Source organism: Emys orbicularis, chromosome 2, assembly GCF_028017835.1.
Source record: "Emys orbicularis isolate rEmyOrb1 chromosome 2, rEmyOrb1.hap1, whole genome shotgun sequence".
Classification (NCBI taxonomy): domain Eukaryota; kingdom Metazoa; phylum Chordata; order Testudines; family Emydidae; genus Emys; species Emys orbicularis.
The window spans coordinates 265,934,630-266,006,718 of record NC_088684.1 but is presented as its reverse complement, the minus strand read 5'-3'; the positions used below and the strand labels follow the sequence as shown (position 1 = coordinate 266,006,718).

Below are 72,089 nucleotides of genomic sequence, written 5' to 3'. Positions count from 1 at the left end.
TTCCGCTGCAATTCTGCTCTGCTGCTACTGTCTCAATAGTGAATTTCTCCATGTTGTCTGCCATGTGCTCCCAGGTATGTGTGTTCTTCCTTGGGAAATGTGCGTGGTGCTAACCGTTGCCCTCCACCGCTTCCACTGCAACTCTGCTCTCCTGCTCTCCTGGTGCCATGAATCCACCTTGCAAGTCCTCTCGTTATTCTGTATAAATATCTATTCTCATGGCATCTGTCGTCATCCACCGATTCCGCTGCAACTCTGCTTTCCTGCTGTCCAGCAGACATCATACCACGGCAAGCATGGAGCCCACTCAGCTCATCACTGTTGTTGTGAGCATTGTAAACACCTCACGCATTATCCTGCAGTATGCAAAAGCAGGTGAGGAGGTGACAGCAGCGCGGTGATGAGAGTGATGAGGACATGGGCACAGACTTCTTTCAATGCACGGCCCCTGGCAATTTGGACATCATGGTGGTAATGGGTCAGGTTCATGCCGTGGAATGCCGATTCTGGGCCCGGGAAACAAGCATAGACTGGTGGGACTGCATAGTGTTGCAGGTCTGGGATGATTCCCAGTGGCTCCGAAACTTTTGCATGCGTAAGGGCACTTTCATGGAACTTTGTGACTTGCTTTCCCCTGCCCTGAAGCACAAGAATACCAAGATGAGAGCAGCTCTCAGAGTTGAGAAGCGAGTGGCGATAGCCCTCTGGAAGCTTGCGATGCCAGACAGCTACCAGTCAGTCGGGAATCAATTTGGAGTGGGTAAATCAACTGTGGGTGCTGCTGTGATCCCAGTAGCCAACGCAATCACTGAGCTGCTGCTATCAAGGGTAGTGACTCTGGGAAATGTGCAGGTCATAGTGGATGGCTTTGCTGCAATGGGGTTCCCTAACTGTAGTGGGGCGATAGATGGAACGCATATTCCTATCCCTATCTTGGCAGCCAGTACGTAAACCGCAAGGCGTACTTTTCAATGGTGCTGCAAGCACTGGTGGATCACAAGGGACATTTCACCAACATCAACGTGGGATGGCCAGGAAAGGTGCATGACGCTCGAATCTTCAGGAACTCTGGTCTGTTTGAACAGCTGCAGGAAGGAACTTACTTCCCAGACCAGAAAATTACCATTGGGGATGTTGAAATGCCTATAGTTATCCTTGGGGACCCAGCCTACCCCTTAATGCCATGGCTCATGAAGCCATACACAGGCACCCTGGACAGTAGTAAGGAGCAGTTCAACTATAGGCTGAGCAAGTGCAGAACGGTGGTAGAATGTGCATTTGGACATTTAAAAGCACACTGGCGCAGTTTACTGACTTGGTTAGACCTCAGCGAAACCAATATTCCAATTGTTATTACTGCTTGCTGTGAGCTCCACAATATGTGTGAGAGTAAGGGGGAGACATTTATGGCAGGGTGGGAGGTTGAGGCAAATCGCCTGGCGGCCGATTATGCGCAGCCAGACACCAGAGCGATTAGAAGAGCAAAGCTGGGCGCCCAGCGCATCAGAGAAGCTTTGAAAACCAGTTTCATGACTGGCCAGCCTACAGTGTGACAGTTCTGTTTGTTTCTCCTTGATGAAAACCCGCCCCCTTGGTTGACTCTACTTCCCTGTAAGCCAACCAACCTCCCCCCTTCGATCACCGGTTTCAGAGGCAATAAAGTCATTATTATTTCCAAATCATGCATTCTTTATTAATTCATCACACAAATAGGGGGAAAACTCCAAGGTAGCCCGGGAGGGGTGGGTGAGGAGGGAAGCACCAGGTGGTGTGGTGGATGAGGGGAGGAGGGAAGGACAAGGCCACACTACAGTTCAAAACCTATTGAATGCCAGCCTTCTGTTGCTTGGGCAATCCTCTGGAGTGGAGTGGAGTGGCTGGGTGCCCGGAGCCTCCCCTCGCCCGTTCTTGGGCATCTGGGTGAGGAGGATATGGAACTTGGGGAGGAGGGCAGGTGGTTATACAGGGGCTGCAGCGGCGGTCTGTGCTCCTGCTGCCTTTCCTGCAGCTCCACCAGACGCCTAAGCATGTCAGTTTGCTCCCCCATTAGCCTCAGCATTGCATCCTGCCTCCTCTCAGCGTGCTCCTCCCTCCTCTCATTGCGTTCATTTTACGCTTTCCTGGACTCTGCCATTGTTTGCCTCCATGCACTCTGCTGAGCTCTTTCAGTGCGGGAGGACTGCATGAGCTCTGAGAACACGTCATCGCGAGTGCATTTTTTCCGCCTTCTAATCTGCGCTAGCCTCTGGGATGGAGATGATAGGGGGAGCGTAGAAACATTTGCAGCTGCGGGAGGAAAAAAAGGGAGAGTAGTATTTAAAAAGATACATTTTAGAGAACAAAGGGAAGACTATTTCACACTGAATCAAGTGATTCACATGACATAGCACATGTGCTTTTGGTACAAGGTTGCATTTTGCCTCTTATATTGAGTGTCTGCAGGTTTGGTGTGAGACATCACACACGCTCGGCTGGGCAACAGAATTTGGCTTGCAGACAGCCATGGTAAGGCAAAGGGTTTCGGCTTCTTCAACCTTCATAACATGTGGAAATGGTTTCAAACAGCAGCGCCCTCCTTTCCCATACCAAGCAAAGCCTGTTGGGTTGGCCATTTAAAAGGAGGGGCTGTGGTTTTAAGGTGAATGTGCAGCACAATCCAACCCCACCCCCTCAATTCTCTCGGATGATCGCTTCACCTCCCCTCCTCCTCACCATGTGGCTAGTATCAGGGAAGATCCCTGTCAGCCAACGCGAACAGCTCAGCATGAACGGACCTCCCCCACGCCGTGTGGCTAACAGCGGGGATGATTTCTTTTCAGCCAAAGGCAAACAGCCCAGCAGGAACGGGCACCTCTGAATGTCCCCTTAAACAAATTTCCCGTATTTCAACCAGGTGACCATGAATGATATCACTCTCCTGAGGCTAACACAGAGAGATAAAGAACGGATGTTGCTTGAATGGCACCAAATCCCGGGCCCATTCACTGCAATGTTTTGTTCTGCAATGATTCCAGACTACTTGCTACTGGCTTGGCATGGTAAAGTGTCCTACCATGGAGGATGGAATAAGGCTGCCCTCCCCAGAAACCTTCTGCAAAGGCTTTTAGAATACCTCCAGGAGAGCTTCACGGAGATGTCTCTGGAGGATTTCCGCTCCATCCCCAGACACGTTAACAGACTTTTCCAGTAGCTATACTGACCGCGAATGCATCCCAAGTCTTCAGGGACAATTAATCATTAAACACGCTTGCTTTTAAACCCTGTATTATATTTACAAAGGTGAACTCACCAGAGGTGCCTTCTCCGGCTTCATGGTCCGGGAGCCGCCTTGGGAGGGTTGGGAGGGTATTGGCTCCAGGGTGATGAACAGTTCCTGGCTGCCGGGGAGAAGGGATTCGCCACTTGCCTGCTGTGCACTATCCTCAACCTCCTTCTCCTCCTCATCTTCCTCATCCACAAAATCCTCATCCCTGTTGCGTGAGACTCCCCCCTTGCAGGTGTCCACGGACAGTGGTGGGGGAGTGGTAAGGGCCACCCCTAGAATTGCATGAAGCTCATCATAGAAGCGGCATGTATGGGGCTCTGACCTGGAGCAACCGTTTGCATCCTTTGTTTTTTGGTAGGCTTTCCTCAGCTCCTTAACTTTCACGCGGCACAGCTGTGAGTTCCTGTTGTAACCTCTGTCCATCATGCCCTTGGAGATTTTGGCAAATATATTGGCATTTCGTCTTTTGTAACAGAGTTCTGCTGGCACGGATTCTTCTCCTTACACAGCGATCAGATCCAGTACCTCCCGTTTGGTCCATGCTGGAGCTCTTTTGCGATTCTGGGACTCCATGGTCACCTGTGCTGATGAGCTCTGCATGGTCACCTGTGCTGATCAGCTCACCATGCTGGCCAAACAGGAAATGAAATTCAAAAGTTCCCTGGGCTTTTCCTGTCTACCTGGCCAGTGCATCTGAGTTGAGAGTGCTGTCCAGAGTGGTCACAATGGAGCACTCTGGGATAGCTCCCAGAGGCCAATACTATCGAATTGCGTCCACACTACCCCAAATTAGACCCAGCGAGGTCAATTTTAGCGCTAAACCCCTCGCCAGGGAGGAGTACAGAAATCGATTTTAAGAGCCCTTTAAGTTGACAAAACAGGCTTGGTTGTGTGGACGGTTGCAGGGTTAAATAGACCTAACACTGCTAAATTCGACCTAAACTCGTAGTGTAGACCAGGGCTGCAAGAGGATTGTGTTGTTCTGAATTCTCAATCCAAAAGAAAGGCTCCGATCCTGCAACTAGATTCACAAGTGCAGACCCTTAAACTCACACAAAGTCCTACTGACTTGAATGGGATTCTGGCGGTTGAAAAGTTTCATGCTAGCAGATCCTGCTGCTGCAGTGGGGACTATTTTAGTAAAAAGATCTTAACTGATTTAATGTTGCCAGCGGTACTATTTCAGGAGCAACATATAAAGCCATATAGCATATTCCACTTGCTTGGTGATATTTAATGTAAACATCTTTCTAAATAGAATAATTAGAGCATACTGGAAATAGAATACAATACAATAAATGGAATAACAAGTTTTTCTGAGGCACACCAAACTACCTGGCACCAAAGTTGCTCTAATAATTTCTGGTAGGCATACTGGATACTGTCATTTCTGTTGACTTCAGTGCACAGGATTTCAGGCAAGAAACTTTCTACAGGAATAGCTACGTCTGTACCAAATCCCAATTCAAGATGGATGTAAAATGTAGCACAGCTGAGGCTAAAATCAATCATCTAAAGTTTGTTTTCTCTGGATTCTCAATGGCTTACCAAGCCCTTCCAACTTCTTTTTGATACACAGAATTTTGAAACCTTTGAATCCGATATATCAGCATACTTCTTGGATTTCTAACTCTATTTCATACCAATATGTATTAAACAGAATAATTCATGTTTTGTATGAGTCTCATCTTTCCCCTATTCTGTCCTGAAGTCTTAAAATTTCATCTATCCTATAGGAAAGGAGTATATTTTTTACAGAGACTCCGTGTTATTTAATGGAATCCACCCAACAGGATGAGTTTTCTCTTGTATCACAAGAGATTATGGTTCCATGACTAAATAAAAACTCCTCAGTGTCATTCTGCTGTTGCATGCATTGTAGACACATATTTAAACTACATTCAATTACAGATTATTTCCGTTTTCCTTTTTCAGCACTCTGTGCGCATTCTTTCAGGATGATATTAAATCTTTCTACTGCACCCATTGTGTTGGACTAAATAGAAAATGTACCAAAGAACATATAGGCTGAACAAAACACTCTCATGAATTACATGCTTGTGAGAAGTAAATTATGGTGTGTGGGAATAAAAAAATATTGTCCTCATGAGTTATTTCTGTGGTTAAACACCAGTAATACGTGGCAACACATGATACGTAGTTTACTTAATGCCATTTGTTCTAAGTAGGGTTACCGTTCGTCCGGATTCTGCCGGACATGTCTGGCTTTTTTGAGTTAAAAATAGCGTCCGGGGGGAATTTGTAAATGTCCGGATTTCCCCCCATGCAGAGAGTGCGCGGCTGACAGCGCAGCCGGCCGGATCGTGCTACTCGGCACGGGGCTCTGGCAGCCAGAGCCCCTCCTCCATTTCCCCCTCCTCTCCCCTGCAACTTGAGATCACTCCCCTCCTCTCTCTCCCTCCCTCCCCCTCCCTGCATTCGCAGATCGCCGGCCGGCCGTTCGCATCGGGCCTCCGGCAATCTGGAGCTCCTCCCCCTGCTCCCCCCCCCGCTGCCCAGCACGCCGCTCCACAGCACTCTGTTCTGAGTGGCACGGTAAGGGGGCCACGGGGTCGGAGAAGGGGCAGGGAGGTTCTGGAGGGGGCAGTCAAGAGACAGGGAGCAGGGTTGGATGGGTCGGGAGTTTGCGGGGGGCTGTCTGGGGGTTGGAGGTGTAAGGTTTTGGGCAGTCAGGGTACAGGTAGGGGGTAGGGTCCTAGGGGGGCAGTTAGGGTGGGGGGGGTCTCAGGAGGGGGCAGTTAGGGGACAAGGAACAGGGAGGCTTAGGTAGGGGGTGGGGTTCTGGAGGGCAGTTAGGAGCAGGGGTCCCAGGAGGGGGCAGTCAGGGGACAGGGAGCAGAGGGGTTTAGATGGGTCGGGAGTTCTGGGGGGAGGGCTGTCAGGGGGTGGGGAGTGGTTGGATGGGGCGTGGGAGTCCCTGGTGTCTGTCTGGGGGTGGGGGGGGTGGATAAGGGTTGGGGCAGTCAGGGGACAGGTAGGGGATAGGGTCCTAGGGGGCCAGTTAGGATGGGGCGAGGGTTTCAGGAGGGGGCAGTCAGGGGACAAGGAGCAGGGAGGCTTAGGTAGGGGGTGGAGTCCTGGGGGGCAGTTAGGGGCAGGGGTCCCAGGAGGGGGCAGTCAGGGGACAAGGAGTGGGGGGGAGGGTTGGGGGTTCTGAGGGGGGTGAGAAGTGGGAGGGAGTGGAAGGGGAAGGGGCGGGGCAAGGGCAGGACAGGGCGGGGCTAGGGCGGGGCTCCTCCCGTCCTCTTTTTTGATTGTTTAAATATGGTAACCCTAGTTCTAAGGAGCTAGTTACTGACCAAAATTATTGCCGTTAACTCGTTCCATTAGCAAAAATTTGATAGGGGAAGCACTTTGTGTGGCCATTAGGAGGCCTATCCTATGCCCTGTTGTAGCGGGGTGGTTACCCACTCCTGCCCTGCGGGGCTAGAAACAGCCTAAGAGAGGGCTGTGGATGGGGCAAGAAGCCTGGGCTGATTGGGGGAAAGTAGGCTCAGCTGGGGCCATGCCCCAATCAGGCCCAGCTGGCCCCTATAAAAGGCTGTGAGCGAGAGGCCCAGGCAGTCTCCCTCTGCCTGTAGAGGGAGAAGGGCCTGGCTACAAGGTGCCAAGAAGGGAACGTAGATTGGAGCAGGGCTGGGGAAAGGCCTAGGGAGCCGGGGAGCTCCGGCCTAGGAAAGCCCCAGGCTGCAGGCTTGGTAAGGCCCATTAGGTATTGAGTTGCAGGGGGCAGCCCATGGGTAGGCAGAGGCAGCAGGTCCGAACCCCCTTTGCCTATGATGAGTGGCTTACACTGCAGTCCGCCCCAGTGAGCGGGGGGGCTAGATGGGGACTGGCAGTAGCCGAACACTGAGGCGAAGTGGGGATAGTGGGTGGGGGTTCCCCTGGGAGGGGGAGACCCTGAGGCTGTGAGGGGTTACTGCCAGAGGGGCAGCACCCCAGGTAAATGGAGCACTGGGGTCCTGGGAGGGACACGGGGCCAGCGGTAGGCGGATCACTGGCCTGCAGAGGGCGCTCCGGATGCTGGGAGAGCTAATTCCCTGAGGACGACCAGCAGGAGGCGCCATGGCGGTGAGTCGAGACCCTTACACCTGTATACAGCTAGATGTTGGACTCTCATGCACCCTAGCATACTCTACCTATGCTTTGTCATAGATGGACTGTGCTAGGCTGAAAACGTTGGGTGCTTTATCTTGACTCCAATCCTCTACATTCAAGCCCAGATTCAGTGTGTTTGTTCCTGTACTCGGGGCAGGAGTGGAGGGGGATGGGGCAGAGGTGGCTTTAAGTCACCTTTGCACTCTCCATATTCTAGGGACACATGAGACTGCTCTAATTTACACATAATTTCACTTCACTTAATTTGCTTCCCATAGCCTCCTCTGGGTGCTCCTGATCTGGGTCTCTAGATGCTGCCACAATACAAATAACAATTCCTGACGGGTATGGGGCACCACCCCAAAACCAGCAGGAAATGGATTCTAAAAAGAAAGTTAAAACTTTAACTTCCAAAATGTAGCTCCTGATAACTTGCTTCCATCTTGTTAGAAAAATGGACAGAATGCAGTCGCAGGGAAAAACGCCAGGAGCTTCCTCAAAACAAGTCAGGCAGCAAGCATCTTGTGGACCAGTAACAGTGAAATGACTCCTTAACATACAAGGTCCACTGCCAAACATAACCTTCATTATAGCTCTAAACTTTGTCACAGACAAAGTTAACTGGGTTGAGAAAGATTTTACAGAGAGGGAGAAACTAGAAAAAGCCACCCACCCCAGCTGCTGTTTCCTACAGGAAAGCAGGTCCGATATTTCATAAAGAGATATCTCTGCCATATCAAAACACTGTTCTTGGCCTCCAGTCCCTAATGTTCTTGCTAGGATTACAATGTCAGACTTCCAGTCATCAGTAATTTGGGTTCACCTCCTTCCCAGAATACCTATGTAAACCATTCACACTTCTTGGCTCTGACTCATTTTCTTCAACACAAGGCCCCAATCTGGGGTCATCCTCAGACTGCATTTTTTAATATTAAGGGATAGGGTGACCAGATGAGAGGAAGAAAATATCGGGACACCGGGGGGGGGGCGTGTCCGCCGGCGGAGCAAAAAACAACAACAACTGCTAGCGGAGCAAAATATTGGGACAAATTGCGTCCCAACCAGAGATTGGTCGGAACGCGGGACAAACACCTAAAAATCGGGACGGTCCCGATTTTATCGGGACGTCTGGTCACCCTATTAAGGGAGGACAGGGGAACATTGACAGAATTTGCCTCTAACTGAATCCATTTGGAGTAAGAAGCCCACTAGAATAAAATCCATCAAACACACAGGGATCAAAATAAAAAAGCTGGAAAGTTTTGTTTTTTTAAAAAGGAAGATTTGAATGGAAAATAAATATCTGTGATATTTTATTTCCCCCCCCCCCAAATCTTCTCCAGTTTGAAACTGAAGTGTCCAACTTTTTAACTGTGATTCCTGTGCATTTGATGGATTGGATTCTAATGGTGCACTGGAAACAAAAACAGATGGCTAATATTAGCCAGTAAACATAAGCACCAGGGAAATTAAAAAGAAGTGACTATTAGTACCCCCAATCCCTAATCATTCAAGCTAAATAAATAAATAACAATACTTTGCACTTATATAGCACCTTCCATCTGAGTATCTTGAAGCACTTTATGGATATTGTACTATGATCAGAAAAATGTCCACTTCTTACCTGCATGATTGTAAAAATACATCTGAGTAATAATATATATAATCTCACTGCATAAATATGTGCATGTGTATTTCAACTGTAGATGCCACTAGAGAAACACATAAATTATAAGACAGAATTTAAATACCTGAGATTTAAAACCTTTTAAGTTAAATGCTTTCAGAAAACAGAGCTCTCCTCTCAATTGGCTTCTCCTCCTATTATCTTCTCTCAGACAAAACAAACAAAAAAACCCACCCCAAAAACTACAAAACACTTTTTCTTTAAAAAACAATAGTAAATTGGGGAAATTGGTTGACCACAACATGAGACAAATCCCCTTCTTAGTTTAGGGGAAAAAATATCCCTACTGTTTTCCTACCTCCTCTTGCTCCCAGACTCTAAGTCTCTCCCTTTAAAGAAATAACCACACAAAATGAAACATAAAAAAAACCAGACTGAATTATTCTGTCACTTTCTCCTACATTCTGCACAGTCAACCACTGTGAATGTTAGAATGTAACTTGACACTAACAACTCTCTTGTGAAGTTTGCCTGTGAACATCTGTGTCTGCAGGGTTTTTTGTTTTTTTAAGACAATAGAAAGTATTTTATCGAATAAAAATAAAATACCTGACTGATCTATGCCAGGAAAATCACAAGGGACCCGCACCAAGCAAATGAAAATAAAACACATGAAAATTGGATATTTTTTTAGATTAGCAGAGCTTTGCATACAACTTCACATCTCCCAGCCCACTTCCCTTGAGAAGCTGCTGCCATCTTATGGAAGACTTTGAAAAACATTCTTTCTAAAAACAAATAATTCTGCTCTTATATCTTTGGTGTTTTCTTATGTACTTTACTCCTTGAATAATAAAGATATTTACAGCTTTAAAAAATTGTTTTATAATTTATGTTGTTGCTTTGGAGATCCAGCTACCTACTACTGCTGCTTATTCCTCACTTGAAGTCACATGCCTGTCTGGGACATTACAGTAATTTTTAGAGCAAATAGGAGAAAACATGGTCTAGTGGCCTGAGAAAGGGGGTGGACTATTCTGAGTTCTATTTCTGCCTCTACCACAGACTCAGGCCCTGATCCTGCACTATTAAATTCAGTGGGAGCTGTGCCATTGACCTCAGTGAGCCTAGGATCAAGCCCTCATCGTATAGCCTTGGGGAAGTCACTTAACTGTATCTTCTGTATATGATAAGGTTGGACCTGCTTAACTACACTTGTGGTTTTTAACTCATTTAGATAAATAGATGCAAGCCCCTGTGCAAAGTCTCTTATTTTGGCTTAAACCTGACTTATTTTGGTTTAGCTTAAGTCACTTAGGAATGTGTTTAAAGTAAAACAGGCCGTTCTTAAACTGAAATCAGAGGTAAAACTGGGGCAACTTGTGTGTGTAGACAAGGCCTCAGTTTCCACATCTGTAAACATGAGAGCCGTATTTACTGACCTCAGAGGTTTGCTGTGAGCAGTGATAAATTAGCCACTGGGCCAATGGGGCCCATGCCCAGGGTCCCCGGCCAATTGGGGGTTCCAGAAAAATGGACACCCCCGTGCCCGCCTGGCGCTCCTGCCGGGGAGTGGGGTCGGGGCCTGGGGTCAGGGCACAGGGGCTTGCCCCCCTCTGCCTGGCTGGTGCTGGAGCGCCCCGACCCCGCTCCCCAGCAGGAGCGCTGCAGGTATGGTTGCCAATTTTGGTTGGACGTACTTCTGGAGGTTTCTTCACATGACATAACCTTTAATTAAAGATTAATCTTTAATTCCTGGAGACTCCAGACCAATCCTGGAGGATTGGCAACCCTAGCTGGGGGGGTAAGGGAGGGAGGACACCTGGCAGAAGGGGTGGGGAGAGGCCCCCACTTGCTCTGGCTCAGGGCCCCACAAAACCGTAATCTACCTCTAGCTATGAGAATTAATGTATTGATTTGAAAATGCAAAACCCTATAGAACTGCTAAATATTAGTATGCGACAGAGGAGTATGATTTCAAATCAGACTTGAGCAAGGGAGGCTAAACGCTTCCATCTGCATTTGCATGAGACTCCCACTGACCTTAATGTAAAGGATAGCCAAGGATCCAAGATCAGATTGTGACCAGTAAAACCAAAGAAGGTTTCACATGGATGGGCCCAGCATCAGAAATATATATGTATGAGAGAAGCAGAATGGCGTCCAAACAGAAAATTCCAGTCTTCCCAAGCAGCAGCAGCAGTGATTCTAGGGTCCAGCTCTCAAGTGGTTTTTAGGCTCCTAACTCCCATTGTAATCAAATACTTTTGAGGATCAAACCTAAATACTTTTGAGGATCTTGGCCTAAGTCCCCTCCGCCTTGTGTAGCATTTAACACTGGGGCTTTGAGAATGAGCACACTCATCTGGGTTAGCACTGAGGAGCTAAATAATATGTTCATTTTTCACTCCTTCCGCCTATTTCTCCCTGATCCAGCAGGAACCCTGCCTCCTCCTTCTTCCCCGGTAGAAAAGGGACACCTCCCATCAAGCAAGGGCAGATGCCCTTTAGAGTAGGCAAAATGCCTTACATATCTTACCAGTACTCACTGCTGGCTGCCTCTCCCAACACAGACACATTCTGGGGTCCTGCTGCACTGCTTGAGAGCGGCATAAACCCACTGGTTTCCCCTCTTCCACCTCACTACATTTTGGACCAAACTGCCCCTGTTGCTGTTTTGTGGTGAGCATAAAGGCTGAGATTCCTCCCAAAAGTCCCAGAATGGCCCTTTCTCCAAGGCACACCATCACCAGGCAGTGATACCTTAAACCCTGAACACTACCCACCTCCCAGCTTACAGTTGGCGGAAGAGACAGGCTTTCACGCTTCACAGAGCTCTTCTTCAGGTCTGGGGAAGGTAACCAGAGTGTCTAAGCTAAATACAAGTAGGGACAGATTGTTAAGCATACGGGGTTCACATATGCTGTAGGAGCCCACTTAAAAATGAACTGGCAATTAAGAGTCAGCAGGTAGTGGGGTGAATTACAAATTGTTATAATGAGCTATAAAACCAGTGTCTCTGCTGAGTCCATGGTTTTTAGTGTCTATCAGAGGTATGAATTTCAATTCCCAATCTCATCTTTGAAGATATTGTGCAGGTTTCCTTTGAAGATGAGGACTGGAGAGGTCAAAGATGACGTGATTGCTTTGTGAAAAGTGTTTGCCCATGGGTGATATGGTGTTTTTGTCTTTTATCATTTTTTGTGTGTGAGTTCATTCGAGAGAGTAGTGATCGTCTGGTTTCACCCACATAGCTGTTGTTGGGGGCATTTAGTGCACTGGATGAGGTACACATGCTGTGATAGGTATGTGTAGGACCCATGGCTCTTGAAAGGTATGTTCAGGCCAGCTCCAGGCACCAGCCGACCAAGCACGTGCTTGGGACGGCACCTTGTAAGGGGTGGCCAATCTTGGAGTGGCGGGGCAGTGCTAGGATTTTTGTTTCTTTGTTTGTTTTGTTTCAGCAGAGCGGCGCTCGGGGGTATATATATATATATTTTTTTTTTTTGTTTGGTTTCTGGTTTGGCGGGGTGGCGCTTGGGGGGGTTGTTTTTGGTTTGGCAGGGCAGAGCTTTTTTTTTTTTTTGCTTGCGGTGGCAAAAAAGTTAGAGCCGGCCCTGGGTATGTTTGTGGTGGGTATTGATCATTATAGCAGTTCAGATATGTCTGCAGGTTTTGCATCTGTTGTTCTGGCAGACACCTCGAAACAGTTAGTTTCTAAAGGGTTTATTTAGACAATTCCTGCCTCCAGGCACTTACCTGCTTATGGCCAGATTGTGACCCTTGATGTACATTCATGCAGAGAAGTAAGAGGGTGAATAATAAGGGAAGCTAAAGACATCAGGGAAAAATCCATGGTTGGCAGGACTAAGGACAATCAGTAGGAGTTTTTAAAGTAAATTAGGAACCATAGTATATCCTAGCAATAGTATAGACCCCTTACTAGATGGGGGTAGTAACATTGTTAATGATGCAGAAAAGGGAGAAATTATCAAGGAATAGTTCTGTTCTGTATTTGGAAAGAAACTGGATGATGTGCTTGTATCACATGAAGATGATGAAGTACTTTCCAGTTCATTAGTAATCAAAGAAGATGTTAAACAACATCTGCAAGGGATAAACATTTTTAAAATAAGCAGGCCTGGATAACTTGTACCCAAGAGTCCTAAAAAAACTGGCGGAGATCTCGGGCTTGCTGAGGCTGATTTTTAATGTCTTGGAATACCATGGAAATTCCAGAAGACTGCTAATTTTGGGCCAATATTCAAAAAGGGCAAGGATGATGACCGGGTAGCTACTGGCCAGTTAGCCGGACATCAATCCTGGACGAGGTAACGGAAAAGCTGATACAGGATTGAGTTAATAAAGAATTAAAGGATAGGAATATAATTAATGCCAGTTGTGACCCAGGGACCACGGGTGCCAACTAGCAGAGGGCACAGGGGGTGGATAGTGTTGTGCAGGAATCCCCTGGGTCAGATATATGCATAATAATTCACCAAAGAGTGGTATGTGAGTTTTCTCTTGAGAGTCCTTAGCCCACTGGTCATCATAATCACTGTGAAATGTCTGTATGGATAATATTTAAGAAGTTATATAAGTATATACACACACTGAACATTATGTTCTTAACAACTTGGATTTAAGGCAGATCACCAGGAGGTGACATACATTGGAAACGTTCCTTTCAGGCAGGAGGTAATAGACACCTATCTCCCTGTCTTGCCATTTGAGTATTGCATGCCTAGTTGCATACTGAGCCAGGTGCAAATTAAGAGATTATAAAATCTACAAAACAGAAAATCTACAGGATGAAACAAATAGTGCATGTGTATAGGTCATCTCCTCAAAGAATGAAATTAGGTTTGTTTAACAAGGCCTATTTTCCAAAAAATCATGTTGACTGATATGATGCCTGCATAGGTGTAATAGACTTTTGTAAGGTGTTTGGCTCAGTACGCATGATGTGATTAAAAAATTAACACTATACAATTTCAATAGAGCACATGATAAATGGATTAAGAATTGGCTAGCTGACAGATCTCAAGAAGTCGTCATCAGTGAGGATCATCATTGAATAGGGGGGTTCAAACACCTGACACTATTCAACATTTTCATCAATGATTTGGAAGTAAATATAAAATTGCTGCTGATAAAATTTGTGGATGAATCAAAGATTGGCATAATGGTAAATAATGATGAGGGCAGAGCAGACCTACGGAGTCATCTGGATCACTCGGTAAGATGGACCCAAACAAAATACACTTTAATATAGCCACATCCAAAGTTATATATCTAGAACAAAGGAGTGCAGGCCATACTTTCAGAAGGGGGACTGTATCCTGGAAAGCAATGATTCTGAAAAGGATCTAGTGGCCATAGCGGGTTGATGACCCAGTGCCTTCCCCTGCCTGTGGTAACTGGATTTTTGGTGTCTGGTAAGTACAGGTCCCCTATCAAACAGACTTTCCATTTGAAAACCAGGCACCTGGCAACCCTACAGTCATAGTGGAAAAGCAACTCAAGATGAGCTCCCAGTGTGATGCTGTGGCAAAAAGGGCTAATGTGATCCTTGGATGTATAAATAGGGGAGTAGCGAGTATGAGAAGGGAGGTGATTTTACCTCTCTATACAGCATTGGGGAGATCAGTACCAGAATACTGCACCGAGTTCTGGTGTCCACATTGTAACGATTTTGAGGTTCATTAAATAACAAAGAAGTGAATGAGAACGGAATAAAAGTTTAATAAAACTGGAGAGCTACTGTGGTGACTTGCTGCACACAGCCATGCAGTGTTCCCAACCCATGCCTCCAGGGCACATCTCCAAATTGCCACACTCATGACACTGTCCCTTATGAGGGAGCGTCTCCAAATCACAGTCTTTCATAAACATCTCTACATCTACCCCAGGGGTCAGCAACCTCTGGCACGCGGCTCGCCAGGGTAAGCACCCTGGCGGGCCGGGCCAGTTTATTTACCTGCTGACGCGGCAGGTTTGGCCGATCGCGGCCCCCACTGGCCCCGGTTCACCGTCCCAGGCCAATGGGGGTGGCGGGAAGCAGCGCGGGCGAGGGATGTGCTGGCTGCGGCTTCCCGCCGCCCCCATTGGCCTGGGACAGCGAACCGCGGCCAGTGGGGGCCGCGATCAGCCAAACCTGCCGCGTCAGCAGGTAAATAAACTGGCCCAGCCCGCCAGGGTGCTTACCCTGGTGAGCCATGTGCCAGAGGTTGCTGACCCCTGATCTACCCTCTTAATGAAAAACAAATTCTCTCTCTCTCTCTCTCTCTCTCTCTATATATATATATATAAAAAAACAGTTAACAATCTAATAAAATTCTCAACCCATTTAGTACATTTCCATAAACCCAATGTGTCAACTATCTAGAGAGGAGAGGTTACCATCACATCACTCTAGAGTGAGTCTTTACCACTCACTTTCCTCAAATATCCCTTCTCCAGGCAGGTTAGCAAATCTCTATGCGTCTTTCAGGACCTTTAATCTCCTGCTCTAATCTTCTCAGTATCAGCCTTTCATTAGGGTCTGCATTGTTCTCTAATTCCTTGAGAGTTTCTCCTTTGTGCATGGGTGAAAAAGGATCAGTAACACTGGAAATGCCCAAGTCCACATCTACTGTCAATGTGTTAGAACTTTGTGGGATTACTCATAGATCTCTTTAATTACGTTGAAATGTGTGCCCCTGGTCTGTCTAGGCTACATAAGACCTTAGATGCAGCTGTTCTTTAATGGTACCTCTTTGGCCCCAAGTATTAGTGGTGTGATTCTTCAGGCACATTCTATCACACAGGTTAAGAGATGGGAGCTCATGGGCCCTTTAGTCCAAAAAAACAAAACAAAACAAACAAAAAAATCACATTCTGCTTCCACTTCTCATTTTCTTTCATCTTCCGTATGACTTCACTGCTATGAAATTTCAGCAGGTTATCAGTTATTGGTAAATTAGATCTGATCCTTCTTCCCATTAACAGCTGAGCTGGAGAAAAGCCATTCTCCAGGAGTGTACTTCAGTAAACCAGTAACACTTTATACTAATCACCTCTGCTCCCTCCGAAAAATGTTTTTCATAAGGTTCTTTACTGTCCATATAGACCTTTCCACAAGTCCATTTTATTGGGGTTAATTTGGACTTGATGTTTTGTGATGAAAATTCCACTCTATGGCCAATTGCCTAAAATCTGCACTGGAAAATTGTGGCCCATTGTCACTAAAGACTTCATCTGGAATTCCATGTCTGAAGAAGATTCTCTTCAGCTGGCGATCATTGACTTACTATTAGCACTGTGCAGTGTGTAAATTTCTGGATACAGAGAATAATAATCTGTGACTATTACATAATCCTTTGTTTGCCAGATAAATAAGTCAGTGCCAACCTTCTCATAAGGCCTTTGTAGAACTGGATACACTTGACTTTTCTGCATTTGGGATCTGCAGCATTTTGCAAAATGATTATTTTTCTCACATTTATGACAGTGTCCCAAAGACAACACACTGTTTGGGACCATGCTGTGATCCACACCTTCCATATAACCATCTGTACCCAGTCTTCCCCCAGCAGTGGTTTTCATAGCAAGTGGTTCCACTCTTTGATTTGATCTATTCTGGCTATATTATTTTGTATTTAGTATATGGATAAACCCTTCTGGTGAATTCAGCTCTTTGGCTTGTTTCTGCTGCCCTGCATAGTTGGAGAGCTCCCTCACAGAGCTGTCGCTCTCTTAACACATTGTCTTTAATGCCATATGCTTTCATCTTCTTCAAACTTAAAGTTATAAATATCCAATGCTTCCATGCCAACAACATCCAAAAAGACTGATGATTTCACTTTATAATTGTTATTCTTTGCCCCTATGGCTGCTAAATACAATTCAAATCTCTGTCTGAATTTTTTTTATTTCTCTGCAACATTGACTGACAATTGCAGACTGGATGGAGATTGCAACACATCCATTTTTGGCTTTTTCCCCCTTCTTAACCCTGGTCTACACTATGAGTTTAGGTCAAATTTAGCAGCATTAGATGGATTTAACCCTGCACTCGTCCACACGATGAAGCCATTTTTGTTAACTTAAAGGGCTCTTAAAATCAATTTCTGTACTCCTCCCCGATGAGGGGATTAGCGCTGAAATTGACCTCGCTGGGTCAAATTTGGGGTAGTGTGGACACAATTTGACAGTATTGGCCTCCGGGAGCTATCCCAGAGTGCTCCATTGTGACTGCTCTGGACAGTACTCTCAACTCAGATGCACTGGCCAGGTAGACAGGAAAAGCCCAGGGAACTTTTGAATTTCATTTCCTGTTTGGCCAGCATGGCGAGCTGATCAGCACAGGTGACCATGCAGAGCTCATCAGCACAGGTGACCATGGAGTCCCAGAATCGCAAAAGAGCTCCAGCATGGACCGAATGGGAGGTACTGCATCTGATCACTGTATGGGGAGATGAATCCGTGCTATCTGAACTCCGTTCCAAAAGACGAAATGCCTGTGCTTCCCTCCTCCCACACCACTCCTGGGCTACCTTGGCAGTTATCCCCCCATTTGTGTGATGAATTAATAAAGAATGCATGAATTTGAAACAACGAGTTTATTGCCTCTGCAAGCGGCGATCAAAGGGGGGAGGGGAGGGCGATTGGCTTTCAGGGAAGTAGAGTGAACCAAGGGGGTGGGTTTTCATCAAGGAGAAACAAACAGAACTTTCACACTGTAGCCTGGCCAGTCATGAAACTGGTTTTCAAAGCTTCTCTGATGCACAGCGTGTCCTGCTGTGCTCTTCTAACCGCCCTGGTGTCTGGCTGTGCGTAATCAGCAGCCAGGCGATTTGCCTAAACCTCTCATCCCACCATAAACATCTCCCCCTTACTCTCACAGATATTGTAGAGCACACAGCAAGCAGTAATAACGATGGGAATATTGGTTTCACTGAGGTCTAACCGAGTCAGTAAACTACGCCAACGAGCTTTTAATCATCCAAAGGCACATTCTACCACCATTACGCACTTGCTCAGCCTATAGTTGAACTGCTCCTTACTACTGTCCAGACTTCATGAGCCATGGGAGCAAGGGGTAGGCTGGAGTAGGTGTGACCGCGCGGTGCTGCCGACTGGGAGAGCAGCCTGAGGCAGAAGTCTCCAGCTGGCATGATATTCCAGGCAGGACTGAATCTCCATTAGACGAAACTTCTCTGCTTCCTCCCTTTGTCTCTGCTTTCAGTTGCAAAATAGGAATTAACTTCAAAATGACTACAGTTTCATTCAGGACTTCTGACACTATGTAATGATCTTGGGGTTCATTAAATAACAAAGCAGTGAATGAGAAAGGAATAAAACTTTGATAAAATAAACCAGAGAACTACTGTTGTGAACTGCTGCAAAAGGCGTTCCCAACCCCCACCTCCAGGGTACATCTCCAAATTGCCACAATCACAACAGTGTCGCTTATGAGGGAGTCTCTCCAAATCACAATCTTTCATAAACATATCTCTACACACACTTTAAAAAAAGATATTGGAAAAGGTGCAGGCGATTCAAGAGCTGAAGAAAATGCCTGACAGAGAGGTAATGAACTCAATCTGTATGGTTTATCAAAAAGAAGCTTGAAAGGTGATGACATTACAGTGTATGAGTACCTTCACATGGAGAAAATACTGGATACTAAAGGGCTCATTAATCTTGTGGAGAAAGGCAAAACAAGAACCAGTGACTGGAACCTGAAGCCAGACAAATTCAAATTAGAAATAAGGCACAATTTTTGAAAGAGTGAGGGTGATTAACTACTCAACAAACTACCAAGGGATGTGGTGGACTCTCTATCTCTTGACATCTTCAGATCAAGACTGGATACCTTTCTGGAAGACATGCTTTAAATAGACAAGTTATTGGGCTCCATCCAGGTGTAACTGGGCAAAATTTAATGGCCTGTGTTAAAGAGGTGGTTAGATTAGAAGATTTAATGTTCCCATCTGGCCTTAAACTCTATGAATCTATGAGAAAGGAGCCACCTTATACTCCTACATGAGCTACCCATATTGTTAGTCTATGCCTTGGGTTATGGGAGGTGGCGACCAGCCTCCATAGAGCTGCTACTCTTTTCCCATATAGGTGGGCAGGGATTGGATGGAGTATTGGCTCCACCCTGCCTGCCAGCAGAACTGAGCTGGTATGGAGAGGGAAGTAATCAGTGGCAGGTATAGGACTGATGTATATGGTATAGGTACAGATTACCTCCCTTCTGGAGCAAAATTGATGGGGGACAGAACTAGAATTAATTTGTGATTCTGACTCTCAGTCTGAGGCCTGGTCTGGTCTGGTCCTGAGGCAGCATAACTACATCCTGCCCCTTACTCAGGGCTTGTGACAAAGCCCCAATCAACACCTTTAGTACCTCGTAGTACAGACCCTCATACAATGAATGAGAAGATTGGAAGGTCCGCTCAAGTGGCAGTGCAGAATTCTTTGCAGACCACCTCCCACCCCCATCTTTCAGTGGTGGATTATCCTTGAAAGGCTTTGCACATTTAGTGCCTTCTAAATTGAAAGGGTAGCAGGATGGAATGCTTAAAAGGATTAGAGAGGAAGGATGGTTTAGTGGCAAGAACACTAAAATGAGCCTTGGGAGATGCTGGCTCAATTCCTTGCCCTGCCGCAGCCTTCCTGGGTGACCTTGCGCACGATACTTAGTCTCTCTGTGCCTCAGTTCCCCAGCTGTAAAATGGACATAATGAGTTCCTGGCCTCACAGAGTGGCAGAGGTTAAATATGTTAAAGACTGTGAGGCACCTATTACAGTAATAGGTGCCATATAAGTATCATATAATATGCTTTCTCTATGTAGCAATTTGTAAAGTCTCTTTTTACATGTGCAGATGTTTTATGATAATGTTCAGACTGTGTTTTTTAAATAAAAATTCCAGTACATGCATGCCCCAATATTAAGAGGGCTGTATAAAGTTACAGTAAAGACCAAAATTACAGTTTCAAGGCTCCACCTCATCTCTTGTAATCAGAGCATTAAAAATGATTTTTAAAGAGATATGAAAAACACATTGACTTCATCATTTTAACTTTTTCTTTCCTATCAGGCTCCTCTGAATTGCTTTGTTTTGAAACAGGCTTGTGCAGTGCCAGTGTTTTCTTTGGCAGAAATGGAAAGCTGGGTTTGGGGATAAAAGTAAATTGCTCCAACGCACCAAAATGAGATTAGGAGATTTGACAGGACTTCATGCAAACCAATTCTGCACAGGCATAGGAGCAGTTTTTCTTTCCTTCCTTTTAAAGGCAAAAGCTTTGCAGGAATGGAGTCCAGGGTAGGTGGCAAACTCCTCAACCCTTGGTAAGCCTACAAGAAAGGCTTCTGGGGAGGTGGGCTTAGAGAGGGGGAGAATACACAGCTTAAAAGTGGTTGTATGTAATTTTGCTTGCAATGTTCACATGCACTTGAACAATGGCATAGTCCCCAAAATGGACCTTTATGTTAATCTGTTCTGCTAGCAGTTGAGGTAGAGAGAAAAGGCACTTTAAAACTCACTCAGCCTTGAAAATTTCTTGGCCTGAATTGTTTCACCTAATAAAAAATATCACACTGTATGGCCTAAGCATACCTAGTGGCCGAGGACAGAAGGGAACATGTTAAATACAGGGAGGGGAATACATACTTCAGCCTTTATCCACACACAACAGCTGAAACTATGCTAGGAGCACCAATCTCGGGCAAGGTTGTTACCATTCTGGTGTCTGTGACCACGGGGGACATTTTTCTTTCCCTGAGAACTGTGCTAGGAGTCAGTGTTCTGCATGAGTTAGATACTAGTTTTGGGAGCATGGTTTAGTGAGCACGGTTTAGTGAGCACAATGTTCAGAAAGAAAATAATCCTGTGTCTAATGGCCAGGAGAACAATGATAACAGCAGCTGTATTTAAACAAGTATTGCAGCAATCTCCAATCAATGTTGGCATTGAGTGCTTGTGGGTAATTAGGGAATATCACAGTATTTCCCCAAATAAGCAAGTTTAGTTCTTTTTCATAAACTAAATTACAGTCATCATGCTACATAATTTCTTCCTTTCTCATCTTTAGCCACTATCCATGCTCAAGCCATGCCTATGAGGTTGAGTACCCCTGAAATGTTTCCTGCCCAATACCTTTTTACCATTGAATTAAATTTAGGTCTAAAATTTTCCATTAAGTATAGGGAAAACTGCACTAATGTTAATTACTTGCATGCGGTTGCTAGCATGCTAATAGTAGCCATTCTACTATGGTTTCAACTATACAGTGTTGACAGGGCTAAATTCTGCAGTTATTTAATTTATTTAGATGCCCAGAGTTGTGGAGCATTTTAATGCAGAGGCCCAAGACACAACGGACGTGCAGAAGGAATGAGAAAACATTCAATTAAAAACTAAAGTAAAATGACTTTAAAAATGTACAATTTACTTTGTTAAATGGAAAAAACATTCAAACTTAAAACACCATCTGCCATACAAATTATGGGGTTTCCAGCATTTGTTTTCCCTTAACATATTTCCATGTGGTTCCAGGTTCCCTTGCTCTGATTCCCACTTCAACTAAGCAGGGCACAATGTTATCATTGGTGATCCCCTCTATATGCCTGACCTCATGCACAGCCCCTAGAAAGCCAATCATCCAGATGCCAGTTGTCCGAGCTTAGTTATGAAGCAGAACTCTAGGGCAGATTTCCTGGAATATTTGCATTACTACAGCGTAATTAAAAGAAGTCAAGGTGTTTTTATTAACGATTAAGTCTCATAATACCTTTGAGATGTAGACTTCCCTCTGTATAAAATAGCCTCTCTTTACCACGATAGCCTGAAGTGGCTTTCCCCAAAGTCACAAAACTGAATCCAGTATCTACTTTCAGGGTTAAGCTGTATTATACTAGGATTAATCTCTACAAGGACCAAGCATGTATGTGTGTGTGCGCGCTTTTTAAATGTAAGTGGCAACTACATTTTCAGGCTCAGTACTGTATTGCCTGACACGGGGGAAAAGTTAAAATGGCCACAGTAAAAGTTTTAAACATCACTCTGCAATGCTCTTTCCCATCCACTAGTCAGTTTGATTACACTTCCATTCTATATAAATGTCATCAATGAAGGGTTTTCACACTCATGATCTATAGAAAAATACCCCTGGAATGACAGAGCTCTGTACAAGCATTACAGAGGATTATAGGAACAGCTCTGGTTGAAGGAGAACACTCTTTACTTGTCACTAAGGTTTGCAACTTAGGGACATGGTTAAACTCAAAGCTATTACTGGATACTCAGGCAAGAGACCCAGGCAAGAAGGCATTATTCTCCAATCTGCATTTTATGAGGCAAGTGATAGTACTCTGAAATACAGAGCTTGCTGCACTTACCCATGCCTTTGGCATCTTTCAGATGGCTAATGTATAGTACAGGTCTGTCGCATCTTACGCTAGGGTTATGTTCCGCAGTCAGCGCATAAAGCGAAAATCACATTTAGTCAAAATTACATTGAGTGTAATAGCGGGCGGAATTGCCCGCACTACAGGTACAGTATTAAAATTGTTATTTTTCTTTTTTTTTTGTTTTTGCCAACCACGTAAAGCTGAAATCACGCATGTTAAATGCGTGTAAGATGCGACAGACCTGTATACATTAGGGAGGCTACAGCTCAATTCCACTGTGAAGGCAACTAGTGCAGACTACCACTGTTGAATGGAATGTCATAGGGCTGATCCACACTAACCCTCCACTTCGAACTAAGATACGCAACTTCAGCTACGTTATTCACGTAGCTGAAGTCGAACTATCTTAGTTCGAACTTACCGTGGGTCCACACGCGGCAGGCAGGCTCCCCCGTCGACTCTGCGTACTCCTCTCGCGGAGCAGGAGTACCGGCGTCGACGGCGAGCACTTCCGGGATCAATCCGGGATCGATTTATCGCGTCTAGACAAGATGCGATAAATCGATCCCAAAAGCTCGATTGCTTACCGCCGGACCCGGAGGTAAGCATAGACGTACCCATACTGTGAGCACATCAGGCCAATGCTTCAAGTGCCTCAATGCTTTGTTACCTCAGAGTTGCCAGGGGAAATTCAGTGCATTAGTTTTAACTGCTAAAGCCCTTAGTAGTTTGGGAACTGGTTAGTGAGGAACTGACTCTCCTCACATCATTCTGCCACAGATGAAATCAGGAGAGGCACAGAAGAGAGAGAGAGAGAAGGGAGATGCCAACAGGGTACTCTGCATGAAGACCCCTTGGCTTCGGAACTCACTTCCTGGTTTAGTCCATCATAGTCTAGATCTATCAGCCTTCCACTCACATTCCAAGACCTATCCTTTCTCACAGGCATTTGGGTTGCTGGTTTTATTGATAGTTAGGAGTAGTGAATTAATAGGTGAATGATGAGGAAAACCCATGTGACATACTACAAGAAAGGAAAAAGATGGCAGAGATGGCACCATTCTACATAGCAAGCTGCTACTGGATCAGGAATAGACAGAAATGATATATTGACACAGATCAGATTCCAAACCCACACTGTATCCCTATCCCAAGTGGATCATACCTACCTCTGACAGCTGGCTCAGAGAATAGGATTGTTTTTAGTTTATTCACAGACTTTCACAATACTTATATAACTTACCATATCAATGAATTTTCATTGACTTCACTCTGAATTGACAAGTGTGGGTGTGCGCACACCAGGGAGGGAGTAGCTGATAGTATGAACAGGGTATTTGTTATTGGCGAATAACAGATTGTCAGTTTAATCATTGTATCAGTACCCAGTACAGTGAATAAATGCATGCTAATGGAATAAGGTCTTGTATAAAAGAAAGATTGTATAATGACATCCATATTTAGTCAGAAAGAGACACTGTTTTTAAAAATGAGAAACTGGACACAATTAGAGCAGTAAATTAACACTTAACATAAGCAGAAAGAATACATGTAGAATCCCCTCAATCTTGAAGAGGAAAATGATTTTTTTATATATAAAATAGCAATTTCCATCTTGAGACAAAACAAGAACTTGCAGTAATTCAGGTATCAACCATCCTCCCCTAACTGTAACCTCACAAGTCTTTGTTTACTACTGTGTTCCACCAGATTGCTGGATTAGGAATACTTTATAGACTAGTGTTCTATCCATTTGAAAGGAGAGTGTTGTTAAAACTTAGCTAGAAAGAGAGTAGTGCTGCTACTGTAATTGGTTTACAGTAGGATTGTGGTTACAAATACTAAGTTTGTCATTTGCTAGTTCATCTGCACAGTAGATTTCTTAGTTGAGGGAAGTTTACAACAATTTTTAATAGGTTCTAGATCTGCTATTTCTAGCCAAGACATTTGAATTTAAGGCAAATTATACAAGAGTTAAAATTTAGAAGTTTAGTTCAATTTAAAAGAGGAATTTGCATTTGTAATAAAAGTTTTATTATAGCTTTTTGGCTCCTGGGGGCCATGGGCATCTACCTTCTTGGAAAGAAGGGGCAATAACACCTATTGGGACAGAATTGAAAATAACTCTTCTCCTTCAGTCGGATGTGACGCTGGCCACATTATTCCCTTGCATACCATTGGCCATGAAACTGACATGCCTTAACTGTGTCAACCCAATGAGCCATTGGGTTGGGGGAAACTTTGGTTTGCCCTCAAGATTATCATGCGATTACACACTACTTTTGGCTTCCCACACCCTTCTCTCAGTTTGTTTAAAAGAAAGGAATCCTCAAAGGTTCCAGTTCAAATCCTTTTGAGATTATGATAAAGAAAAGGCAGCAGTTGCCATCCAGCAATAGTCACTGCCATGGTATAAAAAGTCTGTAAACTGTACCCAAGAAAAGAGCTGTATTTTGAAACGTGATACATTAAGAGATCTTGAAAGGCCCCTACTGAAGAAGCGGCAACCAGATGTCACTGATTTATAAGCGAAGGCCCAGAAGCAGTTACAAGGCAGTCGCAAGAAGAGCACATTTCAGGAAGTTAGGTTAGATCTGTGAGAACTCTGAAGTTGCAACTTAAAAAAAGGTGAAAATACTAGCCTGAAAACTGGGCCCCATGTTAGATCTCAAATAACTGACCCTTTATTTGAAGAATGTTAGCCTGGGAGGGGCTCTCATCCCACTGAGCAAGCAAGAACCTAGTGATGTTGGGTCTGCTTAAGGAGGTTAGACCTTACAGCTTCATTGTTGCTCACTCTGATTTCAACCAACCAGGTGCCAAGACAGAAGCACTGTGGCAGACACCAAAGCATCAGAAGAATAGCAGAGGTGCCTCTAACTACATCATCAGATCTCCATTTAGCTTTACTTATAGTATAGATCAAAACACTACAAAATAATAAAAAAATCTGCAGATGTAGGGCTCCATACAGAAGGCAGGCAATGCTCCTTTAGTAACTACTTCATTACCATAAATAAGTGCTACCCACTTCCGCCCTTTAAAGTTTACATCAGGGGTCTCAAATTCAATTTACCTTAGGGCCAGTGCCAATCCTCAAATCCTCCCAGCAGGCCAATAATGTCACTCATGCCGCCCAAAACTCCGCCCCCCCCAAAACTCTGCCCCCACCTGCCTAAGGCTCTGGGGTTTGGGTGCAGAAGGGGTGAGTTTGGGCTCTGGGAGGGAGTTTGGGTGCTGGGTGCAGGCTCTCGGCTGGGGGTGCAGGAGAAGGGGATGGGGTTGCAGGCTCTGGGAGGAAGTTTGGGGCCAGGAGGCGGTATGTGGGAAAGGGGTGGGGTGCAGGCTCTGGGAAGGGTCTGGGGTACAGCGCTTACCTGGGGCTCTGGGCAGGCTGGGGGGCCTCCGCACACTGCTGCCCCCAGGCACCGCCCCCACGGCTTCTTATTGACTGCAGGGGCACTTAGGGCGGGGGCAACATGTGGAAGCACAGCCCCGCCCCGGGGCCGGCAGCCACTGGAGCGAGCAGGTAGATGCCACTCAGCTCCGCTGCGCTGCCGGGCCCCTGGGGTGGAGCGCCGGGGGCAGCAAGTGGAGCCAAGGGAAAGACCCGGCCCCAAAACTGCTGGAGCCCTGCGGGCCACATTGGGGAGGCTCATGGGCTGCAGATCGCCCGTGGGCCAGGAGTTTGAGACCCCTGATTTACATCATGAGCAGACCCCATGCATCCTCACACATCATTCTATGAGTCAAGCAGGGCTTTATGATCAATATGTTGCACATCCACTCAAAAGGATAATCCTGGAGTCCAACACAGTTGTCAGTGTCAAGACCTGAAACCAAATTTTTTAAATGGTCCTAAATGTTCTCCAGTCAGCATTCTCCTTTATTCCCCTACTGAAAGAAAGGAGGGTTAAAGTGGGGCTGTAGATGGATAGGTTCTCAATGACATTTGCTTAACTACCAAACCCTAGGATATATTAGCCAATTATTCTCCCTTTCAGGAGACAGTAGATCCTATCAAATGAGATATTCCTTACCTACTTTCATAAGCCAGGAGGAATAAGGCTCTCACCCACGAATGGCAAACCTAGTCTTCCACACCCTCATGAGGCACACCCTGGGGTGATGCTGAAACCCAAGCAGGGGGAATTTGTTTCCTTGCTCTGGTTGTCTCTGGTACGGGTCAGCAAAGATAGAAGAATGGCCACAGCTGTTACATCTGCCTGGTGTATCCAGGCTACTCCCCAACCTGAATAACTGCTGAGTAATTAGTTATTGCATCCATGGCAGAGAGTCTATTTCCTCTTTATCTCTACAATAGCTCTTTGGGTAACCCTGCATCCAGACTCAAGCATGTTGTCACTTAGGCCAGTACCTCTTCACCAGCATGCCGGACTCCTTCTGTCAGTTAGCCATATGTTCTGGTGAACTCTAGTAACACCCAGGCTTACAGGTAACGTCAGCAGCTGATGACAGCCAACATTCCCCATGAGATGCTTGATAGTCTCTTTCTGCTGGGTATAGGTTCTTTAACATTTGTAGAATCCACTGGAATAGACTTACTGGGGATCCTCAAGATGAGCCTCTAACTTTGGGAGTTGTATTGGTGTAATCTACCAATACAACGATACAGCCATGGTCCACCCATGAAAGCTCTGGAGCCCTCTAGGTTTTCAATTAACCATGGGAAAGCAGTTACCTGAATACAAGGCCAAGGTGCTGATGAGTTAATGCAAACAGTACAATCACCTAATGTCCACTACCATAGACATCTTGGCATCAAGCTGCCCACTCCCTCCACACCAGGGCTTTGGAGATGTGCTCTGGCTCCGATCCAGCTCCAGGCAAAACCTGCAGCTCCACTGCTCCAGAGCTGCTCCGCGCTCCAGATCTGGGCTCCGCTCCAAAGCCCTGCTCCACACTGACCTAGAGGATCACCAGGGGTCATAGATGAGCTATGGCAGATGAAGCGCACAGGCAGAAAGTCACAACACCAGTGGCACAAAAATTTCAATCTGTATGTTGCCACTGGCTACCTCTGTAGGAGGGGTGTTAGGCAAAATCAATTTGCAAAATGAAGGATTGTGCCTAAGCTACAATGCTAACTCAATCTATACTTTTTAGTACCTACCAGTAGCATAAACAACTCTTCCAGACCTATGCCACTCTAGTAAAGGGAGGAAAAATGAACCTTTTACTCCCCCACAGTCAATGCAGCAGACTCACAGCTAGCACAGTGAACTAGCTCATCATCCTAAACTGCACAGCCCAGAAATCCAACCCAAGTATCAACCGCTGTGAAAAAACTATCAGCACACTTTGATAGTTCCATGTGTATTCATTTGATCTTAACTGGGAAAGAAAAAACTCAACCCCATTGTATTATTCACCCCATCACCCTTGATTGAGCTGCCCCACCCCAACACAAGTGCCAAAATTCAAGGAACCCTGAAAAATATTAGTGCCACAACCTGGGAAACAAATCCATACCTCTCCTTACTGGTAAAAGCCAGTGAACAACTACGCTCACTATTAATAGAAGTTTTCAATGCCTTTTTCAGGGAAGAACCCTTACCCAAATGCAATAGTTTGCTCAACCCTCAAGAAACCATCATTTGATCTTGAAAGACCTGTCCAATTACCATCTCACCTGCAACGTCCCATTCCTGGACAAAACAATTGAGAAAATAGAAGCCAGCAAACTCCAACATGTGACATCAGCCAACATCCTGGATGCCTCACAAATCAGGGTTCAGAACAGGGCACAATGCAGAGACAGCACTAATGGCCCTAGAGAAGCACTTCAATCAGTGAACACAGGCAAAATCTCCACACTCATAATGCTGAACCTCTCTTCAGCTTTTGACACAATAAAACACAAAAGTTAACCTGCTTACATCAAACAATAGAAGATGGCCCAGCACTGCAGTGGTTTTAATCATTCTTCTCCAGCACAACTCAAGTGGTGATGGGTAATTGCTTCTTGTCTCTGCAGGCCATCACCAGCATCCCCCCACAGTGATCCCCTCTTCAATATCTACATGAGACCACTGGGAAATACTGCAAGATGCTATGGACTCAGCTGCCAACAATATGCAGACAACACTCTCTTATTCAGCACTGATGCAGTCACCATTGCTACGGGTATGTCTACACTGAGTTAAAAAACCCTGCAGCACAGTCTCAGAGCTCAGGTAAGTTGACTCAGTCTCATGGGGCTTGGACTGCAGTGCTATAAAATTACAGTGTAAAAGGTTCCCACTCAGGCTGGAGCATGGGCTCTGAGACTCACTTCCCTCATGGGCTGCTAAGCCCCACCAATAGAAACATTGCAAGATATGCTTTCAATCTCCCACAGGAGGTTATGGTAGAAAGGTTGAATCTTATGAAAGAATGAAGCTTTGTGGTATTTCACAAATGGAAACTTTAAAGTAGTGGTGTAACTGCCCATCTCAACCTTCTGCCGGTCTGAGAGGAAGGATTTGAATCATCTCCACATATTCTTAGCAGTATCCAGTGGCAAAAGAAATAGAAGACTGAAATTCTGCAGACATCCAGTAGAATGAGCAAGTATTAAGCAGTTTTCAACGACAGTTGTCTTCCACTAATATACAAAACAATTGTGCCATGGCCTGGTCTAGAGCCTTGCCGGACCATTTTCTGGCTGCCTTGGAGAATATGTGAACTTCCATGACTTTGCTAAGAAATGGAAAATACGGATAGATAGTAGTGTGAAGTATGTAGCACCAAGAATCTATTTCTTGCATATTGGTCAGACTATAGCAAGTTTTAAGGTGGGAGGTAGACTTCTAATCCTTCCTTAGTGCAGTCTTTTTACTGGAAGATTCAGGCAGCCTTTCAGGTCACAAAGGAGACCATAAAAACAGTCACAAGTGGTGACTTGCACTTTCTTCAGTGTTTATTGGATGTCCTACATAAGTAGGCCAAATTCTGAAGAGAGCAATAACCTAGGCACATGGCTGTCTAATCCGGTCACTAAGATAGTCCACCACAGACAATTTTATAGCAATTGTACTGAGTTCTGTAAGACAAGGGAGCCCAGTTACTGTGGTTTCCTGCCCAGAATAGCTCTACTGGGTATTGCTGGAGTCCCCAACCTCTGCGTAATTCACAGCACAACAGAGAACTCCCATTAGTTGAGGCAACTGAAATTCCCAGCTTATGGAGTGGGGAGACTAGTTCAAGCACACCCTCCCAAAAGTGCAAAGCGAGTCCATTCTAAATTAAGACTTATGTTGCCCCCTTTATCTCCTCACCACCACATACTAAACTCCATCTACAAACTTCACAAATCCTACACATTTCAGCAGTTGCTGCTGGACACAGTTTATCCAAGAGCTCCCACAAGCATGAAGTATAGATTGAGTTAGCATTGTAGCTTAGGCACAATCCTTCATTTTGCAAATTGATTTTGCCTAACACCCCTCCTACAGAGGTAGCCAGTGGCAACATACAGATTGAAAGCTGTTTAGCAGCTGTTTGACAACACATGTAAATCAGAACGCAGATGATGCAAGTCTCATTTGCAACACAACAGCAAGCACCAACAATGTAAGCAAGATCTAGTGGGATTTCTTGAGTCAGTTAACTGGTACTAAGGATTTGGAGCGGCTCTGTACTAGATGGTACAGTATGTTGTCCAGGTTATTGAGAAATTTAGTGCATGAATGTTGGTGTAGTTTAACAGAGGGTTGTTAGGAAAAATGAGGAAGGGAAAGAATGGCTTAAAATAAGTCACCCTTCAGCAAATAGGCACAGAAGATCCAAAGGACTATAGCAGGGTTAAAAATCAGCACTTAAATGTGTGTTTGTGTTGGGAGTTAATTATTGCTGTTCAAAACTGCCCTGAAACATAGGACCCCACTGAGAGGGTGGCTGAAGAAGTTAGGCCTGTCGAAGTTAGCAGGGGATGGTAAGGTATACGTGCCTGCAGACCAGTTTAAAATCTTTCCTTTAATGTTTTTTTTTTTTTTTAAACTGGAAAATAAAAATAATTTTCAGAAAGCGGCTGATCACTATATCCTGTTGGTCACAGCCTCCCAAAGGCAGTCAGACCTGCAGGGTAACAGTTGCTATACAGGGTACTGTAGTCCAGGGGTCAGTTTAAGTGGCAGAATTCTATGGTGGAATGTAAAAAGGTACAATGTCTGAAACCTGAGGGGATGCACTCGGCCTAGACGGGACAGAGCTGCAGCTAGCCCTGAAACTGACAACTAGCTAAAAGTTAAATAATTAGTATCATTTATCAGAAAGCTGCATTTCAGCAGCTGAGGTTTTATGTCAATATTTTTGTAAATGTGTACCTACCCTAATCAAGCATTCAAAGCATAGAGCCAGGACAACCTCACCACTGATGAATAACTGGGTTAGCAAACGTATGCTGTATCAAGACACAGGAAGACACATCTAAAGCTTTAATGCAACATGGAAGTGTATTAAATTATTGATTACATTTACATATTTAAATGATCCTACTTACAGTAATAGTACTTAAGATACAATATTTGGTAAAAACAGCTAGTATATTTAAGTCTTCAAATTTTGGTAATGTTTTCTACCAAGTGTAAGAGTAGAAAGCAAGGTTTCCATAGATGAAAAGTGTACTTAACCAGAAACAATCCAATTGGCTGCAAAATACAGACTTACGATGATGGATTGCTGACATCTACAGAAAATGCAGTATTAAAAAGGTATCTTAATGTATATTTACAAGAAACTGCTTAGTGGTTTGTTCCAATATGGAGATCAGTTACCTGATTAATTAAGAAGGATGTGTCTAGGCTTGTCTTTGCTTTAATGCACCAGAAATAATCCCTCCACAAAAAGTGTACTAGAAAATATACAACTGTACAATAGGAAGAGGATAGAAAAGTTGAATACTGTGGAAAAAATTTATTAGTCTATACAGGCAAGTCTTCTGAAACAGATAAACCATTGGCTGTTTACAGTAAACCCAAGTGAAATACTCATTGCAATAGTATTTCCCCCAGAGATCCAAAAGCAGTGTGACTTTCCCCATATTTAGTGTCTGAAAGGAAATTATGTTTCTGAACAAATAGCCACACAAAGCAGTTATGTGATATAGACCTTCATAGCCATAAGTGAGCTACATGTACATCACCAATGTTTAGGAAAAGAGCATCTGTACTTAAGTGTGGCAAGCTGATTCACAAAGAAAGAATAAAAAAAGACACCATTCAAATCCTTGGCCAAAAAAATGAAGACTCTACAGCAGGACTATGGTGGGCAGCATCGTAAAGACTACTGTGCAAGAATGCCATAAATTTAGTATATAAATATGACAGGATTAAGATGCCAGTTAAGCAATCAAGTTATCAACTGAAGTGATGATTTTTTTAAAAATCCCCTACTGTGTTTGCTCAACTTCTCAAAGGAAATTTTAGAAATCTCTTCAAAAACTGTTCAGATTAACTATAAACTGGCAGAGGCCATAGTTTAGATAGCTCTGCTTAATGAAAAAGAATTTGTAACAGACTTGGCTGTAAGAATTGTGTAATCATGCTGTTTATGTTATATAGTACCAACAAGGACAAGCATTTATCAGTAAAAGATATCACATTTTATCTTGCATCGTTTTTAGGATGTGTGCATATAAAGCAATACTAGAATTCCAACAGTACTTAAAAAAAATCCAGACAAAAAGCAGACAGAATGCAGCAATGTATATTTGTTAGATGGATATTTTTTAAAGAGTAGTTACATGATAAATGTATAAGGTCATAAAATTTGAGTGCATTTGTTCTTGCACACTATTTTATGCTACATATAAAAAACCTGAAGATTGCAAGTTGGGCATGCTTACCATAACATTTTTCAACTGGGAAAGCTGCTGAGCATGTTTTCCTACAAATGTTCACCGCCATGATACAAAACAAATATGTGCAAACTGCAAGGTCCCTAAAAATAGCAGTTAATGAATTTACAGAAAGGTGACGCTATCTGTTTAAATATGCAAGAGGATAACCTTCCCAGAGTTTATAACATAGAGCAGTATCCACCACAGGCTCTTCCTCCATAGCCTTCTTCCTGGTTTGATAACTTTACGCCTCGGTTTTGGCTCTCACTTTCCCACAGTCCAGGAGTCTGAATGATTTTTTCAACAAGTTCTTCAAAGGCACACTGTACACCATCACATGTTTTTGCACTTGCCTCTGGGGGAAGAGAGATTTAAGAAGTCAAGCAAGCATTAATGTATCTTTCACCATCTTCTTACTTTAACTGGAGAGAACCAACAGGTGTTAGTCTCAACATGCATCCTACACTTTTGGTACAGAAGGGAAAATAGTCACAGATGAACAGCAAGTCCTAGTATTTAAGGCAGTAAGATGACTTTTACTCTCTACAGACAGATATGAGCTTTGACATGCTATGTGAAATATTATTCTAACAATTGGCATGTTCAAGTTTCTTTTTTTTAACTTGCAAGTCTAGCAATGTTAAAGGGTCTATTATACTTTACAGCACAGCCTTGTACTGACATAAGACAAGTCTTGTAATAAGCTAGTGGTACTGAGTTAGCAGGATATATGGTCCAGTCATTAGAGTAGTCACAGTGAGTGAGGTTTCTACTAGACACCACCAAATTTAATCCCACTTAGAGAGGTTTCTTAATATGGGAGAGTGGAATAGAGAATGGTATTAGGAACATAAAACAGCCTTTATTTTGACCACAGCATTTAGATACTAAGGTGATGATGCACTGGAAGTGTACAGATTGAAAAGAATGACTCCAGCTCCAGTCAGGCAGTTTCATCTGCCATGAGTCTAGAAATTTGGATAGACTCATTTTAAGACCAGTCTAAACAAGATGGGAAAACCTATCTTGAGGATGTTGAGGCTTAAGTTAATTTTGTAAAGCACTTAAACAATGCAGCTGAAAGGTACTATTAGATTACTTAGCTGATACAGTAAAATTTTCACCTTGGCAATTCTGTAAAAATGGAATCTAACCACAGTTTTATTTTTTACATAATGGTAACTTAAAATATCATGTAGGCTTTACATACATCTTCAAGAGCATACCTATGAACAACATGGAATGTTTTCTTGCAAATTTGAGACCTTCATTCCTGTCAACTGCACGGTTTTCCTGCAAGAAGAAACAGTATATTATATGCTGTGACAGATGTATAAGTATAAACTACTGAAGGTAATTTTTCCAAGTCTGCTTACCTTATCAATCTTGTTTCCAACTAACATTTTAACTATGTCATTCCTTGTGCAGTATGTCTCCAATTCATTTAGCCAATTGTCCAGTTTGACAAAGGTGTCTCTTCTTGTGACATCATAAACTGAAAAATATTGCCAATGGTCACTAACCTGATTTAACATATTATTTTAAAGACATTTCCAAATAATTTATTGCAACTATTCAGTTATTGCAGACATTCAAAATCTGAATTATTTTAAAAAAGATTTGTAGACAGACATATCAGCATATTTTCAAGTTATTGCATATACAATAGGACACGAATGAGGCTGAGAAGCCTCTTAGAGCCAAGGTGCTTTGTATTTAAGGCTAACAATCACCAAAATTATTTTTGCCCCTGGATTTCTTGTCCACTGCTCAACTCCAGCAATAGCGAAACAGACATTGCGCTCCAAGTGCCTAGTAAGGAGGCTTCCAACACACAGTGAGGCAAATACCCAAAAGCAAAGCAATAGTTATCTTCAGAGGGCAGATGCAAGAAGTAAGGTTTTTTGACCCAGTTCTCCTTTCCTTCTATCTGAAGCATAGACTTCTTAAATTTAAACCAGTCTTTTCCAAATGACATTGGGGGTGTGATAAAAAGGTCATCAATGTTGGGAGCACAATGGAGGATATATTTTAGTTAAATAAAACATTAAGACTTGTCTACATGGCACTGTTTGTCCTGATTATGGAGGAGTGTGTAGTGTTGGTAACTTTTAATATGTGCCAGAAGTTTATATGGGATAGTAAGAGCACAACATTTCAGCGTGCTCTACATTTCACATCCCTGTAGTCAGAACTGTGGCGCTGTGTATACAAGCTGTGATGGATTTCTTTTGGAAACAAGGGAGGTGTTTTCCTGTCAGAAAGAGATGCTCAAGATGCTGAGATAGATACTCCCAATTATTGGAGTATCTAACTAGAAGCCAAGAATTTCAGTATTAAACAGCCAAATGTAGTTGGAGAAGAATTAGTTGGTCTTTAACTTTTTCGTAAAACTAGAAAAAAAAATCAAAGGTTTTAAAGTGGTACGTTGAGTAGCATACTTACCTAGGATAACACCCTGTGCTCCTCTATAATAGCTGGGCGTTAATGTTCTGAACCGCTCCTGACCTGCAGTATCCTAAAAATATTCAGAACGTTTTCCATTACTGTACTTGCACAAAATAATCTACTCTATGTGCTACTGAAAGAAAGTACAGCATCTGCAAGATCTAATTAACACGATAAAAAAGAAACTTCAGAACAATCATGGAATATAGCATCACCAAAGGAATCAAGTTTAATTACCTTTAGATGAAATACAATTAAGATTAGATGCAGAGTTGATAAGAATTTTGCTTCAGGAAGTGGCTTTTAAAGTCTTAGCATTTAAGTAAAATAAGCCACTCTACAATGATATAGGGCACTCACATTTCCACTGACGCTATTGCTGCTCTACAGCTAGCAGATAAGTGAGACACCAGTGCAACAGCTTCACTTGTTTCTAAGTGAACATTTTAGGTTTGCAAAACACTGCAAAGTCTTGTGATAACAAGACAAGATATATGGCTTTTCACTGCCCAGTATTTGATAATTAGCTTCAAACCACAGAAAATTAGGGCAAACCAAGCTGTAGCAGAAGTACCAAAAAACTGATCACGTTTCTTCTTAAACTGAAGTAGCTTGTGAAATCAGATTTATATCTTAGGACTTTATGAACTAAAAGGACGAATGGGTCTGCAGAGACCAAGTATTAAAATGCTGATTACATATACTTTGTTGTAGATCCTTGAAACTACACTGAACTATAAGCACCACAGATCATGAGAATATGCAGGCATCAGAAACAGAGAAGCTCATTTACTCAAACTCTGTCCCAGTTTAGAAGCATATTGCTTACAAACAAAAAGTAAATGCCACCCAATCTACCTCCAAAAGAGCAGTCATTCCAATAACTAAGATATCAGCAACTTTTTCATTCAGGTTCAAAATTTACTCCACCACCATAGATCCTGAATATTCAAGCTCTTTGTGAGTGGAGTACAGAACACTTCGGTGAAGAGAAAAAAAGTCTACCCCACCCGCATCTCAAACTAGAGCCAGAGCACAGGATTCCTTTGCAAACGCCTCTCACCAGTCTACACCCAGGGACTGTTATCCAGGGCTGTAATAGTACTGCTTCTCCAGGCCACTTGAACCACAGAAGCAACAGAGGGTCCTGTGGCACCTTTAAGACTAACAGAAGTATTGGAGCATAAGCTTTCGTGGGTGAATGCCCACTTAATGAGACACAAGTAATGGAAATTTCCAGAGGCAGGTATAAATCAGTATGGAGATAACGAGGTTAGTTCAATCAGGGAAGGTGAGGTGCTCTGCTAGCAGTTGAGGTGTGAACACCAAGGGAGGAGAAACTGCTTCTGTAGTTGGATAGCCATTCACAGTCTTTGTTTAATCCTGATCTGATGGTGTCAAATTTGCAAATGAACTGGAGCTCAGCAGTTTCTCTTTGGAGTCTGGTCCTAAAGTTTTTTTGCTGTAAGATGGCTACCTTTACATCTGCTATTGTGTGGCCGGGGAGGTTGAAGTGTTCTCCTACAGGTTTTTGTATATTGCCATTCCTGATATCTGACTTGTGTCCATTTATCCTCTTGCGTAGTGACTGTCCAGTTTGGCCAATGTACATAGCAGAGGGGCATTGCTGGCACATGATGGCATATATAACATTGGTGGACGTGCAGGTGAATGAGCCGGTGATGTTGTAGCTATCAGGAATGGCAATGTACAAAAACCTGTAGGAGAACACTTCAACCTCCCTGGCCACACAATAGCAGATGTAAAGGTAGCCATCTTACAGCAAAAAAACTTCAGGACCAGACTCCAAAGAGAAACTGCTGAGCTCCAGTTCATTTGCAAATTTGACACCATCAGATCAGGATTAAACAAAGACTGTGAATGGCTATCCAACTACAGAAGCAGTTTCTCCTCCCTTGGTGTTCACACCTCAACTGCTAGCAGAGCACCTCACCTTCCCTGATTGAATTAACCTCGTTATCTCCATACTGATTTATACCTGCCTCTGGAAATTTCCATTACTTGCATCTGACGAAGTGGGCATTCACCCACGAAAGCTTATGCTCCAATACTTCTGTTAGTCTTAAAGGTGCCACAGGACCCTCTGTTGCTTTTTACAGATTCAGACTAACACGGCTACCCCTCTGATACTTGAACCACAGAAATGCAGAACTCTGGCCCCTCCACCAGCCTGTTTCCCTACCAGACACCACTGTGGTTTTCTATACTGGCATGGAGACCGTACCACTGTACGTAGGTATACAGAAATCAGCAATCTTCCTAGCACTTAATGAACATGTTTTATGCTGCATTCCTGAGTTTAGCATGGACCATGAGTGACTGCAGTGGTCACAGAGAAAGCCAGCAGTTTTATAACTCAGGTTTGTGTTTTGGAGATGCAGGGCATAAAAGAAAAGAGAAGTTATCTTTCCCTTTGAGTAGGATTCTCTCCACGAAGGATTCACCCTGTCTCTTCAGGAAAGAGTATGCAGGTGTCCTATCTGGCTCATTTTCTTCCTCCCGGGAAAGAGTTCTGCTGCTCTGTGACCCCTACCTCAGAGAGGAAATGTTCCTTTGGCTCCTATTCCTTCTCATATGCTTATGAGGCCCTTATTCAGCTGTGTCCATTTTCTCAGGCCTGGTCTACACTGCGGGGGGAGAACGATCTAAGTTACGCAACTTCAGCTACGTGAATAACGTAGCTGAAGTCAGCGTACTTAGATCTACTTACCGCGGTGTCTTCACTACGGTGAGTCGACTGCTGCCGCTCCCCCATCGACTCTGCCTGCACCTCTTGTCAAGCTGGAGTACAGGAGTCGATGGGAGAGTGCTCTGGGATCGATTTATTGCGTCTAGACTAGACACAATAAATCTATCCCCACTGGATCGATTGCTGCCTGCCGATCCGGCCGGTAGTGAAGACATACCCTCAGCCATCATATCCACTCTGCTTTGCTTGATCAAGGATGTGTTTGGAGATCTGACTGTAAGTGCCTACCTCAGAGCCTACAGTTTGGTACTTGAGGTATGCAGCACTTTTGATATCAAAGCAAGGGAAGTATCCCTGATCTGTATTTTTCTCCCTCCTGTACTCTGCTTCTTTCCTCAGACAGACCAGGCATCACCAGAATTGCTCCACTCTGCTTAGCAGTGAGAGAGTTTCAAGCAGCCTGCCAGCACAGAGCAACTGACAGCCCTGGAATTCCAGTGGTTGTTCCATACCAGAGGTGGATTCTATGACCATAGAACATGAGCCTTGCTTATAGATTAAAAAGCAAATATATCATTAAGAGTTATTGGGAAACCTTTTCCCTCCCTTACTTTCCATAGTTCAAGGTTTGAGGTTTCCCTTCAACAGTCAAGATCATCACAAGTACTTAAACGGAGTTATGCAGGATACAGAGCTTCTTGCTCTATTTTAGCTGCTACGTTAGTAGAGGCAATCCTGAACTCAGACCTTAGCAGGCAAACTCCTTTTGGTTCACCTGGGTGTTTCCACATTCTTGTCACTTTAAAGTTAATAATGTAAATTAAACATGCACAACTATGGCAATTCTCAAGCTATGTAATTTATGCAGTATTCGTATTTGTATGGAAAATGTAAAGTCTTAGTTCAGAAGATTTTTTCTTTAGAAATGTGAATTCAGTGTGAGAAGCTTTATACCTAATTTAACATGCTTAGTTATCAGGCTCAAACTGTATAGTCTGATGTGAACTAAACTCAAGTAGAATGTTATAAGAGGCACAGGTAATATTTATCTGTAGTCAAATTAAGGACTTTTCCTTCTAATGTAACTCCATATTCTCCTGTATACTTGTTGGCTTCTAAATTTTGTTTGATAACAGTAGAGTCTCTTCCCATAAAAATTCTACAGAAGAGGCCCATTCTTTACTTTCAGATACCAGAGCTGATACTATAGCTATGTTACCTATCCTGAAAATGGGAAAATCCCATCAGTAACGTTTTCATGAATGACGCAGTAAAACAAAAACAAAAACCCACACACCCCACTACTAACAAAGCCTGTTAACATGGCAAATCCCTTCAACTTCATATTTCCATAAAAATCATCACCACGAATACAAATCAATAAACTATGTAAAGCTCTGGTGTTTTACTATGTTCAGAACTTACCCATATTGCCAGTTTAGCTTTATTTCCATCAACTGAAATTGTTTTCACCTTGAAGTCAACACCTGGAAAAATAAAAAGGTTTTAATTCTCCTTCAAACATGTGTTATGATTAATTTTGTCAGACGGAAAGACAACGAAAGATCCAAGTAAGTCAGAACTGAAGTTGTGCTTTGACAATAGCAGGTGGAATGGATTAGTTTAATCGGTTACTATTTGCCCACCCACCTCCACATCTCTCCTATTTTCCCACTATGGTCCTACACCAGGCTTGGAAATTAGGGCTTAGAAGAGTCTTCAAGTAACCTTGGGCCATGGGCCAATAGGTATATCATGGAAGTGAAGCAGGTACTAATATTTCCTTCATGAAGTGTAGCATTCTTGAGTATGCTGTTCAAGTTAACTCCAAATTCCCTCCTCCTCCACATAGTTTGCTCCAGTCTAGTTTCCAATTTCTACCCTTTCATTCCACCATTTCCCAGTGTGCATCAGCTATACCAGAAGCTATGGGCTTGATGCAATTCTATAGCCCATGTTATGCAGGAGATCAGACTAGGTGGTCATAATGATCCCCCTTCAGGCCTTAAGATCTATGACACTGATCTAACAGTTAAAGGCCATTCAGATGAAGATGCTATAATGCCTCTTAGAAAAGTCCCGGCAGACAGTGCTGATCAATTGCTTCTCTGTCCCAGGGAACCTCAAGGATATCACCTGGGGTCTATTCTATTACTTCTTGCTTAGAAAGCCACTGGGAGGTTTAACAGGAAAGATGGTTTGTGGCATACTCATTGCTGAGGACACTCAACTGTCTTCCACACATTTGACCCAGCTATTGCAGTGGAACTAATGGCTTATTGTTTGCATGAGGGCAAGCTGCCCAAAGCTCAGTCCAGATAAGATAGAAATAATGTTACTAGGTTGTGGGGGAAGAGTATGCATGTCACCTTCAACAAAAGTTTGGGTACTATTAGGTTCTGGATTGCTCCTGAATGCCTAGGTATTGCCTGTGGTCAAGACTGTCTCTCCACCCCTGGCTAGGAGAGTGGATCAGTTCCTGGTAGATGAAGACCTGGGCTCAATTACCCATAATTTGTCACCTACAGGCTAGATTAGAGTGTTCTACATGGGATTACAACCATACCTTTTAGAAACTTTAGTATGGAATGTAGAACCTAGAAAGCATATTACATTAGCATTTCCAGAGTCACATACACTGCTAATAAGTTTGAATGGAGTTCAAGGTATTTTCAGTTTATCAAGTCACAAAATGACAGCCTGGTTACCTGGCGCACTGCTTTCATGCGAGGATGCTGCTGTTACAATCAATGGAGTCACTACAGCTGGAGTCTAACTCAATTTTCTGAAGGGTCCTCTACTTTGGAACTCTCTCCCTGCTTTAGTACTCCACAGCTTGGATTCATTAATTTTCTAGGCACACTGCAGTGTGAAGCACCTAGATTATGGCTATAAAATTTATCTAGGAAGGTCATGATTGTAGAATGCACTGAACATTACACAGGCTTTAAAAAAAAAAAAAAAAAAATTAAAAAAAACAAAAACTACTTTTATAACAAAAAAAGTACACTAAGGTCTAGTTTATTTGAATGTTTTTTAAATTAAGATTCTTAATCCATAATTGACAGTTTATAACAGTACCACATAATGTTTTCTTAAGATTGGTTTAGCACACAATTACTGTTGAATGAACAAGCTGCAGAGCCAGAAATTCTAATAACTATATCTCCAGTTACAAGTCAGTGGCAAATGTGCTGTAAGTAGGTAAAACAGGAACTTGCCATGCTTACAATTTGATTTAGATTAAGCCTAAATAACCTGCTGCCCTGTCAATTTTCAGCATTCAACATAAAAAGAGTTGGCTCTTAAAACTAATAGCATTCTATGCTGAGCTGCATCAAAGGGTACCTCTGCTAAGAGCCATGACCGCCCTAATGAACAGCTAAGAATACGTTTTTAAACAGATATATACTTTAAGCTACAATTATTATTTTTTACAACCCTGTTTTTACATGATCATGACCACCTTAAAAACAAAACAAAAAACACAAGCCACTTTAGCTGAAAATTCTCTCATTCTCATCCCAATTATAAGTTTTAGGAAGTGAGCGTAGCTTGTCTATACCACTACAAAAAGTTTAGCTGAACTTTGAGGTAATGGCACCTTGCTCACATTCCACAAACAGGCCCAAGATTTTGTTCCTGGATACAGTTATGCTACTTCAACTGGAGATGCACACACATCTTTGACATCATTGGCCCCCATTATCAGTTACTCTAAACTGAACCCAAAATGCTCCTTCTGAGCAATACAGGCCAATCAAGATTAACAAAATCTGAATTTGATAGAAGTATTTAAAAATGTAAACTTATTTAAAAATGCATAGGAAAAAAGTAAGTAAGCATGCTGCTTAGCATTACACCAAATTGTATATTTTAACCCTTTTAGGGGATAATGGGAAGGATAGCATAGTTACAGTATAGCAGAAGACAAATAATAAATTGACCTATGTTTCTAACAAACTGCAGGGCTCTTGATGCAACAAGACTATCACCTTAACTTGTACAAAAGAAACCCATTATCACAAAGCTAAACGTAGTTATGATCTCTGTAAATGCATCACTGACATGCATTAATATGTATTTGAGCTGTTGCTACTTTAGTCTTCATTAATTTGATAAGAAGCCTAGTTTAAAAAAAAAAAAAAAAAAAGTGAGCTTGCAGAAAAGCACATTTGTAACAGAGCTAGATTCCACAAACAGACAGTTGCAAAAAGGGTTAACAATTAAAAGTCTACTGGTGTAAACACAGCAAATGCACAATCCACCAGCATAGATTCAGAACACATACAAATACCTTATATTTATACTGTATATAGTTCCTTTCATCCAGAAAGATCTCAAGAACTTTGAATTGAATGCCAATTTTACTCAAGAATGCTACACTTCATGAAGGAAATATTAGTACCTGCTTCACTTCCATGATATACCTATTGGCCCATGGCCTAAGGTTACTTGAAGACTCTTCTAAGCCCTAATTTCAAAGCCTGGTGTAGGACCATAGAGTATGCTGTTCAAGTTAACCCCAAATTCCCTCCTCCACATAGTTTGCTCCAGTCTAGATTCCAATTTCTACCCTTTCATTCCACCATTTCCCAGTGTGCAGCAGCTATACCAGAAGCTATGGGAAGTATCAATTATCAGGGTTGTTTCTAGCAGGTCCCCTAGAAATGTGTTCTTGGTCCAATGCTATTTAATTTTTATCAATGATCTAGATGATTTAAAATCTTTGCTGGTAACAATTTGTAGATCACAAAGATTGCTGAGATAGTAACCAGTCCTCATTATTTACCGTTAGAGTGATCTGAATCACCCAGTTAAATGGTTATAATTCAACAAAATGTTTTATTACCGTCAGTCTAATTGAGGTATTTTATCTGGAAATCAAGAATGCAGGTTATACCTACACAATGGGAGACCATCTGGGCAGTGATTTAGAAGGATTTTGAGGTGACTGACTATGTTGACCTCTATATGAGTTCTCAGTGCAATGCTGTGGCAAAATGGACTAACGAGATTTTTGATGTACACATGGACTATTAAGCAGAAGTAAGGGATGCACTTCTCAAAACAGATGTGGAAATCCTGGAGAGTTCACAGGAGGACCACAGAAAATGATCCAGGGGCTGGGGGGAGGGGGAAAAACAGCCTTACAGTACAAGTAGAGCCCCATGCAGATACAAATCTTGTATCTGCATTTGATCTGTGAGCTGCAAACATGGTCCGTAGATATCTGAAGACATAAAGCGGATATTCACAGATCTGCAGGGCTCTACGTACGAGCCTTAAGGAGCTCAACTTAGTCAGCTTAATGAAGATACTGTTGACATGCAGCTTGATCACCATGTACAGGTTCTATACAGGGAAAAGATCTGATGAGGCTTTTACAATTTTGCTGACAAAGGCGAAAGAGGCAGTGGCTTAAAGTTGGACAAATTAAACCCTGAAATAAGCACTTCCTAGCAGGGAGGGTAATTAAACAATGGAACAGATCAGCTCACCAGGGAAGATGGTAGACTCAGTATTGCTTGGAGTCTTTAAAACAAAATTACATAACTTTCTAAATTATATGCTGTAATCCAGATTCTGGTAGAAGCAACCTGTGTGTGTCAGAAGCCAGGCTGGTCTCTTCTTGCTTGGGAATCTGTGAATCCCCATGTTCATCTCCTTCCTTAATGGGCCACAGCAGAACAAGATTGCCTTCAGCATGGTCAAAACACTTGCAGCTTTGCATTAATACAATGGCTATAATCAATTTTCATGCTTTAGGGCTTCAGCCAGTAACCTGCAGGCATCAGGAAGGAAATCCCCTCCCCCTCAATGCACAATTGGCCAGATGTATTGTTTCACATCCCACACCTTCCTCTGAAGCATCATAGATTAGCCACAGCTGGAGATGGAACACGGGATAAGGTGAAGCAGTGATCTGAAGCAGTTCATCAAATCCTTTTTTCTTAGATGGCTGGTCAGTGTCTTGCTCAGGGTCAAACTGATCACCAGGTTTGGCATTGGGAAGCAATTTTTTCCTCAGGTCACACTGGCAGGGACCTTGGGAAATGGAGGTGGAGGGTTTGCCTTCCTCTGCAGCATGAATTGCCTGTTAGGATCATCTAGGCATCTCTCACCAAGTCAATTTCCCAGTATTACAGGGACTTTAGGCACTGGTAGCACCTCAGTCTATCCTGTTTTCTGTCTGTGACACACAACAGTTTAGTCTCCTGAGGACTGAAATGCTTTAGTCTAACTAAACTTTTTGCAGACTTTTATATTGAAGACTTCATTATTAAGTCTTGTAAAAGAAGAAGCTGGATGTTTGGGTGCCCAGGAATGTATGTGAAGCAGCTAAGTCACACATTTGATAGCTGTGTCTACTAAGGAGATCAGTAGTGAAATGGTGATATAGATCTCAATATTAACTATTAGATTTTAGAGTCAACACTTCATTGAGATGAACGGTGAAAGCGCTCACATAAGAACTATTTTTTGAGTCTGTTTTTAAGATAGTATTTCTTTGATTTATGTCAGGCACCTGTAGGGAAGGTTCTCTTGCAAAACAGTTTAGAACCTCAGTATTATTAAAGTCAAGCTTTGTTCCAGAGTAAAGGGTGGATACTGTGGCTCCTTATACTGTGGAATAATAGTGTCCACAGGGCTAGTAATCTACATCAGCTAATGATATGGTTATTGAAGTTGAACTTGAAACACATTGTTTAACATTGTTAACTTTAGGTTGATACAGAATCAATTTTTTGATTCCTTTGCTGAAAAGTTTTAATATTTGGGAGTTTATGCAATAGTTGACAATTATCAGCTTTATACAGATTTGGCCCCTTGAGAAGAAACATTTTTAAAACTCAGGCAAGTTGACCTGCATCATGAGTTCTATCCTCAAAGCATGTTCCATTAATCATTTCCTTCAGGGCCTGCATTGTTTAAGGAAAACGCAGCAGGAGCTCAGATACCTCCTTTTTTCTTGCCAGGATGAGCTCAAGCAGTTCTTGTTGATGTGGAAATATATTTATACTCAATACCCACCTGAAAGCAAGTGAGCTGACAAAGCATTGACATTTTTGTCACCATACTGATGATTGTCCATAATACTGCAGTGCTGATCAGACATGTCAAGTCAGATGGTAGGAAAACTTCTTTAAAAATTAAAGTTTTCTTTGGGCTGGTCTACACTACCGGGGGCGGGGAGGAATCGATCTAAGTTATGCAACTTCAACTACGCAAATAACGTAGCCGAAGTTGACGTACTTAGATCTACTTACTGCAGTGTGTCGACGGGAGACGCTTTCCCGTCAATTCCCCTTGCGCTTCTCGTCGAGGTGGCGTACCAGAGTAGAAGCTAGAGCAATTGGCAGTTGATTTATTGCATCTATACTAGACACAATAAATCGACCCCCGCTGGATCGATTGCTGCCCATCGATCCACCCGGTAGACAAGCCCTGAGTAAAAAAGAAACTCACCAGCTGGTCCTAGCTCAAAAGAGTAATCTGTATCTTCCCATATTTGATGGTATCTAGCACAATAAAGGCCCCACTTCTTATCCGGGTCTCTGTGTGCTAATCTAACATTAATATTCCACTTTAACAGACTTTAAGGTTAAAAGGCATTCAGAATTTAGGAAGTGACAAGAAAGGTCATCCATAGAACCTTAATTCTGCCTCCTTATGCATATATTTTTGCTACAATCTTTATGTATGTAATTGGCTTGCAACCTTAACCTAACAATAGTTTATGCTAGAGATGGCAGCTATTGCCAGGGGATATCACTGAAAAGAAAGGTATGTCTCTTTCTCACTCCACAAGCCATTAAGAGAAGGTAGATTGAAGGGATGGTATCAAGCAATGCCTTGTCAACAAGTCTCAGTTGCCCAAATTAGTAGTCGGGACATCCAAAAGAAATCAAGTGTTAGTATTTCTGCAATACCTATTTTTCTGCATTAGGAGTTGGAATTAAAACATGGCTATCCCTAAACAATAATTCAATTAAATAGTTTCCTACTCACCCCCCAATATTTAATTCAGCTAGTCAAATACATTAGACAATTATAGAGTTATTTTTGGCTTTACATTAGTGTTTCTCTCTCAGTAGCCACCTCGACTGATCAAGAGTTTAAGGAAAATTACTTGCTCTCTTCCAGGTCTTTAGTTAGAACCCCCATTGCAGTAAGTCTAGTATTAGAATTAGAATACCTTGTACAGGAAAGTTACCTTAATTTGCTCAGCTTGGATTACGGTTATATGATATATCACATAATAGCAGCACGGGTTTTAGGCATTTTACTGCCTTTCACAAACTTCAATATCCACACCAGCACCCCTCCCATTCTGGGGTCTGTCTCTCCCTCCTAAATACATTTCAATTAATGCTGGGCCCTTACTGCTGCCCATATCACTCACACTGTCCCAGCACACAGGGGTTTTTTTTGTTTGTTTTTTGTTTTTTTTAAGCAGATCTGGGCACTCCCCTCTCCTCTTGGGCCACTTGCCCAGGAGCTAATACTTGTTTTGGGGTAGGTAAGGAAGGAGCCATTTCTTACCATTCAGACATCTGTTCCTTGAAGGAGGAGGATTGGGAGACAGGAGTTCAATGCCCAGTATAATGTAGAGCTTCTCTGGAGCAGGCCACCTATGCAACCTACTCTAACATGAATCCTGTGCAGTACTCTTATTACTATTAAACTAAGTTCCAATCTCCTATTACTTTTGAGAGATTCTACTGATTTCTCACAAAGGTTAGCAAGAATCTTTTGCACACGGCTCTAATAAATTCACTAACACCATGAGTGTGGTTGTAGTGCTAACAGATGCAGGTCTCCTTCAGTGACAGTCCATGTCTATACCTTCCATCTTCAAGAATACAGAATACACACATGACAACACTGTCTCAATTCTGAACTAATTTTGTGCAAAGTGTAACAGCACCCAATTACTGTTTATACTTCTGTAGTGTTTAACTCCGTACACTATACATATGTCTACACCTAAAAGGCTTCAGCGGCACACCTGCACCACAATAGTGCTTCAATGTAGACACTACCTATGCTGACAGGAGGCATTCTCCCATTGGTGTGTAGGTAATCCAACTCCCCAACAGATAGTGGGTAGGTCTTCTGTCAACCTAGCATTGTGGGGTCTAGGTCAGCTTAACTATGCCACTTAGGGGTGTGGATTTTTTACACCCTCAAGCAACATAGTTAAACTGACTTCATTTCTAGTGTAGACCAGGCTAATGACTGAGCCAAGATCATCCCCTCCTGCCTTACTGAAGAGCAGATAAGGTTGAACATTACCAGTTGTGCAAACACAGCAAGTCAGTCTTCTACCTAAGTTAGTTTGAATTTTTATGAAGTCGTGTTAGCACACACTTACCAATTGTTGCTGCAAGTTCTGGGTCAAATGTATCATCTGTGAACCGCAATAAAAGGCTGATGGAGGGAGGAAAAAAAGATACTATTAGAACACTAAGTATTTTGTTGTTGCAGTGTAACTGTAGCTTGCCAGATGAGTGCATTATTGTATACCACAAATCTGAAAGCAACGTTACATTAATATAAAACAAGGTAGACCTGAGTGTCATCTTCAAGACAGTGCAAATAAAAGTAATGCATGTCAGCTTGCTGTATAACTAACATTAACTATGTTTTGAAAAAGGAGTAGTTATTTTTACTCTTCAATTCCAATACCGAGTAAGCCTCTTTGAAGCTAGGCCTCAATCTGTCCCTGACTGGGGTTATCCAAAACAACGTCCCATGCTCTACTATTCAGAATATTTTATTTCTATTGTTCTATTTCAAGTCTCCTAAAACTCAGTGCAAAAAAGCACAACATTTCTGCAATTTGAAAGAAGGTTCCAGAGTGCAAGTTAACTTACCACAGTAGGAAGAATCTAAGGAACAATATATGTGCAAAACTTCTTAGACACAGAAAGCCACAGAACTTTAGTGGTAAGTATTATGAAAAAACCCCACAATTATTTCTATTTCCAATGTACAGGTTCCAAAATACACTGAAAAATATGAATGCAGCCTCACACAAATTAAAGTTCTGATGAAACTGAACACTAAAGTTAAATTTTACATTGTACAGGTGTGGATGGCACATCAAATTATAGAAAATTCTGTAACTGGACCATCTAAAAATCTATTATCCAAGAGCAGCTAGTCCTATAAAAAGAGGGGAAGAGTCAATGAAGACACCCAGAGTTCAGAGCCCCCGGAGGAATACAGGAGGACTCGCAGAAGATTGCAAAGGAGAAAAGACAAGAGAACTTGAAGTCAGAAAAAACAGGAGGAAGGCCAGAGAATCACACTATCACCTGGAAAAGTCAGGTCTATGTGATTGGTGACTTCCTACTAAGAACAGAAAGGCCTGTCACCAGAGCTGATCTGGAGAACAGAAGGGTGTGCTGTCTGCCAGAAGCTAAGACTTGGGATGTGGACCTGAGGTTGAAGAAGATCCTAATTGGAGCAGGAAAGAATCCACTGATTGTCCTTCATGTGGAAACAAATTATACATTCCAGCGAGAATCTAGCTGTAACAAAGGAGGCTATGCCAGACTGGGAAATGGAGGCTCAAATGATCTTCAGTGGGATTCTACCTGTCCCTAGAGTGGGAGAACGAAGAGGAGACAAGATGATGATGATCAACAGATGGTTCGGGCAGTGGTGCTATAAGGAGGACTTTGGGATGTTTGACCACTGGAAGGCATTCATGGACAGAGGACTGTTCTCCTGGGATTGACTCCACCTGTGCAGGGAGGGAAATAAACTTCTGGGATGGATGCTGGCACAACTGATTAAGAGTTTAAAATAGGAACTTGGAGGAGTCATGTAATCTTCATGCCTGATTTGAACATTGAGCAGGAGGAAAATCAAGTAAGGAAGGATACAGCAATGGAGAAAGGAACAGCAGCAGGTAGGACAATGGACATTAAGAGGAAAGACAGTGCTGATACCAATGAAGCTAACAGTCAGACGATACTGAAAGTAGAATGACTATGCATTTGGCTGAGGAATCTGGGCAAAGTTAAGTAGAAATAACTAAGAAGTTTTAACACCATTGCAAGGAACCTGGGTAACAAAATAGAAGAACTAGAACCACAGGTGCAGGAAGTGAAACCAGATATTATAGGGATAACAGAAACATGGTGGAATAGTAGTAACGACTGGAGTACAGGTATCAAAGGGTAAATGTTGTTCAGGAAAAACAGAAATAAAGGTAAAGGTGGTAGAATAGCATTGTATGCTAATGATGAGGTAGACTGTAAAGAAATTAGAAGTGATGGAATGACTAAGACAGAATCTGTTTTGGCCAAAACCACTTTGGGGAAGAAAGCTACTAGAGGTTTCCCTGGGATAGTACTAAGGGTATGCTACAGACCTCCAGGATCCAGTTTGGATATAGACAGAGACCTCTTTAATGTTTTTGGTGAAATAAATACGACTAGGCGTTGTGTGATTATGGGATGTTAACTTCCCAGATGTAGATTGGAGGACAATTGCTACTAATTATAGTAGGGCCCAGAGTTTCCTGGATATGATAGCTGACAGATTTATTCACCAAACAGTTGCGGGACGAACAAGAGGTGATGCCATTTTAGATTTGATATTGGTAAATAGTGAGGACCTCATAGAAGAGCTGGGTGTAGGGGACAACCTTGGTTCAAGTGATCATGAGCTAACCCAGTATAAACTAAATGGAAGGGTAAACAAAAACAGATCTGCAACTAGAGTCCTTGATTTCAAAAGGGCAAACTTTAAATAAAATTGAAGGAATTAGTTAGGGAAGTGGGCTGGACAGAAAAACTCAAGGATCTGAATGTGGAGGAGGCTTGGAATTATCTTAAGTCAAAGCTCCAGAAACTATCCAAAGCCTGCATCCCAAGCAAGGGGGAAAATTTTGTAGGGAAGAGTTGCAGACCAAGCTGGATGAGCAGGCATCTCAAACAGGTAATTAAGAGAAAGCCTACAAGGAATGGAAGATGGGATGGATCAGCAAGGAAAGCTACCTCTTGGCAGGAAGTGTAGGTATAAAATGAGAACTGTCAAAAGCCAAGCAGAGTTGGACCTTGCAAAGGAAATTAAAACCAGTAGTAAGAGGTTCTATAACCATATAAGATGAAAAAAGGAAAGTAGGGGGACCACTAAGCACAGAGGATGGGGTGGAGATTCAAGATAATACCGTATAGGCATGGCCCAACACCTAAACGAATACTTTGCCTCATTTTTTAATATGACTAATGAATAGCTTAGGGGCAGTGGCAGGGTGGCTAATGGGAATGAGTATATGGAAGTAGAAATGACCACATCCAAGGTGGAAGTCAAACTCAAACAGTTTAATGGGACTAAATCTGGGGACCCAGATAATCTCCATCCAAGAATATTAAAGGAACTAGCACGTGAAATTGCAAGCCCAAATAGCAAGAGTTTTTAATGAATTTGTAAGCTTGGGGGTTATATCCTATGACTGGAAAATTGCTAATACAGTTCCTACTTATAAGAAAGGGCAAAAGTGATCCGGGAAACTACAGGCCTGTTAGTTTGACTTGAATTGTATGCAAGGCAGGGTGGATTTGATTTAAATAATGATTTAAATCACTAGTCAGGAAGACTTGATTTAATCATGGATTTCTATATAAAAGTGCATTCTTGTTGGTTGTTATAACCTTAATACAGTAACTCCGCACTTAACGTTGTAGTTATGTTCCTGGAAAATGCGACTTTAAGCAAAACGATGTTAAGTGAATCGAACTTCCCCATAAGAATTAATGTAAATGAGGGGGTGAGGTTCCAGGGATTTTTTTTTCCCCCCACCAGACAAAAGACTAATATATATACACATACATATACACACACAGAGTATAAGTTTTAAACAAACAATTTAATACTGGTACACAGTGATGATGATTGTGAAGCTTGGTTGAGGTGGAGGAGTCAGAGGGTGGGATATTTCCCTTACTGCTGAATGATGAACTAGCAATTGGCTGAGCCCTCAGGGGTTAACTCTCACTCTACAAGGCAGCAGGAATGGAGGGAGGGGGGAGGTGTGAGAGAGATATGCGCATTTCCCCTTTAAGTACACTGCCTTGTTAATTAGATCAGCTTGCTGAGACGGCAGCTGCTGCAAGCTCCCTCTGTCCTGAGCCCTGGTGTGTCCCCCCTGCTCTATGGAAGATGGGGTAAGCGGGGTGCAGGAGGGAGGGGGACACCCTGACATTAGCCCCCCTCTTTCTTCCCTTCCCCCCGCACAGCAAGCAGGAGTCTCAGGGAGCAGCTCCAAGGCAGAGGGCAGGAGCAGCACATGGCGGGCGGGGGGGGGGGGGGGGGGGAAGAGAACAGCTGAACTGCAGGCAGCTGCTGCACAGGGAACTTAGGGGAGCTGATAGGGGGGCTGCTGGTCCATCCTGGTTCCAAGCCCCCACCAGCTAGCTGCAACGGGCTGCTCTTCCTGCAAGCAGTAGACAAAGCAGGCGGCTGCCAAAGACGTTAGAAGGAAGCATTGCACAACTTTAAACAAGCATGTTCCTGAATTGATCAGCAACGTAACAACGTTAACCGGACAACTTTAAGTGAGGAGTTACTGTACATATTCTTCACAACTCAGAGATAGATGTAGGTTTCATTTTTAGAAGGTATACACTATACATTTTTAAAGTGATTTATTTTGAAAACTTTTCAGATTAGTTTTACAGCTATATCAGAAAATGAATGACTGTTTGGTTATTTCATTTACCAAAGGTAATTGAAGCAGATATTTATGAAGTCACTGGGAGGTGAACTATCTCCAATTCAACAGGTTAATCATTAATATTTGGAGAATTTTCTTGCCATGCTGTATTAGGAGGAGATCACCACCAGACAGACATTTAAAATTGTTTTATTTAACTATAACAACGTTATGTATTCTGGATTTTTCTCTTCAACAGCAAACATCATATTTTAACAAAACAGGCATATGAATTTTTGAATTTAGTTAAACATTCAAGTTTTTTAAAATCAGGTTTGTTTTTAACTAAAATAGCTAAATGAAAAACAAATTAAATCGACTATGTCAACCAGCTCAATATGAAAAACTTAAAATATTGGCTTCTGCAGCTAACTCACTTCACCTTCATTTTCCAGTTTTTCTTTTCCACATTATGAACAAACAAGCTTTCCTGCTTTTTCAGGTCCCAAATGATTTCTCAATTTGGAATGAATTAGTCCAAAGGAAGAAAATATTCTTTCTACACTGTCAGAAGAAGCTACTGCCGTTAAAAGTGAGATTATCACTTCAACAGTCTCTGAATCCAAGTGCTTAAGTGACTTCCACCAGTTCACTGGTGTGACTTTCTTTAAAACATCAAACATATTTCTTGAATGGTTCTTATTCCCAAACTGGGACTCTTTTACAGCCTGCTGCCATTATAGGTTTTCCCTTCTAGTGAGAGAATGGTATGGTAGATCTCAAATCAATGAAGGCTACACTCAGAAAGACCTCAAGACTTCTGGAATATGCTGCTCAAACAGTTTCACTTTTGATTCAACTGCCTCTCCCTCCCGTCTCACATTTATCTACAGACTTCTTCTTGTCCAGATCTATTTCACCCTCAACAATCTTCTATCCATTGAACTTTTTGAAACTTTGCACTTTTAGAGAGGTAAGGGATTGACTCTGTGTTCACAAATTTGCAAAGGGACAATAGGGTTGATGTCTGTTATTTCTTACCTCTATATATTTATTTAAAAATATTTTTTGCTGTTAACAAGCATGTTATCTCTGGAAACACAAATCCACAGTATGAGAACTGCAAAACTATGCATCTCTGATGGTATCTTCTAGACTGACCACTGAGTCCCATTGGGAAGATAAAATAGGGTTACCATATTTAAACACTGAAAAAAAAAAAAAAAAAAAAAAAAAAGGACACTCCACGGGGGCCCCGGCCCCACCCCAACTCCGCCCCTTCCTGCCCCCATTCCAACCCCTTCCCCAAAGTCTCCGCCCCCTCCCCTGAGCACCCCGCATTCCCCCTTCTCCCTCCCGCCCCCGGGCTCTGGCTGTTGCTGCGCTGGGGAAGTTGCTTCGGCCCCCGCTGCGGTGGAGAGCGGCGGGAGCCGGGAAAGTTGGAGCCCAGGGAGGAGGCGGCTGCGCGCTCGGATGCCGCCGCCGCCTCTGTGCCCCGGCAGATCGGGGGAGTTGTTAGTTTTGCTGCAGCCACTCGTACTCGGGGTCCCCCGAGCGTCTTTTGCCCGAGCGCTACTGGCTTCACGGTTTGCCGCGCAGCAAACCGTGAAGCCAGTAGCGCTCGGCCAAAAGACGCTCGGGGGACCCCGAGTACGAGTGGCTGCAGCAAAACTAACAACTCCCCCGATCTGCCGGGGCACAGAGGCGGCGGGCGGCATCCGAGCGCGCAGCCGCCTCCTCCCCGGGCTCCGGCTGCTGCTGCGCTGGGGAAGTTGCTTCGGCCCCGGCGCGCGGTGGAGAGCGGCGGGAGCCGGGAAAGTTGGAGCCCGGGGAGGAGGCGGTTGCGTACTCAGATGCCACCCGCCGCCTCTGTGCCCCTGCAGATCGGCAGATCGCGGGAGTTGTAAGTTTTGCTGCAGCCACTCGCACTTGGGGTCCCCTTACCATGCCTCCCTATTTTCCCCAGACATGTTCGGCTTTTTGGAAATTCCTCGCGGACGGGGATTTGAGGACCAAAAAGCCAGACGTGTCCGGGAAAATCTAGATGTATGGTAACCCTAGATAAAAAGGGTAACCTAAATAATCTATACAGAAGCCCCTGGAATCCCATAAATTTGGGTCCCTAATCCATGAACTATTGGAACTCATTTACAAAACTTTTCTTAAACATTACATGAATATTATTGTTTTATACTATAGAATTAGAATTTATAATCCCTATTCCATGAGGAGATAGTTTTAATTAAGATACATTATAGCTCAAAGATATCTTTAGATGGTTCTCCTCAAAAAACATTTTATCAAAACAATCTGATTTAATAAAAAAATCATTGATTTTTATCCACCCTGATGCAAGGACTTGGAACAAATTTTGAAAGAGAAAGTAGCTAAGGACAGAGGTAAATAGTAATTGGGATAAAATACAACATGGCTTTACAAAAGGTAGAGCATGCCAAACCAACCTGATCTCCTTCTTTGAGAAGTTAACTGAGTTTTTAGACAAAGGAAATGCATTAGATCTAATCTATCTGGTTTCAGTAAGGCACTTGATACACTTCCACATGAAAAAGTATTCGTTAAATTGGAGAATATGGGGATTAATATGAGAACTGAAAGGTGAATAAGGAACTGGTTAAAGGGGAGACTCCAATGGGTCATAGAGAAAGATGAACTCTCAGGCTGGAGGAAGGTTATTAGTGGAGTTCCTCAGGAATCAGTCTTGGGACCTATCTTATTTAACATTTTTATTAATAAACTTGGAACAAGAAGTGGGAGTGTGCTACCAAAATCTGTGGATGACACAAAGTTGGGAGGTATTGCCAATATGGAGGAGGACCAGAATATCATACAAGAAGATCTGGATGGCCTTGAAATGGGACTAATAGAAATGGGATGAAATTTAATAGTTCAAAGTCATGCACTTAGTGAATAACAAAAATAATGTTTGCTATAAGCTAGAGATGTATCAGTTGGAAGTGACAGAAGAGGAGAAAGATCTGGGTGTATTGGTTGATCACAGGATGACCATGAGCGGGCAATGTGATGTGGCAGTGAAAAAGGCTAATGCAGTCCTACGATGCATCAGGCAAGTTATTTCTGTAGAGAGGGAAGTGTTAGTAGTATTATACAAGGCACTGGGGAGATTTCATCTGGAATACTGTATGCAATTCTGGTCTCCCATGTTTAAGAAAGATTAATTCAAAGTGGAACAGGTGAAGAGAAGGGCTACTAGGATGATCCGACGAATGAAAAACCTACCTTATGAGAGGAGACTCAAAGACCTTGGTTTGTTTAGCCCAACCAAAAGAGGGCTATGGGAAGATGATTGTTCTCTATAAATACATCAGGGGGATAAACACCAGAGGGGTTATTTAAGTTAAGTGCCAACATGCACACAAAAACAAATGGATATAAACTGGCTATCAACAAGTTTAGGCTTAAAATTAGACAAAGGTTTCTAACTATCAGAGGAGTGATGGTTCTGGAACAGCTTTCCAAGGGGAACAGTGGGGGCAAAAAAACCTAATTGGCTTCAAGACTGAGCTTGATAAGTTTAAGTAAGCAATCTGTGACTGCTAGCAGAAAATATTTCTAGTGGCTGGAACAGATTGACAGAGCCAGACGAGTACCCAGAAGTCACCTCCTACAAGACAGGCCCAACAAAGAAAATAACAGAACACCACTAGCTGTCACCTTCAGCCCCCAACTAAAACCTCTCCAGCGCATCATCAGAGATCTACAACCTATCCTGAAAGATGATCCCTCACTCTCACAGATCTTGGGAGACAGACCTGTCCTCGCTTACAGACAACCCCCCAACCTGAAGCAAATACTCACCAGCAACCACACATCACTGAACAAAAACACTGACCCAGGAACCTATCCTTGCAACAAAGCCCAATGCCAACTCTGTCCACATATTTATTCAAGTGACATCATCATAGGACCTAATCACATCAGCCACACCATCAGGGGCTCGTTCACCTGCACATCTACCAATGTGATATATGCCATCATGTGCCAGCAATGCCCCTCTGCCATGTACATTGGCCAAACTGAACAGTCTCTACACAAAAGAATTAATGGACACAAATCTGACATCAGGAATCATAACACTCAAAAACCAATAGGAGAACACTTTAACCTGTCTGGTCATTCAATGATAGACCTGCGGGTGGCAATTTTTCAAAAACAGACTCCAACGAGAAACTGCTGAGCTGGAATTGATATGCAAATTAGATACAATCAACTTAGGTTTGAACAGAGACTTAGGGCAGGTCTACACTTACTTCCTGGTCCGGCCGTAAGCAATCGATCTTCTGGGATCAATTTATCGCATCGTGTCTAGACGCGATAAATCGATCCCGGAAGTGCTCGCCGTCGACGCCGGTACTCCAGCTCGGCGAGAGGAGTACGCGGCATCAACGGGGGAGCCTGCCTGCCGCGTCTGGACCCGCGGTAAGTTCGAACTAAGGTACTTCGAATTCAGCTACGTATTAACGCTGAATTTGCGTACCTTAGTTCGAAGTGGGGGGTTAGTGTGGACCAGGCCTGGGAATGGCTGAGCCATTACAACCCCATGTAAATCTATCTGTAAAGTTTTGAATCTATCGCCCCATGTAAGTATTTTCACACTTCTTATCAAACTGTCTGTACTGGGCTATCTTGATTATCACTTCAAACGTTTCCCCCCCCCCTTACTTAATTGGCCTCTCAGAGTTGGTAAGCCAACTCCCACCTTTCATGCTCTCTGTATGTGTGTATATATATATCTCCTCAATATATGTTCCATTCTATGCATCCAAAGAAGTGGGCTGTAGCCCACGAAAGCTTATGCTCAAATAAATTTGTTAGTCTCTAAGGTGCCACAAGTACTCCTGTTCTTGTTACAGGAGTGGTTGGGTGAGGTTCTGTGGCCTGTAACGTGCAGGAGGTCAGACTAGACTATCAGGATAGTGCCTTCTGGCCTTAAAGTCTATGTACAAGAATTCTTATTTTGGCATACTAGCCATAATACTACACTGAGAAAGTTCCTTTTAAGATATCAGAGGGGTAGCCGTGTTAGTCTGAATCTGTAAAAAGCAACAGAGGGTCCTGTGGCACCTTTAAGACTAACAAAAGTATTGGGAGCATAAGCATCTTGCATCTGAAGAAGTGAGGTTCTTAACCACGAAAGCTTATGCTCCCAATATTTCTGTTAGTCTTAAAGGTGCCACAGGACCCTATGTTCCTTTTAAGATACTGATCAGTGATTTTACACGCTTAGGACAAGAGTTTATAACCATGTGGCAGACAGCCGATAACTATGATGGACATCCTGTATTGAATTTCACTGTCTAGTGCAGCAAAATACAGGGCATCTGAAGTGTGACACTGTCACATATAGAAGCCAAGTTTATTTTACAGAGTTTGAACGTAAAGTGCCGGTATGGCCAGAAATGTGACTATAGGACTTGCTCAACTTTATCTGTTGTGTGTGTGTATTGCAAGTCCTAACTGCTTACTTTAGCTACAAAAAAGTAAGAGCTTAATTAAGGAATGGTTAAATTGTCCGAGCAGAAGCAGTGTTTTTAGTGTAAAAAAAACAAAACAAAAACACTACAGTAACTCATCGCTGAACGTCCTCGTTCTCCTGCTTAACGTTGTTTCAAAGTTATGTCACTGCTCCATTAGGGAACATACTTGTTTAAAAGTTGTGCAATGCTCCCGTATAACGTCGTTTGGCTGACTTTACAAGGGAGCATTGCACAAGTTCCTCTTCTCTGCCTCCTCCCCCTCCCTTTCTCCCAGTGCTTCCCCCGCTGCCAAACAGCTGTTTGGCGGTGCTTAGGACTTTCTGGGAGGGATGGAGGGAGCGAGCAGGGAAGCTGCCCCCCCCCCGGCAGGCAGGGCCACCCAGAACTCAGGGGCCCCGGGGCCCTGGGCTAAGGGGGCCCCGGGGCCCTGGCCTGCAGCTCTAAAGCCCCTTTCGGAACGCAGCCCTGCGAGCACGGGTCGGAGGACTCAGGAGAAGCAGGGCTAGCCGCACAGCCAGTGGCTAGAGAGAAGCAGCCGGAGAGAAACGGTGCTTTGAAGGGGAAAGCGCCACGTCTCTCTGGCCGCTGGCTGCCCCTGCTCCTCCTGAGTCCTCCGGCCCATGCTCGCAGGGCCGCATTCCAAAAGGGGCTTTAGAGCTGCAGGCCAGGACCCCGGGGCCCCCTTAGCCCAGGGCCCTGAAGCCCCTAAAGCACCTGCGATCCGGGTGGCCCTGCCAGCCGGGGGGGGGGGGGGAGGGGCAGCTCCCAGAATCGGGGCCACGGGGGGGGGGGGGTGCCGCGCTGTGCAGAGCCACCTGCACCAAACAGGAGCTGCCCCAGGTAAGTGCTCTGCACCTCCTGCCTGCCCCAGCCCTGAGCCTCCTCCCGCACAGGGCTTTGGAGCGGAGCCCGGAGCTGGAGCGCAGAGCAGCTCCGGAGCAGTGGAGCTGCAGGTTTTTGCCTGGAGCTGGAGTGTAGCCGGAATACAGCTCCAAAGCCCTGCTCCCGCACCCCCACCCTGAGCGCCCTCCCACACCCTAACTCCCTCCCAGAGCCTGCACCCCGAGCCCTGAGCCCCAGGGACACCTCCCCACCACAGTACAGTACTGTACAGTATATAATGCCTTTTTGTCTGCCCCCCAAAAGTTTCCTTGGAACCTAACCCCCCGCATTTACATTAAATCTTATGGGAAAATTGGATTTGTTTAACGTTGTTTCACTTAAAGTTGCATTTTTCAGGAACATTACTCCAATGTTAAGTGAGGATTTACTGTACTTGACACAAAGTTGCAGTTTACCTTCCAAATAAATGAAGAAAACTTTAAATGCTAAGTGGCTTTAATGTTATTCTTAGATATAAAATAGTAAAATCCTTATAACATAGAAATAAGATTTTAAATGTCTGTTTTGAGATATTAAATACATACAATAGGTAACCAAGATGTGGGAGTTATTTATTTAAGTGTAAATCTTTCACAAGGTCACATGAACAAGAGATGACTTAATCTAAAAGAAATTTGCTCAAGTCATGTCGGTCATCACAGGATTAGTGCAAAACTTTACAGATCCAATACACTAAGGATTAGAAAGAAGCAATGACTAGCTGTCACCTTGTTTAAACTATTAGAAGGCAAGACTTTTAGCAGTAGCTGTTTCCCTTTTATCTGATGCAAGATAGCAGAATTAAGTTATTGTTTTAAAAAGCATTTATTTCTAAATGTAATATAGTTAGGCTTGGAATGATTAGATTTTTTTTATTAGTAAATGTCAATAAACAGTAATGTAAACAAACACACAAACCAAAAGAATATTTCAATTGATAATAAATAGAAATTTACAGATAGGCAAAAGAAAGAAAAAAAAAATGATGTTTGAGAACTGCATTTGATTTAAGGATATTTCCTTCGTACATTTTGACTTGTAATGTTCACAATTAGTGATTTAATATTCTAAAGCTTTAACTTTGTATATCTCAAGGTCTGTCATTAAGTAATTACTGTGACACCCACAACTGTCCGACCCCACATAATTTCCCACAACTGTGAAAATAAATTAAAATCAATAAAAATAAAAATGATTTAACAAAACATTATTATCCATCAAAATGATAAAAAATAAAAGTCAAATTCTGCCAAGCCTAACTATGATACCGTCACGTGTACAGCACATATATCTTTTCGACACAGCCTGGTCAGGACCCTCTTTTCAGATCTCATTTGAAAGACCCATACATAGTAAAATAGAGGGGAGTCAACAGATCTGTCTGAGTAGGACAGTTTTGATATTTTTATTTAGTCCCTGTTTTAACTAGGTCAGGGGAGTGTTCAAAGAACCCCTACTCACTCACTGCCAGAAGGTTCATGCTAATATGATCCGCGGGTACTGGGAAGCAGTGGCTCAGAAGTAATTTAACAAGTTGCAACTAAAGCACCATGGGGGGGGGGGGGGCTAAGAGGGAGCCTGCTTCTGAACAGAAACTAAGACAACTAGGTAAGAGGGTCCCTCAAGGATAAGCAGGAGGGAAGGTAGCCTGACTGTGAGGAGGAACGTCCCAGACAAGGCATGGAAGGCCCCTAAATGAGGAGGGGCAAAAAGAACAGAAGTACTTGTGGCACCTTAGAGACTAACAAATTTATTAGAGCATAAGCTTTCGTGGGCTACAACCCACTTCTTCGGATGCATCCGAAGAAGTGGGTTGTAGCCCACGAAAGCTTATGCTCTAATAAATTTGTTAGTCTCTAAGGTGCCACAAGTACTCCTGTTCTTTTTGCGGATACAGACTAACACGGCTGCTACTCTGAAACCTGAGGAGGGGCAGAGGATCGAGTCCCAAACCCGAGGCAGGGGGCAGGCTGTGACCAGGGCCAGGACGTGAAAGGCCCCTGCTAGCTGTGACCAGGGACGGAGGAAAGGGGCCCGGACCTGAAGGGGGGACGGGGACGCCGCTGGCTGTCACCAGGGTCTGAGGGGCCAGGACCTGGGTGGGGAGCGCCGCTGGCTACCGCCAGGGCCGGAGGGGAGGGGCCCGGATCCTCCCGCTGGGTGTGAACAAGGGGGGGGCCCGGACCTGAAGGGGGGGGCCGGACCTGAGGGGGGGGGGCGTTGGCTGTCACCAGGGCTGGAGGGGAGGGGCCGGACCTGAGGAGGGGGGGAAGCTCCGGACCTGAGGGGGGGGGGGGCTCCCCCGCTGGCTGTCAACAGGGCCGGAGCGCGAGGCGGTGCCCGAGACCGGCAGTCCCACACCAGGAGGCCTCACCGGGCCGGGCAGCACGGCACCGGGCCCAGTCATGATCAGCCGGCCCGGGAGACTGGCGCCGCGCGGAGGGAGCGGTGCCGCCTCACCTGGACTTGCCGACGCCGCTCTCGCCGATGATGAGGATCTTCAGCGTGGTCAGTATGTCGTCGTCCATCCCGAGCGAGCCCGACCGACCCCAACTCTCGTCTCCTTGCGCAGGCTAGTCTAATCCGCTCGTGACTGCGCATGCGCACGTAGCCCTTTTTATTTTTCACTTTTCTATTGCAGCCCCTCCACGCATGCGCTTTGACCCGCCTCCACTTACGAGTCCGAACTTCCGAAGCCTCCCCTGCGGCGCATGCGCTGTAGAAGGCGGTTGTCTAGCCGCTCACAGACAGGTGCGTTCGGCGACGTGCTGTCACCGCGCGGACCGGTCTGCGCGCCCCGCTCAGTTCCTCAGCGAACAGCCCCGTGCGCTGCGTCACCCGCGCAGACTGGGGCCATCGGCTGCTGCTCCTCTGCCCCCGCCCTGGGTGCTGCCCCGGGGGTATGGCTGCGCTGCGGGTGGGGGCTCAGCCCTCACATCTGGGGGCTGCCCGGGGGGTATGGCTGCGCTGCGGCCGGGATCAGCCCCCACACCTGGGGGCTGCCCGGGGGGTATGGCTGCGCTGCGGCCGGGATCAGCCCCCACACCTGGGGGCTGCCCGGGGGGTATGGCTGCGCTGCGGCCGGGATCAGCCCCCGCCCTGGGGGCTGCCCGGGGGGTATGGCTGCGCTGCGGCCGGGATCAGCCCCCACACCTGGGGGCTGCCCGGGGGGTATGGCTGCGCTGCGGCCGGGATCAGTCTCCCCCGCCCCCGTAAACAAACTCGCACTAGCTCCGCTCCAGCATGCCAAAAATAGCAGCATGGACGTTGTGACAAGGATGGCAGCTCGGGCTAGTCACCTGACTCAGACCCAAGAGGTGGGAGGGCTTGGACTCCAGCAGCCACCAATGGAGCCCTAATGTCCCTGGGCTATTTCTAGCATGCTAGTGTAACCCACACACCTTCTGGATGTGGTGTCCTGTCCCATCTAGTGGCACAAAGACTACTTAAAGAGAGAGAGAAAATGAGTCTGCTCTCCAGCCTTAGCTAACAGCCAGTCTGCTTTTAGCTTATGTGGTAGAGGCTCCTGCACTAAGCGCCAGAGATTCCAGGTTTGGTCCTGCCCGGCGACAGACCCTGGTTGTCGGCATTACACTAGCTTCAGCAGAGTTAGCAGTGTCTACCCATGCTGGGAGGGCATGATCACAGCTGTACTGTGGACATATCCTTATCAGTGACCAAATCTACATGGGAAAGTGGGACAACTGGCTAAATCAGGGGTCTCAAACACACGTTCCTGTGGCCTGCCCTGGCCCCAGTGTGCGCCGTTGCCACCCTGGAGCCGCTTTAGGTAAGCAACTCCGGGCTAGAGCCTGAAGCCCTCCTGCACCCTGCTGCCCTGAGCCCCCTGCCACATCCCACATCCCTCCTGCACCCCAACTCCCTGCCCTGAGCCCCTTGCCTGAACCCCAACCCCCTTCTGCACCCCAACCCCCCTGCCTGAATCCCAACCCCCTGCCGCACCCCTCCTGCAGCCCACACCCCAACTCCCTGCCCTCATGCCCTGAGCACTCTGCTGCACCCTCCACACCTCCTACACTCCCTGCCCTGAGCCCCCGCCACACCCCTCCTGCACGCTCTGGGGGCAGGGATGGGGCGGAGTTGGGGTGGGGATTTCAGGGAAGGGGGTTGGACTGGGTGTGGGGAAGGGGTGGGAAGAGGCAGGGCAGGGGTGGGGCCTCATGGAAGGGGTGGAGTGGGGGCAGCGAGGGGGTGGGTCAGTGATGCGGCCCTCAGGCCAATGAACTAGTCCTCATGTGGCCCTCCTGGTCATTTGAGTTTGAGACCCCTGGGCTAAATACTGTATTGGGGAAGGGGCTCTATTTAGGAGAGTTGGGGGTCTTACCCCTCAGGGATTTGGGAGGGAGAAATTGAGGGCATTTGCCAGGGGGAGATGTGGAATTGTCAAGAAACAGTCTGCCCACCCTGTTTATCCATTTTCCCTCCTCTTCCATCATTCTTAGCCTACTATTCATCCAGTCATCACAGGAAATAAAATTACTATATAAATTATACACAAATACTTGGGGAGCCAGGGCTAGAACCTTGTACTACCCAAAAAGAAGGGCCCTACTTAAGCTAAAGGATTAGCAGTAGGTATTTTATTCCTTCTGTGCATCAGCTTCTAGAGGGCAAGTGCATATATACAGACAGACCCCTTCCATCCGGCTCTCACAGAGCCATTCTGTACTGGATGAAGTTTCAGGGTCCAGCTGAGAAGCAGCTCAGCCCCATGATTCCTTTAAAAGTGCGGAGGGGTTGCCATCCATACCTGCCTGTTTTCAGGGTTTCAGCTGAAAACAGGATAAATTATTTTCTTGATTTAAAATAAGGTCTAAATTATCCCTCCCCTCCCTTCTCCCCAGATTACTTAGATAAACTTGGGGATAAGGGTGGATGACAAGTCACCCAAGAGGATGTTCTCAGGGCTTTCAGTTTCTCTGTGTAGGCAGATGTGGTACTTTTGGGACTGGATATCACAGCTGAAGTAGAGAAAAAGTCAGATACTACCAAATGGAGACTAGCAAGGAAATCGTGTTGAAATGGAGAACAAAACCTCTTCCAAAGTGCTGGGGCACCCATGCTACCCCTCAAAACTGAAATATTCCAGTATGTGATTGGAGGATTTGCTCAACCTATCCTTACAAATATTAAAATTGATGCAATCACTGCTTGAATACTGTATTCAGTTCTGTTGTCCACAGTTCAAGAAGGATGTTGAAAAATTGGAAAGGGTTCAGAGAAGAGCCACAAGAATGATTAAAGGATTAGAAAACCTGCCTGATAGTGATAGACAGTATTTAGCTCAATCTATTTAGCTTAACAAAGAAAATGTTAAGCGGTGACTTTATTACGGTTTATAAGTACAAACATAGAGAACCAATATTTAATAACGGGCTCTTTAATCTAACAGAGAAAGGTATAACATGGTCCAATGGCTGGAAGTTACAGCTAGACAAATTCAGACTGGAATTAAGGTGTACCTTTTTAACAGTGAGGTAGTTCACTGGAACAATTTACCAAGGATTGTGGTGGATTCTCCATCACTGACAATTTTTAAATCAATATCTGATGTTTTCTAAAAGAGATGCTCTAAGTATTATTTGGGGGTAGTTCTATGACCTGTGTTATACAGATGATCACAGTGGTTCCTTCTGGCCATGGAATCTGTGAATATAAATGCATACAAGCTCATGTATCATGTCAACGTAACTTTTATATAATATTGTACCAGTACCTTTTCTGTACCAACTGTACCTTTTTGCCTGTACAGACCTGCTTTATAGGGCTGATTACAGGTATATCAATAAATGTATTGGTTTCCCAGTGTTCTCCATTCACTTCCCCCATCTCCTGTCCCACACATATTGCATATTTTGAGATTATTATTTTTTTCAGGTTAACATGACCCATCCCCCTTCTGGACACACTTGATGACACAGGCCCTTCCCTGGGAGACACTTAATCAGGATAAGAAGTAATGGGTTTAATCTGCAGCAAAGGAGATTTAGGTTAGAAATTAGGGGAAATTTTCTAATTATAAGGATAGGTAAACACTGGAATAGGCTTCCAAGGGAAGTTATGGAATCCCTGTAATTAGAGGTTTTTAAGAACAGGTTAGACAAACCGACCCTCGGGAGGAGGGTAGCGTGGCCTAGCGGCCGGAGTCCCCAAAAGCGACCCTCGGGAGGAGGGTAGCGTGGCCTAGCGGCCGGAGTCCCCAAAAGCGACCCTCGGGAGGAGGGTAACGTGGCCTAGCGGCCGGAGTCCCAAGAGAGACCCTCGGGTGGAGGGTAGCGTGGCCTAGCGGCCAGAGTTCCAAGAGCAACCCTTGGGTGGAGGGTAGCGTGAGGCTTTTTTACCAACTCAGCGGGGGGGTTCCGACCGAAACACGCTGAGATTCCCCGGGGGCGGGGGGGAGGTACTACTCTGTCACCCTCCCGGGGTCCCTTCCTACCAGAGTCTCCGCTGGGGTCTCCCAGGAGTCGACGGGTACTTGGTGCTCGGCGAGTTCGGTCGTCCCCTGGGTCTCCTTTAAGCACCTTTATACTCCTATAGCACTTGGAGCATGCCCAGTCCGCCCAGGGAGGCGGGACTTCCGCTGTCAGTCCCTGGGGCTTAACTCCTTCCGGGTTAAGGCGGGGTTGCCTGGCCCCTCCCTCTAGTCCCTGGGGCTTAACTCCTTCTGGGCTAAGGCGGGGTTGCCTGGCCCCTCCCTCTAGTCCCTGGGGCTTAACTCCTTCTGGGCTAAGGCGGGGTTGCCTGGCCCCGCCACAGTGTGTATATAAATCCATAGAATTTTGGGGCCCTGTGCACTATGGCAGTTGCCATAGTGTGGGAGGGTGTGGGAGGGTGGTTTTTTTCCTCCAGTGGTTGGGGGCTCCACTGAGATGGGAGCCATATGCCAGTGCACCGAGTGCACATTGGTTAATCCGGGCCTGTTGAAGTCACTTAGCACCTCACAGAATCAGACCTTACATCTCAGTTTCCATTTAAATAAAAGAAAGTTTCTAGTGATTTTGCTTTCAAAGATATCTTTGAAAAAGTAAACTGATTGCCAGGATTGAAGGTTTGTTGCTTATTTTCCTGAAAGCCAGTGACAGCCTCTCCACCCCTTTACCCAGAGCTGATCTATGAAAAACAGGGCCACTGGACTCCTTGACTGATGGCTGCATGGATAAGTGCCATCTAGCTCATTACTGATTTAATGCTGATGCCACTCTGTGAGGCACTCTAAGCCAACTGTCTGCAGTTGGACCAGCTCCCATGCTGAGCAGATGTCACTTGTAGCCATAAGGATGGGTGACTCAGTAAGGTGAGATGCAATGTAAAGTATGGGATTGACAACAAAGTCTAGTCCTGGCTGTAACAGACTCCTTTGACAGTTTTGCCAAATCACTTAACCTTTCTGTTTTAATTTCTACATCTGTAGAATGGGGATAATAAAATTTACCTCAGAGGGTGTTCCAGCAATTGATTAGGTAGTATTTACGCATTTTCTCCAGGCTGCACACAAAACCTTCTGAAGCAGAGGTCCCCAAATTGTGGGGCGTGCCCCCAGCAGGGAGTGGAGGAACGTTCAGGAGGTGCAGCTGGTGCCCAAGCCTTTTCTGGAGTCCTGAGTATAATGAAAATGAGCATGCTGTGGCTGACCTCTCCTTTGAAGGCTCCAACCTATTTTTATGAAGGAGATGCATGATAATACTGTCTCTCTCCCTGCTGTCAGCAGCCAGGCTGAGCACTGCCTCTCCTGCAGAGATTCGCAAGCCTACACATGCTCAATGAGTTTCCGTGACCAGCGCAGAGGACTAAGGAGCCTGGCATGTAACATTGAGCAATTAAAGTAAAGTGCTCATAGTCAACACACTTTTAAGAGATGGATTACACATTGTTGTGATGATGATGGACAGGAACTGGCTATTTGGTAGGTGGGTAACATGAAAAATTGTGTTGCAGGCCTACCCAAAAATGCTAACGCTGCTTTTGATAGTGACATAATAACTTTGAACATTTTTCAGGAAAACTCAGTTCTTGCTGGTAGTGAAAATCAACACATTTTTAAGATAATTAAAAAGGTACTCTGTATTAATCATTTATAGACTATCCTGGTTTTATGCTAAAGGAATTTGGTACCTTAAGTAGTGTTCAAGTTTAGTTGTGTGCCTTTAAATGTGGCAAATTTACTAACTAAATGTTAGGCTTCAGTGCTCATTTCACGACTCACTGCACTTTATATCAGCTGGAAGATTTTGTAAAAGGCTGGCCAACTCTCCATTCTGTTAAATTCTGTTCAAATAAATGGATTAATCATTTAATCCCAACAAGTGCAAGCAGTAGTTTTAAAAATCAAAGCCACTTTTTCAGCACTGTGTCAATAACCTTTCAGCTCAACCAAGAACTGACTTTTGAGACTGACTGGATGCACTAAATACACTTTTAAAAATATCTCTAAAGCTACCATTAAAAAGGTATAAACATAGCAATGCACAAGTGTACCTCTGTTTAGGCATCACTTTCAGGTGTGCATTCATTACATCTTAAAAAGGAGCAAAATATCTTTTATATTTTTAATTACAACAAAAGTACCAACCCTGAAAAGAATGGGGCAACAATCAGTAAAAGATCACAGAAGGACCAATGATACATGTGGCTAGTTCTGAACCTTGGAGTTTTCCCCCGGTAGCCAAATGTCAGTAAGGCAGAGGTGTGCACCTTGTAAGCATACTGAAACAATTAGGGTTGTGATGACATTTCTTTGTTCATAGGAAGTATATTTTTATCCAGTACAGTAATCTTAGAAATATTTTACCTAACACCATAAAAAAATAGAAGTTAAAGAAGGGGCTATTCATAGAACAGACCAAAGTGACAAGTCAGTTTCACATAGAATATATATGCAGGGATCTTGAGGAGTTATAAAAAGAATTAGTAACACATTTCCAAAGCTTAGTATCCCCACTTCACTGCATTCATTTCTGAAAGGCTAACTCAAGACTTCTTGCAGATTTATAATGGTGGTGATAGAGCAAGAGATATTTTTCTGAATATAGGAAACTCTTGCTTGTGGGTGCAGATTAGGCTGGTATGTGTCTGTAAGCAAACCAGATCAAGTCATTTCTTAGCAATTGTTCTGGGTAAGAAAAGAAATAGACCACTTTTTTTTTTTAAATAGATTGAACCTGGAATAAAGGTTCTTAAAAGGAGGAAAGTCAGCAATGGGCCTTTTTTGCACTTGAGAACAAATGCCCTAATTTACCACAAACCAGTTGGTTTCATGACTTAATAAGGCTAATGCAGCACCTTACAAGAGCCTTTGCCCTCATACACATCTGCAACATATGGTTCAAAAGCTGCCACAACATGCCATCTGATAAGTTAGGAACACAACCAACCAAGTGAAGAGATCCTTTTCTGGTATAGGAATATGGATGTGAGAAAGTGAGGAATTGACGAGGGCCCACGGTACAAGAGGGAATGGGCCATCTGTCTGGCGGTGCTGTGTCTGACAGGTTGAGAATCTGAATGCAGTGCCCCTAAAATTCAGGTGCTGGATGGAAGGTGTATAGTAAGCAAGGATGCCTGAGTAATAGGAGATATCTTCTCCCTCCTGCAGTTGCAGATCATGCTGCATCCACAAATTTCCAGGCTTAGACAGCAAGGACTGGGAATTGGAACCCAAGTTTCTGTGTATTATGTAAAAGGCCAATATTAGATTCCGAGGCTGGCCCAAGTCAGCTGCCATTATTCAATTCTCTCCTATGCCCGTTCATCACTAAGTAGCCATGGCAGCATAACAGCACACATTGTATATCCTTTCTTCCATCTTCCCCTATAAAAACTGCAGCATCACAGAGTGTTGATAAAATTTTCTTCTATATAGCTATTGAGTATCTATGTTTTCTGTTTCATCATGTTACTTTTTCATTTATAATATCTTATTATTTTGGGGGCTTATGCTGGAGCATACTGAGCAGCTGCAACTCTCTTTCAATGGGACGTGGGGGTGTTCACCCTTCACAATGAAGTCTATTATAGTTGTAGTAGTAATAATAAATATTATTATAGTGTCTAACAGTTACATAATGCCCTTCATCCCAAAGTGATTTGCAAACTCCTTAGGAATCTTTTTAACAACTGCTTGAAGTGAAGCTACCCCCGCTGTAGAAGACAGCAACTGTTTAACAGCACACTGCAGTACTGCAGAACCGTTTAGGACAGGAGCAAAGAAAAATACCATCTCTATTTGAAAGTGAAGCAGAAAGTTAGATAGGTAAAGACAAAATATAATTACCTAAATTAGGATTTGGGCAGGACAACAGCTAACACTCACTGGTACACTCTTGTGAAAATTGTAACGGGGGCCTTTAATCACAACTAAGGCTGCAAGTTTGTTTAGGAGATTACAGATTCCGTGACTTTCCGTGACCTCCGTGATTTCTGCCATGGCTGGTGCAGCTGGCTCCGGGGCTGTCCAGGCAGCTCAGGCAGCCCCCAGGTCAGTTGCACCAGCTGCTGCTGGGGCAGTCTCGGGCCACCGCGCCTCTGCCCCCCAACAGCAGCAGGGGAAGTTTGGGAGTGTGGGGGTCTCAGGGCTAGGGCGTGGGAGTGGGTGAGGGCTCTGGGCAGCGCTTACCTTGGGGGGGCTCCCCGGAAGCGGCACCATTTTCCTCCCTCCCTTAGCGCCTAGCTCTATGTGCTGCCTAGCTCTGTGTGCTGCCTCTGCCCGCAGTCACCGCCCCCACAGCTCACATTGGCCTCAGTTCCTGGCCAATGGGAGCTGCGGAGCTGGCAAAGCGTGGAGTTAGGAGCTTAGGGAGGGATATGTCGCCACTTCCAAGAAGCCGGGGAGGGAGCCTGCCAATCCCACCAACTCCCCCGCCACAGCATGGGTCCTGGGCTGCTCCCACCTGAGCACCACGCCACCCCCCGGACAGCTCCCCCCAGCACTCGCGGTGCCCCCTGGACTGGCCCCCCAACACCTGCCACACCCCTGCACTCCCGAGCACCCTGCAGTGCCCCCTGGGCTTCCCTCCCAGCAGCCACGCCCCACCACGAGCACCCCCGGCACTCCCAAGATTTAGTCAGGGGTATAGTACAAGTCATGGACAGGTCACGGGTCGTGAATTTTTGTTTACTTCCCGTGACATGTCCATTACTTTTACTAAAAATACCGTGACTAAAATGTAGCCTTAATCACAACTAATGTTCAGAGCCTTGTTTTTACATTTTACTTGATGTAAAATACCTACTAATTAAACAATCCTTTCCCACACCATGCTGGGGTATTGGTTTACTATTATTTTTAATATTTCTATTGCTTTAGGGTATGTCTACACTACGAGGGTATTTCGATTTCACTTAAATCGAATATGTGGAATCGATATTGCAAAGTCGAACGTGTGTGTCCACACTAAGGACAGCAATTCGACTTTGTGAGTCCACACTAACGGGGAAAGCGTCGACATTGGAAGCGGTGCACTGTGGGCAGCTATCCCACAGTTCCCGCAGTCCCCGCTGCCCATTGGAATTCTGGGTCGAGCCGCCAATGCCTTCTGGGTAAAAAAAAAGGGTCGAGGGTGCTTTTGGGTAATTGTCGTCATCCGTCTGTCAATACCGCCCTCCTTCCCTCCCTGAAAGCGCCGGCGGGAAATCAGTTCGCGCACTTTTCGGGTCAGTGACAGCGCGGACGCCACAGCACTGCGAGCATGGATCCCGCTGTGACCATCGCTGCAGTTGTGGCACTTGTGAACGCCTCGCAGGTTATCATCCACCTTTCCCAGAGGCAGATGCAGATGAACCAGGCGAGGAGGCTACGGCACCGCGGTGAGGGCCTGAACTCTGAGAGGGGCACAGACCTCTCACAAAGCACGGGACCCAGCTCCGAGGACATCACGGTGACAATGGGTCATCTGGATGTTGTGGAACGGCGATTCTGGGCACGGGAAACAAGCACTGACTGGTGGGACCGCATAGTGCTGCAGGTCTGGGACGAATCCCAGTGGCTGCGAAACTTTCGCATGCGGAAGGGGACTTTCCTGGAACTTTGTGAGTTGCTGTCCCCTGCCCTGAAGCGCAATGACACCCGGATGCGAGCAGCCCTGACTGTCCAGAAGCGAGTGGCCATAGCCCTCTGGAAGCTTGCAACGCCGGACAGCTACCGGTCTGTCGCGAACCAGTTTGGCGTGGGCAAATCTACCGTGGGGGTTGTTGTGATGCAAGTAGCCAACGCAATCGTCAAGGTACTGCTCTCAAAGGTAGTGACCCTGGGAAATGTGGAGGTCATCATAGATGGCTTCGCCGCGATGGGATTCCCAAACTGCGGTGGGGCTATAGATGGAACTCACATCCCTATCCTGGGACCGGACCACCAGGCCAGCCAGTACATCAACCGAAAGGGCTACTTTTCAATGGTGCTGCAAGCACTGGTGGACCACAGGGGACGTTTTACCAACATCAACGTTGGATGGCCGGGCAAGGCTCATGACACTCGCATCTTCAGGAACTCTGGTCTGTTTAGACGGCTGCAGGAAGGTATTTACTTCCCGGACCACAAAATAACTCTTGGGGATGTGGAGATGCCTACAGTGATCCTTGGGGACCCAGCCTACCCGCTAATGCCCTGGCTCATGAAGCCCTACACTGGCGCCCTGGACTCTGAAAAAGAACTCTTCAACTACCGGCTGAGCAAGTGCAGAATGGTGGTGGAGTGTGCTTTTGGACGTCTCAAGGGGAGATGGAGAAGCTTACTCACTCGCTGTGATCTCAGCGAAACCAATATCCCCATTGTTATAGCTGCTTGCTGTGTGCTCCACAATCTGTGTGAGAGCAAGGGGGAGACCTTTATGGCGGGGTGGGAGGTTGAGGCAAATAGCCTGGCATCTGATTACGCCCAGCCAGACAGCCGGGCGATTAGAAGAGCACAGCGGGACGCGCTGTGCATCCGGGAGGCTTTGAAAGCCTGGTTCCACAGTGAGCAGGGTGACCAGTGACTTTTAAGTTTCTGTACAGAGAAGCTGAACCTGCCCCCGTTTCTTTACCCAGTTAAGGATGACTATCCTCTCCAGTTACAGACCCCCTCCACCCCCTTCCAAAAAAATAAATTCAGTTTTATTTTGTTAATGAACACCGTTGTCTTTATTACTGTTTTCGCGGGAATGTTTTAAACCTGGGACGCAGACTGTGGTGGGGAGCGGGTGTAGTGTACTGATGCAAATGATCCTTCTAAACTCCAGGAATGACAGGATTCGCAGTGGCGGACTGGTTGTTTCAACGGAGCCTGCCAGCCCTCCTGAGCGGGACTGCGTGTATGTGGGGGCTATGTGACTTTATGGCAGGGGGAGGAGGGTTACAGATCCCCTGCTGCGTGGCTCTGTGATCCAGGACAAGGACCGCTGCATAACATCTGTAACTGCCCTCCCCCGCCACAAAGTCACAGAGCAACCCCCCCCCCACGCACAGAACATGAAAACCACCTCCCAGACTGACCAGGGTAACTAGTCACTGCACTGTGTATGTGCCCTGCTGCTGGACCTGCCCCCGCCTCTGTAGCCTGCTAAAGGTGACTGTCCTGTCCAATTACCAAGCCCCTTCCCCCCCTGCAGACAGACTCTCCCTCAAAACAGCATGACTGAAACAGTAATGAACAAAAACGTATTTTTTATTAACAACCACACATGAAACTGGGGGGTGAAACTTGGACGGGGGCTTGCTTGAGGCGGCCAGGAAAGGACTTTTCAAATTTTGGGGAATGACAGCCTTCTGGTGCTTGAGCAGTCTGCAGGGGTGGAGTGAGAGTTTTCACGGACTCTTCCGCCCCTCCTTCTTTGGACTTTGGGCGAGGGGGGTATGGGACTTGGTGGCGGGGGAGTGCGGTTCCTGATAGACTGCAGCGGGGCTCTGTCCTCCTGCCTCCGTTCCTGCAGAACATCAACAAGGCGCCGGAGCGTGTCCGTTTGCTCCCTCAGAAGTCCAAGCAGCATTTGAGTCGCCTGCTGGTCTTCCTGCTGCCACCTCTCCTCACGTTCCATGTGTGTCCGGTGCATTTGGGACAAATTCTCCCTCCACTGGTTATGCTGTGCTGCCTGGGCTCGGGAGCAGCCCATTAGTTCTGAGAACATGTCCTCTCGCGTCTTCTTCTTCCTCCGCCTAATGTGCGCTAGCCTCTGGGAGTGTGATTCCAGGCTGGGTTGGGAGACAGTTGCAGATGTGGCTGTGGGAATGAGGAAAAGGCAGTGAATTCCTCCGAAAGATAAATGTAGTTGTGAATCAAGAACCTTGATTCACAAGAACCTAGTCTTTCTCTGTGAACAAGACCATGAACCACACCTATCACATGCGCACTGAGGACAAGGTCGAATTTTCGAACCTCGCCTTCAGTGCCTGGGCTTTTGCACTGCCGATCTGGGAACCGGGGCAGGACACGGTACTCTCTGTAGCAGGCAAAGATGGTAAGCCGTAGACTTGTTGCAGATTAAAACTTTAGGAGTACCACTGGCCACCTTTCACATTGAAAGCACTGCCAGTCTGTGCTGCCAGCAATCGGCCAAGCAAGAACTCTGGCCCTGTCCCACCCCCTCGCGGATGTGCCAGGGAAAGATCC

At 44.7% G+C, this 72,089-nt stretch overlaps 1 protein-coding gene across 1 annotated transcript; it reads right to left on the bottom strand.

Annotated features, from left to right (window-relative positions):
* Positions 1–32,110: 32,110 nt before the first annotated feature.
* RAB18 (RAB18, member RAS oncogene family) lies at positions 32,111–60,087 on the bottom strand. Its single transcript, XM_065397816.1, has 7 exons — positions 59,951–60,087; positions 46,797–46,852; positions 38,843–38,904; positions 34,705–34,777; positions 33,636–33,754; positions 33,486–33,552; positions 32,111–32,614 (listed from the first exon to the last, which is right to left on the bottom strand). The coding sequence occupies exons 1-7, from the start codon at positions 60,016–60,018 to the stop codon at positions 32,439–32,441; spliced, it is 621 nt and encodes a 206-aa protein (XP_065253888.1). The 5' UTR covers positions 60,019–60,087; the 3' UTR covers positions 32,111–32,438.
* Between the last annotated feature and the right edge of the window lie 12,002 nt (positions 60,088–72,089).

Bases quoted from the DNA above. Each gene is read 5' to 3' on its own strand.
- RAB18 (XM_065397816.1), bottom strand. From the start codon at position 60,018: ATGGACGACGACATACTGACCACGCTGAAGATCCTCATCATCGGCGAG. The intron at 38,905-46,796 runs GTAAGTGTGTGC...TTATTTTTCCAG, and splicing joins AGAACTTGCAGCAACAATTG to GTGTTGACTTCAAGGTGAAA. The intron at 32,615-33,485 runs GTATGCTCTTGA...CTCTTCCCCCAG, and splicing joins ACATTCCATGTTGTTCATAG to AGGCAAGTGCAAAAACATGT.